The sequence below is a fragment of the Girardinichthys multiradiatus genome, chromosome 12 (genome assembly GCF_021462225.1).
Source record: "Girardinichthys multiradiatus isolate DD_20200921_A chromosome 12, DD_fGirMul_XY1, whole genome shotgun sequence".
NCBI classification, from domain to species: Eukaryota; Metazoa; Chordata; class Actinopteri; order Cyprinodontiformes; family Goodeidae; genus Girardinichthys; species Girardinichthys multiradiatus.
Window position 1 is genome coordinate 35,830,987 of NC_061805.1, and position 72,089 is coordinate 35,903,075.

Consider the following 72,089-nt stretch of genomic DNA (forward strand, 5'->3'; position numbering starts at 1 on the left):
TGCATGGTCTCAATGAACTATCCTTCTTCCCAACAAAAAAGAAACCAGCACCTGCAGGAGAGGAAGAGGGTTGAATGTGCCCTGCCTTGAATGCCTCATCAACATAACTCTTCATGACCCTGTGCTCTGGACCAGACAATGAATAGGTTCTGCCTTTAGGGGGTGATGTGCCAGGAAGCAAATCAATAGCACAATCATAAGGTCTATGGGGTGGCAGAGCTGTGGCCTTGATTTTATTGAAAACCTCCTTTAAATCATGGTATTCTCGCGGTACCTTGGATAAATCCGGATAGGTCTCCTCAACCTCATTATCCACACTGACCTCCGTAGCAGCAGACAAAAGACAGTCAGCGGAACATGACTCAGACCAACCCAGATCTTCTTTTTTCTTCCAGTTGATGTGAGTGTTATGTTTCTACAACCAGGAGGCCCCTAGGACTACAGGAAGTTCAGGTGAATTAATGATCATGAAAGTTACTTTTTCTTGATGATTACCTCCAACTGTTAAGGTAATCTCCTCCGTCCTGAGATGTGAATTGTTCATGCTGTGACCATCCAAAGCTAGCACATTTCTTGTGTCAGCTGACGGAATAAGTTTTATGCCGTTTTTATTTGCAAATGTTTCGTCCATGAATTCAGTATCTGCTCCTGAATCAATAAACACGGCCCCCTGGAGAGACAAAGAAGAGGTTTGAAAATGGGCAGGAAACAAGAAGGAGGAGGCAGTTAGTTGACTTCGGCTCAGCAGAGACCTCCCTTCCTCTGCTGAGCCTGTCCTTTTAATGGACACCTGAGTGCTATATGTCCCTTCTCTCCACAATAAAAACAGAGCTTGAATCTTCTCCGACGATCTTTCTCCTCAGGGGTAATCTTGGTTCTGCCCAATTGCATGGGCTCACAATTATCATTTTCCTCAGTGAGAGGTGACCGACTCCTTCTCTCATACCGGTGTTCAGAAACCTGAGTTAATGATGAGCGACCCTTCTCATGGCGCTTCTCCTTCCTTCTCTCTGCCATATCAATGCGAGCAGCCAAATCCTCGAGTTGTTTCAGGGAAGAAGGATAGTCACGGGTCGCTAGCTCATCCTTGATGTCTTCGTTTAATCCTTTCATGAATGCATCCATCTGTGCTGCCTCATTCCAACGGCTCTCTGCAGCCAACAAATGAAAGTCAATTATATAGGTCGAGACAGGCTGATCACCCTGTTTGAGGGACAATAATCCTCTTGCTGCCTCACGAATTGGAATGACCGGGTCAAAAACTCGAATGAGTTCCTTGGAAAAAGTTTCATAAAGATCACAAGATGCAGACCTGATATGCCATTCAGCAGTTCCCCACTGTTTTGCCTTTCCTGCCAGCAGAGATTTAACAAACGCCCCTTTGGAACGTTCAGTGGGAAAGGATGACGGCTGAAGCTCAAAATGAATTTCACACTGAGTTAGAAAAGCTCGACATTGGTCTGAGTCTCCCCTGAACATCTCAGGCGGAGAGAGGCGTGGCTCCCTTACTTCTGCTGTTGTCCGTGTTACTTGGGTGTGGTTTCTTTGTGACGGTGGCAGCTCGGCGACAAGATTGCCAGAACGTAATGTGGAAATTATTTCCTCCATGCCGGAACCCAACCAGGAAAGGGTCTCATCAACGTGGGTACGCCACTGTTGTGCTGTCGATGAGTCCATTTTTGGCCAGATTTTTCTGCTATGAATCAGAAAAAGGTGGACCCAAGATTCAGCCAGACACAGTACTGAAAGTTTAAAAGGTTTATTCAGCCACAGGAAAACGTCACACAGGCAACACTCCTCACAGCTTCCAGGAATCACTGAGGCAGAAAGAGGGATTAGTGACTTGTAGTCTCTCCAGATTTTGCAGAGATCAGAAAAGCCACTAACCTGCTTTTGTCTTGAGTGGAACTTGAAACCCAGAGGGAAAACCTCAGGGGGCAGCAGGCGGTGATCTCCACAGCACAGGTAAGAAGTGACTCCAGGCTGAATAATCCGAGGGCTAGGCTGGCTCAATAATCCAAGGACAGAAACAGGGTCAACGATCGGAACAAGAGGCGTCAGGCAAGGGGCAGGCAGAGTCATAAACCAGATGCAGGAAACAAGGTCGACAACCAAAATCCAAATAGTCTGACAGGGAGCAGGCAGAGGCATAAATCCAAAAGGCAAGGCAAGGTCAAGAACAATGATCAGACAGGAAGGAACACTGGATATCTACTCACACGATGGCTTTCAAAAATCTGGCACTCTGCTTGTCAGAGTCAGTATATATCAGGGAAGACACAGGTGTATGGCATGCAACAGATTGCACTGCACAGCAGCAGCCACCAGGTGCATCTAATCTGCTGATTGCATCCAGGGAGACAGGGTAGAGCAGACGTGTGTCCTATTCTTATATTACATTTTCATTCTAACACTTGAGAAGTGAAATGTAATTTTCAATCTTTCGTTTAAAAACAAAGTTGATGATGACGAGTGCTCTACTTTTTTCTTTAACTATTCCTTTTTCATATTATTGAGTGAAATATTATAAAGGTAAAAAGTTTTCTTTTGATGTTTTTTACTCATTTATAGACTTTGGTGCATATACATGCATGCTTAAAGAGAATAATATCACACACACACACCCACTCCCACAAGTACAATACCTTACAAAAGAATTAATACGTTTTTTCACATTTTGTTGCATCACAACTAAAACAGTTCACAGTATACACGTATATATACAAGCAGTGCATATTTATAAAGTGCAAAGAAGACATTAAAGAGTTTTTGTTAGGGTATGAAAACTTTCGTATTGTTTATCACTCATGTCTGCTCTAAGTGCCTTTCCCTCCTACATGCCACAGGAAGGGAGATGGGGACAGGAGTGAGTTATGCTTTAATCAGCAGCATCTAAGGGCTGCTCAACCAAGTCCCATTCTCCCTCTCTGTTTAAAATCAAGACACATGAACCCTAACCTTTCTGACCCCACACACAAACACACACACCCTGAATGTTTGTTGAACTGTGTGTGAACCAGCACGTATAAATAAAGAGAGAGGGGTGCCAACACTTTGTAGTCTGCACTGCAAAAGTGAGCTACCCTTGCTGCAAGTAAGTCTGACTCTGTATCGTTCTTGCCTCTGAGTTGACTAATTAATACCTAACAGTTTTAAAAAAATTTCTCCAAAAAAACAACTTTCAGATAGTTGGCCAGTATTTTAATCTCAGTGTAAATCCTACTGTTCTGTGAAGCCCTCAAAGTTTTGTTAGAGAACGTCAGTAAACAAACAGCAGCATGAAGACCAAAGAGCACTGCAAACAGGTCAAGCGGTGGAGAAGTTCAAAGCAGGGTAGGGGTGTACAACAATATACCAAGCTTTAAACATCTCACAGAGTTAAATCCATCACAGTTAAATGCATCAACTGACAATGGAAACATTACAGCACAACATCAAACATTTGCATGGCTGTCCACCTTAGCTGACAGGGTATCCACGAGAGCATTAAGTGTTGAAATTAAATATTGGAAAAATAACAGAAGATTTTCCCTCTGCAGTTTTCCATAAGCCATGTAAAAAAAAAAAAGAATAAAAATGTGAAGGAAGGTGCTCTGGTCAAATGAGACCAAAACTGAACGTTTTGGCCTAGATGCAAAACGCTAAGTGTGGTGGAAAACTAATACCCTACAAACACCATGCTCACTGTGAAAGATGGTGGATGCAGCATCATGCCTTTTTTCAGCAGGGACCAGCCAGCTGATCAGAGTTGATGGGAAAATGGATGGAGCTAAATACAGGTCAGTTGTGGAAGATGCAAAAGACTCAAGACTTGGGTGGAGGTTCACCTTCCTGCAGAACTGCGACAGTAAACATACAACCAGAGATATAATGGAATGGATTAGATCAAAGCATTTCCATGCGTTAGGATGGCTTGGGGCGAAACCTAAAGGGCAGGACTTGAAAACTGATTTTGATAGACACTCTTCATTCAATCTGAATTAGCTTGAGCTATTTTTCAAGGAACATGCAAAAAAATTCAGTCTACAGATCTGCAAAACTGGTACATAACCTGGAAGAGTTGTAGGTGTAATTAACAGTGAACAGGTCTACATTATTTTTAATCTTTGGGCTGAACACAAATGCATGCCACTACTTTCCCATTTTTATTTTACGTGTATGTTTCTTTCCACGCTCTACTCATGTTATTGTATTACATAAAATCCCAACAATACTTCAAAATATGTTGAAGTTTGTGGTTATTACATGAAAGAAAAATATGTCCTTCATGTATCAGTCATAAAAAAACTGCTTACACTCTCATGTCTTTCCACAGACAACACAGTAAAGAGAACGGAGTGTCAACATGTGTGTGCAGCTCGATGGGTTTGTCTCTGAGTATCCAGGGGTCAGTGTCCCAAGGGACCACTCTAAAGGACTGCATCGACCTTCCAGCACTTCTCCTCTGACATGTTGCAGCGAGAGGTCGAAGAGGTTGTCTGAAGCAGCAGCATATCAAATATGTAACCTTCTCACAGACAAACAGGATCAAGTGGCAAATTTTAGGGGAATTACCTCATTCACATTTTTTTTCTTCAAAGTATTGAAATGTCTTGCTTCTAAATAACCAAAACTATTTACAGTATATTTACATAATGAAGTATTTTGTTTCTGCTAGCACAGGAGCAAAAATGTGTTTAAATCTAATGTTGTTAAAGTCTGATTTTTCCCCATTTCTAACACTGAGAAGACATATCCCTATATGTAACCTAAACTGATACGTACAAATATACACATCTAAATAAAAAGAAAACGTTAATGATCAGCAGTTGAAAAATAATTGAATTTATATTCAGAGCAGTAGGTAGAGTTTTTCCGTCCTCCTTCCAAACACTTTCACAGTTCCCCAAGACACGGACACTTTTGTTGTCTTAATTGGAAACATTGTCTGGCTTTAAAGCTATATGAGGAGGACTTGGGGGTTGAATTGCTATATGAATGCAAGTTGCATCATTTTCGTAATAAAATCTAATGGTGAAAATTAGTTCCACTGAACCCGAAGCACTCAGAATAGTGGAACAAAAAGCAGATGGGTGCTTTTTGCTTATGGTTGTCTTACACATGTGACTACAACAATACAGAAAAATGTATTTGTCATGTTATTTAAATTCTTGTTATTTATTTAAGATCACTTAAACGAAGAAAACCCCTAAAAAGACAATCCCATGTGCACACTGCAGCACCTTTGCTCTAGTTCAAGTCCTACATTCTCTAAGGTGTGAAAAATACTCCTAACGAGTGGTCATTCAGACTGCTGCATGAATGACAATAACATCTCATGGCGTTTAATATCAAAGATCCCATCTACACTCATCCTTCTGCAGGCTCAATCCGAGGCCTGTTCTCCGGACACATTATTACTGTCTTCATTTTAACATGAAAGGGAGGAAACAAGTGCTGCAACACTACCAAAGAGACACCTTGATCCCAGAGCATTTGCATTCGCCACCTTGTTTCTCCTAATGTATGAACGAGTTAGAGCTGGACTCTACGATTGGCCGGTGCTGAAAAGCAGAAACAGGAACTCAGCTAATGCTGCTCATGTTGTCCCCCTTCCCCCCTTCGTCCTCACTGTGTCACACTCAGGTGGTGGCACTAGAGGGCAGTCCACCCTGTTGCTTTTTGTTTTTGGCATCCACTGTTGGACTCACATTGAGGCAAATATACATATATATTTTTTTTAAGATTTGTAATTTTTCTAAATTCCATGAAAATATTTTTGGTACAGCTTTAGGAATAAAAAGGAAAAAGGCTTATCAATTGTCTTATACACACTACATGAACTAACCAAGGTGGACAAAGATGTTGCCTTTTGTTTAAAGAGATAGGAGAGTGCTCACACACGTATACTCACAACTGTATTGCTGTTGTGTTTCCATGGTGTGGAAACCCCAAAGCAACAATGTTAATCAGAGATAAAAATAATGTAAGAGCAGCAGTGATTACTGTGGGGGCAGCCAGCCGTTTCATTTTTCAGGCACAAGGCAGCAGACCTCAGATTTGAACTAAGTGAATATGTTAATGCGATTTACAAGGACAGGGCCATAATACTTCTTTCCCCCTTCTTTTTCTTTCTGCTTTGTAATTAACTGGAAGCTATGTCAATCACAAGAAAGCCTTATCACTGGTTGTGTGTGAAGAAGTTCTGGCATGAGTTGGGAGAAAGTGTTTGTTTCAAAGTGTTTCATGATATTAAATCAAGGTACTTGTCCTATTGTTTTAGATCAGTGTAAAAAAGTCCTCCTGTTGACTTATTGAAACATCAATAGCTCACAACCACCTAAACACAAAACAAAGACATTCAATGCCTATTTTCTGTATGACAATGAAGTGATTTTTAATACCATATAGTTATGACATTTATATTTAAAAGAATACTTCAATGCTTTCTCCCTGCTACCTACAATGTCGGCTTTACTACTTTCAGAAATATCTCTACTGCACCTCCTTTTAAAAATGCTTTCCTATCATTTGTATTCAAATAAACAAAGCATTTTTTAAATGTTTGCTCTTTTGTTTTAGCAACCTGTGACAGAGCTCTACCCCATTTCTCTGCATGCTTTGTCTAATATCGTTGTGCAAATGACCTAATAAAACCTTGAACCTTCTAAATTTTGCCATATTTTGAATCCCTGTTGTAGATCTTTCACCTTTATTATCTATCCATTATTGAACATAAATCTGTTCCAAATGAGATTTCCTTGTTACTCAGAGAAAGTATGAATAATCTGAAAACTGTTTGACCTTTTAATGAAAATGTTCTTGTCATGAAAAACATTTTTCTATACATGTCTTAGTAAAATATGTCGCTGGATTTCAAGGCCATTTTTTTTTTATTGTATTTGTTCTAAAAAGCAAGTTAAAAATAAAATTACTTCAAAAATTTACTTCAAAATATTACTTTAGAAAGCACAATTATAGTATGCATCTGTAAACACACATCAGTGTTTTGTGCTGCCTTTATATCTGCTGTGGTGATTTGGAAAAGACTGATTGGATATTTTATATTTAGGATGATTGCTATGATCTCAGCCATAATTGGCTTGCTATTAAGAAAAAAAAGGCTTTTTCAAAAACCTTTTTCACTTGTTATTAATTAAAGGTATCAATGAAGAGGAAAAAAAGAACACCTAAAAGTAGGTTACAGGAGGTCAAGCAATGTAAAGTGCTCTCTTTTCGGCCATTCAAGGGAGAAGGTCAGGTCAATCATGTAAGTATGGCTGCCGCTTCTCACAATCAACATCAGGATGGGTCAGACCTTCTGTGCTAGACAGAAAGCTTGCTTTTGTAGCGTCGAGCCCTTCAGAGGCTTCTCGGTTCTTTGAGCTGTGTTGTGGCGATGGAGGGGTGGGGGTCTCTGTACTGCGCTGCGCTACGAAGAAGGGCCCTCTGTGAAAAGGCCCCACTCGAGAGGAATAAAGGAGGCTCTCCAGTGGTTTGTTTTGGAGGCTGTCTTATTGATCTGTCTACCTATGAATGAATGCATTGGCCCAGTTTTCCCGCTCACACGGACAAAGACACTCGGCCTGTATTAACTGCCTCCATGTTATTCACAGAGAATAGTGCGCATTGAGAGGAGTTTTGGGAGTGTTTGTCGTTGCATCCCTGAATCTACTAATCTTTCTCTGGAGAATGGAGACAATTAACAAGGAGAAGCAAATCAATGACCACTGACTGCCTAAATCAATATTATAGATTGAACAAGGACGTGGAGCACTTCATACATACAAAGACGGTGAAACACAACTAACGCTTCATTTTCCTAACTGAACCTTTTCTTGTTTGGGACCCTAAAGTTCGGAACTGAAAATTGGACTTTAAGTGTTGATATATATACCACCTTATTGACCTCATCTTTATGAAAATGCTTTCAAAAAGTAGTTTGTCTCTCATCTTTTTACCTACTTTACTTGTTGCTCACATGGAGCACTTTCCACAAATATTGGCCCTGGTCAAGGTGCACCTGAAAATAAATGATTGGGAACAATCAGTAATCCCAAGATGCAATTCTCATTTGCAGTTCTTTAAAAGTGAAAATTGGACATTTTTCCTGCATTTACCATCCTTCTCACTATGGTTGGGGGCACAATAATTCTCGTCTGTTGCAGTTGTTTCATACCATTTGATTATTACTCAGACTGTAGATCTGGACGTATGTAGGTGAGTAACCATTTCCTTGTAGCGGTTTACTGACTTATGAAGATTAAAACCCATCTGTCTTAGTTGAATAGCATGTTCTCTCGTCTTTCCCAGTTTGGCGAGTCTATGAGGAATGGTCCTCTCTGTCCCTTCACATTTTATGTTATAGGGAAAAGGAAAGTCATTCCAAGAGGCTCTGATGAGCTAACAGTGGTTGAGACATTTATTGGCACCCCTACTAAAGACGTATAAATTCTTACTATAAAGGCAGTTTTTGTTGCAGTAGAAGAATCCTATTCACAGAGAATCTTGTTACCACATACACTGAGCAGGATGGCTAAGTGAGGCTGATATCTCCAAAAATCACTGTTTGAGAGCTGCAGCAAAGAATCCTATGTTAGGTTCCAAGTCAGCATAACAACAATTAGATGTTATCTACATGAAACCTGTTATGGAGTGATGTGAAAACATAACTTTTTTCAGTCCTACCATAAAAACTGAGTGCTTTAGTCAGATGGGACTAAGATGTTTTTTTTTTTTTTTTTTCTGAGTCAAACACTTCAGGTGGGTTTGATGCCAAATCAGGAAAGAAAATGTCGGAAAGCACCTTGTGTCTACTGTAAAATATGGTGGACGATTGGTGATCCAGTGTGTATTTCTTTCCTAAATGTCCTCTGGAACTTGATGGGAGTTCATGGCTCAACAAACTCCTAAATACTCACATGTTTTAATTAAACATCTGTTGGCCTTTGTCAGAAAATTCAAAATGGGTCGTTAACGGGATAATGGTCCAAAAATATGGCCAGCTCACATTAGAACTGGTTCAACACAAGACATGCAATCAACATTAATTCACCTAGAAAGATTGTGCAAAAAAGAATGGTCAAAGATCACTCTCCGTATGCTTCAACGCTATGAAATGTTACAGGATGAGAATAAGTGCTGTACTGTTGAAGCAGTATTAAAAGCAGGCATACCAACAATTGTATCAACAGTGATTCCAAAAAAAAAAAAAGAAATTATTTTAAATGTGAAAATTTAATCAAATTAACGGTTGGACTTTCCTACATTTTTAGCATGAAATTAGCCACTAATAGATTACTATATTTAAAGGTGTTTTACACATCTTTACCAAGAATGCCAATAGACATCACTGTTGATTAGTGTCTTGGAATGTTCAATTAGTAAATTAAATAACTCTGGAGGGAACTGTGTGTAGGACTCTTGACCTAATTCGGCCTGAAGGAGTATCTGCAATTCTGATGCTCAAATGTATTCTCAGTGGAGGATCTTTGTGGCAAAATAATTTAACAGTGTACATTGAATATTCACACTCGTGTATTTCTTTGGCCACTTGTGTACAATGATTAAAATGGAAACCAACAGATTTTTACCTTCAAGGATAGGGGATATAAGGAGTGATTTTAACTAAAAACACAACTTTCACTGTTATGGATTTCAGTTCAAAGTCGTATCCAACTGCCTGATGAAAAAAAAGTTTGTAATTGTGTTTCTAAGTAGGGCATGTGTAAACCCCAGTTAGGCTATACAGTACAAGACAGAAAATAAGGACAAAGTAAAGAACATAATTTATTTAAGACAAAATCTAACGCAAAAATAAATACATGAAAGTACAATGTGTGTAATTTTAGTTTGTGAAACCAATAAACGAGTAATAAACACTTTCAGTGAAAAAACCCCCAGAAAATATCAAGATCTGTTTGCCTGGACAGTGAATTCTGAAAATACACAAAATAATTTTCAACCACCCAGACCAGGTTATTAAATAAAGTTATTCTGTCACAGATTTGTCTAACACATAAAAAAAAATGATTTGATCCATTGTGCACTTCAACAACAAAATGAACAGCTTACAGTTGAAATTAGAAATGTTTACAGGCCTCAGCAAATAAATACAAAAAACCCAAAGATAAATCAATGCAAAAAAATAAGAATAAATGATTAGGACAAATATGATTAGGATGCGATTCCGATTAACCACATTAAATAAGGAATGAGTTTGAGAATTGCAGGGATGTGTGTAGAAGGGGGTGAAATCAACTCAAACCAATTTATTAAACACAATCTAAAAATTAGGCGGGCCTGATACATTCACTATGTGCATACTCCCCATCATTTCAAACAGATACAAACTAAAACAAAGACGGATAATCGGTAGATTAGAAATATTGATATGGTGCCGCTGGAATATGTCGCTGTGTACAAAACTGGAGTTCATAAACTCCAGCTCGATCACACATTAAGCCCAAAGATAAACAGTTGGAGCAAAGAAAATTGTAATTTGTAATTAACCTTACACTATGTAACCTAATTTTTAAACACATTGGGCAAGCATGTTAGCCAGTGAGTCAACGGCACAATGACTACTTGTGTGCATATTTTCCAATCAACGAACAACAATCCACAAAAACTTACTAAACACCTGTAGTCTTTGTGTGAAACAACTGGTAATTCCCAACGTACCAAGTTGGATCTACAAAAAACAGAAGGCCGCAGAGTTGCAGTGGAGTTTAACACAGTAGCAGAAATAAAACCTACAGCAACACAGGGTTGTTGGGTATAAGGACCCTTATTTGGCACTATTTTAAAATGTATATATAAAATAACCAGTGCTACAAATGCACAATTTGATGGTTTAGATAAAAATAAAAAAAACATAACTGTGCCATTTGTACAGCAGCTGTCGTTTCTTCATCACAATGCCCTATAAGTATACAGCTGATGTACAGCAGAGAACATGTACCAGCAGACGGACAGGAACATGAGCTCTTACCCTGACTGAGCCCAAACCATGATGACCGCCCCTAAAACAGATTAGTCTTCTCACACACCAACTAAAATGACTCAAGTAAAACCACGAAGGTAAGAAACTAAACACAACACATGAGAAATCCTTTTTGAAATTCAACTTTGCCCTGTATGGCTAGCTCAGTTAGATAGCTTTAAACACATCAGCTTCAAGCTAAGGAGATATGATTTCACCTTGCTCTTCTGCGAGTACAACTTTTGCTCTCTAAAAACCTCAGACTACAGCACTTCCAAGCAGAGACTCACTGGTCCTCAATGAAAGTTTAAGACATTTTAGGTACCAGAAAAAAACAAACAAAAAAACAGGTCAGTATGTTAATAAAACAAAACTTTTAAAGACTTAAATAAGAGGACTGAGAAGAATAACTCATAACTCCATTCCGTACCCACGCTTTGTCATTTGGTCCCAACCGCCTTCCAGTTCTTTATGTACTTAACAAAATGAACTGATGCCCTATAGTTAAGTAGTCAACAATTTGAATTATTATAAAGACAAATGAAATGCTAAACAAATACATACTTGAATAGCACCTCATTTCCCCAGGTTAAGGTTCAGATCCCTGTTTGGGCCAGTCCGCTCTTATGAAATATGAAACATTGTGACCCCTGATTAAACTAAAACAACTACCAACCTCTTGTTGGGAACTAACAGTCGTTGGAGTCACAACACATTTCTTCATAGTAGATATGAGTAGATTACAGAATATTTATTTAAATCACTGGTTGTCAAAGCAGATACAAAATATCCCCAAGATGGACACAATTTGACGAATGGTGGGTACAAAACGTTGCGCTCTTTTAACATCCAGAAAAAAAAAAACAATGTACAAAAATATGACCCGGTGAAGGGGAGAAATGACTCAGTTTCCCAACAAATAGATAAAAACCAAAACTGCTGTGTATCACTTTTTGTTCGATAAGAATATTTCCAAATTTAACTATTTGGAAAAATTTCACTCATATTGTGGAAACTTAAAGCATACCACCCATAACTCTTTTTAAGATAACACAGTTTTGAAATTATGGTGGATTCTTTACAAGTGACAGTTTTGTTGGGCAGCCAGCTGATACCTGAACAAATAGCCCCAAAATAATCAGCTAATGTTTTGTTAGACCTCCGTTGTTATTCTTGAAGAGAGAAGTGTCAAAAGGAATAATATTCTCCACAGTAAGCACCTGAAGACTGCTAAATTTAGTGCGTGTTTGTTATATTTTTACATTAATATAGGCATTAAAATCAAAATAAAATCAAAAAAATGATAGAAAACATTTTTATAATCATTATAATCAATATGTTCCAATATCTTTACAGCAGTAGGAACACCTGTTTTGAGAATTTAAATCAGAAATTATATTATAATTTTTTGTTTGAAATTTTCATGTTTAGTCAATGAAACTATGGTGTTTTTATTTTTATCCCAGGCCAAGACTAATTTACTATTAAAAATGAATGACCTGGCAATCAATAAAATCAGAGGTCATTTAAAGAAAATAACATTTTAAAGTTATACTTAAACTGACCTGTAGAAAGCAGTAAAGAAGCTGCATTTATGCTTTTTATATTTTTGAGATATCACGAATCTAAGAATGTTTAAGCCTATAGCCTGATGTCAATAAACTGCATTAGTCACCAGTTTGTATAAAACAATTTCTGATTGTTTTATCATTTAAAATTCTTAGAGGTCTGTAGCATTTTTTTTTTTTTTTTTATCTCAGTGTCACTTTAGCGATGACACTGATTTATTTACTTCTCATCGTTTAATCATGAGCCTTAAAGACTTACAGCTTTTTGCTGCTCAAATGAATAAAAACATCACTTTTATGGAAGTAAAATCAAATAGAAGTTCACAGTCATTTGTGGAGGAAGCACTGGGAGTAAAACCAAGAGCTCTGATGATATGATCAGTTGTTCTGAGGCGGTCAGAGACATGGACGAGGAGGAGGAGAAAGAGTTGTGGAGCAGAGTCATAAGTGGGGTTCTGTAGCCCCCCCCCCCCTTAAGTCCTCTTCTGGCCATCCCTAACATACAGTAACAAAGTAGGGATTGAAATGCCACACTTTTTGATTGCTGCTGCTATGCTGCCATGAGATACTGATGGTAGAATAGCCCAAAAAGAGAGGTGGAGAACAGACAGGCAGCAATCCACCAGCTGAAGAAGGAGAAGAGGCCTCTGAAAAGTAAAGGGCTAAAAACAGTCCTTAAGCCCCCCAGAGCCATTGAAAGTTGGGCCACAGATGCCTGGGCTTGCGTTTCCACCACTGTATCTGGTTTTAGAGGTGCTATTCGTTCTGCTCTGACAACAGAATCAGAGTTCATCTCATGGAGGCAAGGCAGGTCTTCTTCTGGATAGACCCACCAGGAGTGACCACCTGTTGTAAGTGGGGGGAACAATGGCTTGATGTTACAGAAAGCAAAGACTGTTCAACACATAAATTAAATACTAAGAAGTGACTCACCTAAAGTTTTTAGCAGCAAAGTTGTATGTAGCAGCATCACCAGGGGTGCCACATACTGTAGTGCGATTACACACAAGTAGTAAAAAACACGTGCAATCTAGACAAGGTAGAATGACCTTAGTTCAGGATGTTTCTGCACAAAACCAGTAGCAAGACAAACATTTCCACAAACATCATCAGTCATATGAATAAAACATAGTTGTTGGCTTATTGATCAAAGTTAGTTTTTAACAGAGATGCAATATTCCATATGGTTTTAAAACAAATATAGAACAAATACAGAATTCACATCTTAAACTGGCTTTACCAACTAACATCGGTTGTCTGCATGGGTAGCATTACAGAAACGACAGTCTCCATGTGTAAACTAGAGAATACAGATCCTCATATCAACTTGAATTTTTCCAAAAAGCTGCCAACACCTCTAAATCTAGCAGGTTCCATTTCAGACAAAGGCTGAAAACCAAAAGGAATAAAACAGAACAACTTTACTCAGCCTTTCTGTTATCTGCTGAAAGTCTTGCTCTCTCTTGCACTCTTAAAGAGGTTTTAATCACATTCTTTTAACTCTGTCAGCTCTGCTGCCCGCTTGTTGCTGGACCTGTCAGCAGCGACTGACACGATTGACCATGACATCCTTCTTGCATGGCTGGAATCATGTGTTGGGCTTCAAGGATCTTTTCTTCAGTGGTTTCAGTCGTGCCTTTTATGAAAGAACTTTTATCCCGTGTTTCACAGGATCCAATTTAAAATTTGAGTTTTTGTTTTTAAATTATTACATGGTCAATCCCCCTCCTACCTGTTTGAGCTACAATTTATTCATGCTCCAAAAAAGAACCATGAGGACTAGCGCACAACTAATGCTATCCATGCCAAGGTCCGAACTTATTTCTCAAGGAGAAGATCCCAAACTTTGGAATACCCTGCCTCTTAATATTAAAATCTGTGCAAACTCTGGAGTATTTTAAATCACTATTGAAGACCTTTTTTTGAACTGGCATTTTGAACTGCTCAACACAGATTGACTCAAACATTTTGTTCTTACAGTTGTCTTAAATTGCTTTATTGTGTTTTGTTTCCTCTTGATTCTCTTTTATCTTAATATCTTCACCTTCATGCTTTTTTATCTTTCTGGCTGTTTTTCTTTGTTTAAACAGCTGTTTAAAACTGTTTTTATTGTCTTTTATTGTGTGTTGATTTTTTTTATATCAATTGCGTTACTGTCATGCCTTTCACCATTTTTGGCTGATTTCTACTTGTAAAGCAGATTGACCATTGACCTTTAGCTGTTTGAAAAAAAAAAAAACAAAACCAGCTTTTTTTAAATGTAACATTAAATCTGCTTCCCTCAACAACACCGTCCACACATGAAGAGTGTTGTTCTCAGTTTGACATTTAAAGCAATGCCAAAAATTAATCATCCGATCAGTCAGTTTCTACAACTGTAAATTAACTGTAACTTCATCTGTACTCATATGGCAGACACTACAAGCATAACATATTTACATTTACCTCCAACTAAACTTTATAAAACAATGCATAAAACACGCATAACCTTTCAACCAAGTATCTAAATTATCGAAAACATTCCAAATTAAAATATTTATTAATCTATATGTAATACATATCAATCTATTTTATCAATCAACAAGGTGCCAAATATCTTCTGGAGTATCAGCAGTATCCTACACTGAATGATTTACAAAGGAAGCAGTTGCTTCTTTAAAAGAAGTAAAAAATTATGAACAAGGTTGTTACCATCTTCTGCAGGTCAACTGTACTTATCCGTCCTGCTTCCTTCTTCATCTGGTCCACGCCCTTCTGTGCCAGGTTGAGGTAGGCCTGCAGGTAATGTCTCATCATGGCGAGCCGGAGCACACACATCAGTATAATAACCCATAACCGCATCGTATCATACGTCTGCTCACTCATCCTGATATTAACGAGAAGGTGAAAAAAGGGGGGAAAAAATATGCAGTTTTTTTCTGGTCGACAAACTTAACACAACGTGAAAGCATCATCTGGGTGGTAAGCAGAGACACTGAGACAGAACGGAGGAAAAAGAGCCACAAACAGCTCAGAGGAAAAAGCCAGAGAGGGTGAAATTGAGGTATAAAAAGGTGAAAAGGGGGTAGTGTAACATGAAATTAAACTTAATCAGGTTTGACCTTGATGTGTATAATAGTCTCCGTCAAAGGCAGAAGAACGTTTGATACGTGACTCCAAACAACAAGTAGAAGATAGCATCTTAGAATTAATGATGACAGAGAAGATAAAGAAAAAAAACCTTTTTGTTGTGATATTTGCTTATGGTTTTATTTAACCCAGTGAAGACAATGTATGCATTGTTGAACTAAACATGCTGCTTCTCCTAACTAAAAACACTCTCTGCCGCTAGGCTACAGCTGAGAATAAAGTTATTGCACTACCATGCATAGTTGCATATAGTTGAAAACTGACTAAAAGACGTGAACATTTTTATGTTTGACTTTGCTCGTTTTGCCAATATCCAAGTAGCCACAATTTTTCAAATAACACAGCTGACATGATGTTCATGTGCCTCTTTTTTCAATGAGAAAATAAGGCATTTTTTCTACTTTTATCATCATGACCCATATTTAGAGAATACTTTTCCCTAAAACATGTTCAATCCCATCTATCTTAACATAACATTTAAGCAGAACTGCAATCCTCTGGTATACGTATAATCATATTTTTTGGTATTATTTTGGATCCCAAGAAAACTATGTCAGAATGTTATATGTTGCTCCAATATATAAAATTATACACATACCTCATACTGTAAAAAAAGAAAATCAGAAGTATATAGCATTTTATGGTATGCACATGATACTTCTACTTACAAAGGCACGCTCTCTTTTCCAAGAGTGGGATTCAATATGTAGTCCTTGGTAATAGGCTTCACCCACAGCAGGACCATGATGAGAGGGGAAAGGAAGTTGATATAAAGCAGAGTTCTGTGAAACAATTATGAAAAGAAGCAGAGACAACTCAGTAAGCATTGCTCTGCAATGTTCTAATCATTTTCATTCAGTGTATATTGGAAAAGCTGACCTGAAGTCATACATTTGTGACCCTAATGTGCAGTTAACAAGTACTTTCTTTAGAAGTGCAACCTTCCCTGAAATAGGTAAAATATAAACAATCAAATATTTTGGAGGGCACTGGAGATATTCCTTTCTAATTAGAGGGTTTGAGAGGGTATGTTATGAAGGGAAATGAAAGAAGAAGCCATTTTGGAAAGGCTACTATGCCCAAAAGTGGATTATGTGAATGGAAAGCGCTCTCTGCTCTGCTGAAGCCATCTTCATCTCAGTCACAGAGTGATCTCTTGTATCTCACATACCCAGAAGAATATAAGACCTTTCTGCTTGACTGTTCAATATATAATGATTTGATCCTTGGGGCCTGAATTAGTGACCCATCTGAACAAGATATGTTTTAAAATCTAAGGAAAGACACAAGACTAGCCTAAAAACCTTACACTAACATCAGCAAGAAAATGATTTTTGCTCATTAGTGAACTAATTTAAATGTGAAAAACTTGCCAATAATTCACACACAACTTCCCATCAACACCACCATACATAGAGAAGGAGAAGAGATGTTTTCTTTGTTTAAATTTTAGAATTCTGTCTCTAGAGCTGATAAACTTGTTACCCCCGTGATTCTAACTTTGAGCTGCGACAGAAGAAAGAGCAGCTTTTAATCAGAGCTAGGACAGGCTCATTGAGAACGACAACTAACTAAAATTTATTGAGCATCATGTGGTGTGACTATGGCTCAGTGGGTAGTTGTCTTGCAATCAGAGGGTTGTGGGTTTGATTCCAGGTTCCTCTTGTCTCATGTCGATGTGCCCCTGGACAAGGCGCCCAATCCCAAGTTGCCTACCGATCTGTGAATGTGTGAGTGTTAGTCAGTGAGTGCGATGGGTTGAATGTGGCTATAGTGTAAAGTGCTTTGAGTGGTAAATATGATGACAAAAGCGCTATATAGATTCAGTCCATTTAAAACTTGTATGTTTAGCTTGCTTTAGATTTACCTAATTCGAGACAAAATAGTAAACAAAATGCAGAAATACTAGAACAGCATGAGCTCACAGTCTCTAATCTTGATGCTGTTTGATATCATATGCCACACAGTTTAAGTTGGTCAATGCACCACAGAGGACCCGGTGTTTGCAGCCTTCTGATATAAAGGCTTGCATGTTATAGTAGAACATTTAGACGTCTACCAGCTCATTACCTCTTCAGCGTTTGATTGTTTGGTCTTTGCAGCCTTAATACATGTGTGATTCTGCTTGGGTTCACAAATAGTGGGGTACCAATCACATTAATATTTTTAAAAGGTAGGTAGGATATTAGAATTGTCTATGAAGAGTAACAGCGAGTAAAAACGGATATTAGGGATAATAAAAACATGTTTCCCAATGCAGAGAGGAACAATATTGGAGAAAACTCACTGTGTAAATTTTGCTGTGGTGAGATTGAGTGCATCTAGGTGCATCTGGGCTAATCGCAGTCCAGGAAACGTTAGAAATGCTCCAATCAGAGAGCAGAGTAGGGCCAGGATCAGCTTGAAGGTGAGTTTAGATATGGGGCCCCTGTGAAAGAGAAAATATGATTGCAAATGAAAGGTAGGCTGCAATTTAAAAAAGTCCTCATTCAAATACCCTTTATTTCAACAAACACCAATACACTCTGTGAAGAAGACATGATTAGAGAGCAGTTACACACAAGCAAAGCTGCTGTGGGTGTAGGAAGCCTTATCCATTAGTTAAATACATGGCTGATCTAGACTCAATATTCTGAGGTTAATGATAAAATAGTAAGACAAGCAGGGGGAACCAGTTCCAAAGCATGACAGGATGCATAAATGGTGTGTTTAAAACCCCTTTTAAATCCTACATAGAACCAGATGAGAGGACAGGAGATGTTTTTAAATTTGCTGCATCAGACTGCATGGTCCACAATATCACCAGTGTGCAGAAGAATGCATGTATAGGTATTTTTAAAAACTTATGCTGCTGACGCTGAGCCAAACTCTGAACACCTGCATACAAACTTGTTACTTGTCACACACATGATGTTTACGGTCTGCAAGAGGCTATTAATAATCTAGATACAACTGGGTGGTACTATGAGGTTTGTTTTTAAATTATGTTGAAAAATATTGGGGAAAGTTAGTTTAAAAAAAAAAAAACAACCTTAAACTTAATGTTAGTCAAATTTTTCATTGTTTTAGATGTTTCAGGACCATGGACAGGGAACATGGATATAACAAGTAATTAAAATCTATCAGCTAAAACACCTTTTCAACACATTTTTATGCTGTTTTAAATAATAAAAAGCCTTCAGGTTGAACATCGACTCTCTCCTCATTAATGAACTTAGAACCAATGCAAATATCAAATATCATCCTATGTACATCCAAGAAACCAAGATGGCGCTGACGATGGCTGCCTTGGAGCTTTGCTCTCTCTTTGTTTGTGTATTTTGCATGTTTTTATGTTTTTTGAGCCATAGTATTGTGGTCTCGGGCCACAATTCTGTGGTCTCATTCAGTTGAGAGGAACTTCTCAACATCAGAGAGTCCTCTCTTGGGATTTTTTCACCATCTTTTTCACTGAGCTTCTGGCGAGCGGAGCTGCAGTATTCCATGGAATACTGCGACGAATGCGTCGGAGGGGAAAGCGCGCTGATAAAGCTTCACAAAAGAGGACTTCGCACACCACTGCCTTCAATCCATCTGGCAAATGTCTGCTCTCTAAGCAACAAGATGGACGAGCTGCTTCTCCTCACCGGTAAAAACTTTTTTCGCCGAGGGAGTTTTCCTCGTTTATAATAATTGGCTCACATTTTCCACCGAATGGCTGCACTTCTGCCGCAGAAAAACATCTGGCTGAGCTGATTACAGACGTGGAGAAAAAACACACGGACTTTTTCATCATAATACTGGGAGATTTTAACAGAGCAAACCTTTCCCATGAACTCCCCAAATACAGACAACATATTAAGTGTCCCACCAGAGACAAAAACACACTGGACCAATCAAAGCAGATGCTACAGGCCTGCTTTGAATGCACAGACTGGACTGTTTTTGAAACTTCTGCCACTGACTTAAACCAACTAACTGATGTGGTGACATCATACATCAGTTTCTGTGAGGACATGTGTGTGCAGACCAAGACCTTCTGCACCTTTGGGAATAACAAGCCATGGTTTACTCCACATCTCGGGATAAGGAAGAAGCTCACAGCAGTGGAGATTGGGCGCGGTACAGGCAGGTCAGGAACAAACTAACAAAGGAGATCAAAGCAGCCAAGAGAAGCTACAGTGAGAAGCTAAAGAACAGCCTTTCTACTGGTGACACTTCGGCTGTATGGACTGGTCTGAGAAACTTGACTGCCTACAGGAGTCCCCCCACCCTTTCTGAACAGAGTCATCTCCTGGCCAACCGTCTGAATGGCTTCTACTGCAGACATGACAAGAAGCCGTTCACACCTCAAACCATCTCCTCTACATCCCATTCAGGAACAAATTCTTCCCATAAAGTAACCAACCCCCCACCATCAGATCCTCTGCCTGCACTAAAGATCTCCGAGGAAGAGGTAAACAGGCTCTTTCAGCGCATGAAAACAAAGAAAGCTGGAGGACCTGATAACGTCTCCCCATCATGCCTGAAAGCCTGTGCAAATCAACTTGCTCCGATCTTCACAAGGATCTTCAACAAGTCACTGGATAAATGTGAGGTCCCCTCCTGCCTCAAACGATCCACCATCATCCAGGTGCCCAAGAAACCCACCATCCTAGGATTAAATGACTACAGGCCTGTAGCCCTGACGTCTGTGATCATGAAATCCTTTGAGCGGCTGGTGTTGAAGCACCTGAAAGACATCACAGGCCCCCTGCTGGACCCCCTGCAGTTTGCTTACTGAGCAAACAGGTCGGCAGATGATGCTGTTAACTTAGGTCTACACTTCATCCTGCAACACCTCGACCACCCAGGGACGTACGCCAGGATCATATTTGTAGACTTCAGCTCGGCCTTCAACACCATCATACCAGACATTCTCCACCAGAAGCTCACACAGCTCAACGTCCCAGCCTCCACCTGTCAGTGGATCAACAGCTTCCTGACGGACCGACAGCAGCAGGTGAGACTGGGGAGCATCTTCTCCCGAACCAGATCAATAAGTACTGGTGCCCCCCAGGGGTGTGTTCTATCCCCACTCCTCTTCTCCCTGTACACAAATGACTTCACCTCATCGGACTCGTCCGTGAAACTCCTGAAGTTTGCAGGTGACACCACTGTTATTGGACTGATCCAGGAAGGTGATGAGTCTGCATACAGACAGCAGGTGGATCGGTTGGTCCACTGGTGCAGTCAGAACTACCTGGAACTCAACCCACTCAAGACTGTGGAAATGGTGGTGGACTTTCGGAGAACACCACCCCCATACACCCCACTCACCATCCTCAACAACACTGTATCGGCTGTGGACCACTTCAGGTTCTTAGGATCCACCATCTCTGAGGACCTGAGATGGTCTTCACACATAGACACTGTTTGAAAGAAGGCCCAGCAGAGACTGTACTTCCTGAGGCAACTCAAGAAGTTCAACCTTCCACAGGAGCTGCTGGTGATCGTCTACACTGCCATCATTCAATCTGTCCTGTCTTCATCCATCTCAGTGTGGTTTGGCTCATCCACAAAACAGGACAGGTCCAGACTGCAACGAATAATCAGGACTGCAGAGAGAATAATCAGGGCTGACCTTCCCTCCATCCAGGATTTATACAGGTCTAGGGTCAGGAAAAGAGCTGCTAAAATCTCTGCAGACCCCACACACCCTGCACATAAACTGTTCAGAGCTTTACCTTCAGGCCGCCGTTACAGAGAACTGTTCGCTAAAACCAGCCGCCACAGAGACAGTTTCTTCCCCCAGGCTGTTTCTCTGTTGAACATTCATTAGAGTACAGAACAACAGCATACAGATGTTGCAAATGCACCGTTTTATTTATATATGTGTATATTTGTATATATGTATATTCTGTAATGCAAAAAACAAAAACCAGAGAGCAAAGTGTACCGGAGTCAAATTCCTTGTTTGTATGTACGAACTTGGCAATAAAGCTGATTCTGAACTACGTTCAAAGTTATTGTTTTTACTAAGTGGCACAAATACAAGAAATTCTACTTCGATGTTATATATTTTTTTCTTTAGAACCCTTTTCAATCACAACTACATGCACAAAAAGCATAAAAACCTAATAAATGTACTTACTGTGACTCTAAGCCCTGGTGCTCCAGAAACTGTTGAGCACTATCAGAAAAGTTTGCAAAACCTAAGAGTGAAGAAATGTTAAACAGTGACTTATCTCAAAAAGTGATAAAAGGTTGTGTATGGTTCAAAGAGATTTGTAAGAGGGATAGTGGAGCACTGACCTGTTTCCAGACCAAACTCCAGGTAGTTTTCAGTGACAATGAGAATGACCATAGCTTTAACAAAAAAAAAGAAAGCAAATGTAATGCAGAGGGAGCGTTCGCCTCCTTCCTCCAGCTTGAAGTAGTGGGCCGTAAGGGAAGAAAGGATTTTACTAGAGGAAAAAAAGTCAAGGAAATGCACCGAAAAAAACAAAATATTTAAAAGATATATATTTTTGTAATTACAAGGCAAGTAACATGTCAAGGACATGGTTTGATTTAAACCATTTCATTGTAACTGTCTCTAAGTTTAGGGTTGCGGTCCTTCATCCTCCAGCATGATGCTGCCACCTCTATTTCACTGTGGGGATGTGGTGTTTAAGTAAATGAGAAGTACACACATGGGATTTTCCACCACGTCTGCAGTGCCATCTATGTGGCTCAGGTAGTAGGGGTCAATCCTGTAACCAGTGTGTTGCGGGTTCGAACCTCCGCTCCGTCCGTCTCAGTTGATATGTCCTTGGCCAAGACACTTTGCCCGCCATGCCTTTCGATGGTGGTCAGACAAAGGCTCGGTGGCACCAATTCTATGGCAGTCACACTTCTGTCAGTCTGCTCTGTAGCTGTGGCTACAATGTAGCTTACGTCTGTCAGTGTGAAGGTGAGTATGAATGGATGGATGACTGATAGTAGTGTAAAGCGATTGGAGTAATCAGACTTGATAAAGCGCTCTACCAGTTCAGGTCATTTACCAAGCCACAAGCAATGACTGCTTATGACTGGGTTGTGAATAAATCAGCAACACAGGCAGTAAATGACACAATTGGACCAAAATCAGCAAAGTTCAGGCATTGGACCTGGAAAGAGAAATCCCTTTGGTCACTGGCAAAGATAACATGTTATTTCACCATCATTCAGCATCACAAAATAGGTTGAGAAGGATAAAGGCAATGATGAGACTGCCTCTCACCACTTTGTCTTCATGCACACAATTTGGAAAGCTTTGATCTCTCCTTTACAGTAGACTAAAACATGTTAACCTTCTGTATTTGTGGTGTATACTTTAGAAACAAATCACAGGATTTAGCAGGACATCTAATGCCACTAGATCGCAAGGATTTCCGATTAAAACTAAGGAGGAGAACAGAAAGCATAATGTAAGGATACATGACAAAGGCGAGTACAAGTAGGCACCAGACCACACTGATGTTCATCTCTCCTGAGGGCTGAGCCACGCTGTAGTAAAGCTCTGTGATCAGATAAACTGCAGTAGCTGCTACTGTGAAATCCACCAACCACTGGAACTCAGGGAAGTAGTACAATGCTGAAGGAGAAGAGAATAAATTCAATTAAATAAAATGTGACATGGACATATTTGGACATGGACATATTTGGAAAAATACCTAATGTGTCGACTTCTGTGATGCATTTTGTCTCCAGCTGCAGGTCTATGTCTTTTGGAACCGTTAGCGGTTTATTGTCTATGTGACCATTGTACTTCCTGAAAGGAGATACAGGAGCAAAGCATCAAGGTTCAGGGAAAAACTAAATCAGTTTTAACAAACACAGAAGAATATAGACAATCCGAAAGCTGGATTCACGGTACAAAAAATGAGAGGTGGTAGTGATGATGCCAGCTAATGAAGACAGCTAGAAATGAAATAATACAACTAACAATGTAAACACATATGTAATAAAGCAGATGTGAACCAGCAAAAAGATGTTTTTTATGATTTATCAGTTTTTTTAACTGATTTTTTTAACTGTTTGTTCTTTTATAGCTGTAATTATAATGTTTGGCTTCATGATGTTACTTTTTAGCTGTTTTTACAATTCTATTAAACATTTTGCAATATTTGCAATATATGTATTGTCCAAATTGCCTTTTTTACTATTACCTCTGTTGTTGGTTTCATGAGAGTATCATTAAATATCCATAAATGTGTAAATATAATTAAATGCAGTTACTGTCTACAAGTGATAAGAAATGACATGTTTTGTGCCACTGGTGTCCTGAAGATGCTAATTTTAAAATGGGTATGTTTTTTGCGGGCAACATTTTATTATTGCCTAAAAAAAGACTAAAGTGGCAAATACAATTTGATTGTCACTTTTATTGTTATTACAATAAATACCACAGAATATCGTGAAATAATTTTACGCCCACCCCTAGTGTGAATTTGGGGGCAGTTATCCATTATGATCAATGGAGGCTATTGTCATTATATAACCACACAATACTGCAGATAATGGCAAGCTCGAGTGGTTGACTTGTGTGATAAAGTCTACTGTCCTCAATTAGGCCGGGCCGTCGACAAAACTTTCACTGTCTGACCAAATTTACTACAACATAGGCTTTGATAATATATTTCTTGGCATTTTCAATACATACAGGTCCTTCTCAAAATATTAGCATATTGTGATAAAGTTCATTATTTTCCATAATGTCATGATGAAAATTTAACATTCATATATTTTAGATTCATTGCACACTAACTGAAATATTTCAGGTCTTTTATTGTCTTAATACGGATGATTTTGGCATACAGCTCATGAAAACCCAAAATTCCTATCTCACAAAATTAGCATATCATTAAAAGGGTCTCTAAACGAGCTATGAACCTAATCATCTGAATCAACAAGTTAACTCTAAACACCTGCAAAAGATTCCCGAGGCCTTTAAAACTCCCAGCCTGGTTCATCACTCAAAACCCCAATCATGGGTAAGACTGCCGACCTGACTGCTGTCCAGAAGGCCACTATTGACACCCTCAAGCAAGAGGGTAAGACACAGAAAGAAATTTCTGAACGAATAGGCTGTTCCCAGAGTGCTGTATCAAGGCACCTCAGTGGGAAGTCTGTGGGAAGGAAAAAGTGTGGCAGAAAACGCTGCACAACAAGAAGAGGTGACCTGACCCTGAGGAAGATTGTGGAGAAGGGCCGATTCCAGACCTTGGGGGACCTGCGGAAGCAGTGGACAGAGTCTGGAGCAGAAACATCCAGAGCCACCGTGCACAGGCGTGTGCAGGAAATGGGCTACAGGTGCCGCATTCCCCAGGTCAAGCCACTTTTGAAACAGAAACAGCGGCAGAAACGCCTGACCTGGGCTACAGAGAAGCAGCACTGGACTGTTGCTCAGTGGTCCAAAGTATATTTTTCGGATGAAAGCAAATTCTGCATGTCATTCGGAAATCGAGGTGCGAGAGTCTGGAGGAAGACTGGGGAGAAGGAAATGCCAAAATGCCAGAAGTCCAGTGTCAAGTACCCACAGTCAGTGATGGTCTGGGGTGCCGTGTCAGCTGCTGGTGTTGGTCCACTGTGTTTTATCAAGGGCAGGGTCAATGCAGCTAGCTATCAGGAGATTTTGGAGCACTTCATGCTTCCATCTGCTGAAAAGCTTTATGGAGATGAAGATTTCATTTTTCAGCACGACCTGGCACCTGCTCACAGTGCCAAAACCACTGGTAAATGGTTTACTGACCATGATATCACTGTGCTCAATTGGCCTGCCAACTCTCCTGACCTGAACCCCATAGAGAATCTGTGGGATATTGTGAAGAGAACGTTGAGAGACTCAAGACCCAACACTCTGGATGATCTAAAGGCCGCTATCGAAGCATCCTGGGCCTCCATAAGACCTCAGCAGTGCCACAGGCTGATTGCCTCCATGCCACGCCGCATTGAAGCAGTCATTTCTGCAAAAGGATTCCCGACCAAGTATTGAGTGCATAACTGTACATGATTATTTGAAGGTTGACGTTTTTTGTATTAAAAACACTTTTCTTTTATTGGTCGGATGAAATATGCTAATTTTGTGAGATAGGAATTTTGGGTTTTCATGAGCTGTATGCCAAAATCATCCGTATTAAGACAATAAAAGACCTGAAATATTTCAGTTAGTGTGCAATGAATCTAAAATATATGAATGTTAAATTTTCATCATTACATTATGGAAAATAATGAACTTTATCACAATATGCTAATATTTTGAGAAGGACCTGTATAGGGAGCAATTCTATGCCTCTTTAAATTTTCAGAGCAAGTTTTATTTAAGAATTTTAACTTTTCCTCAGAAATATAGCTTTTTTTAACACCAGTTGACATTATATTGGGCACACAAAAAAGCAACGTCTAAAATAGCAGTTGTGGATTTGGTATCTGAGCCAGAGATCTGCTTCAACTTTTGAATTAATGAATTAAAATTTCTCCCAATGTAGTGGCTGGTGGTTTTTTGTAATCTTGAACAAAGCTGTGGCAAAAAGTTGGTTGAAAGTCGAATACTGGCGGCCTCTCTTATATTAACAGGGGGAGGGCAACACTAACAGCTGGAGAATAGAGAACTGCTGTGTATGTCCTGGATTCAGAAATACAATGCCACCGTAAGACTCTAGCGCCAAACATGTCCTGGACAGATTTCATCTATAAGACACCTGACAGAAAAAAGAGGATTAGCTCCTCCCCTGACTGAGGGAGTCACTCTGTTAACAAAGAGAATGGAGTTGCATGGAACGAGTTGAAAAGGACAGAGGTCCATCTTTTTCTTCAGGGAATTATTGAGCATGTGGTGCTGGAGAGGCTTGACCTGCTTCACACAGGGTCAGAGAAAGAACTACAAAAACTGTCTCAAGTTCAGACATACCATGTGGTATGGTAAGGATTGACTTGAAGACGTACCTTTTTTACATTAAAACTTTAACGGGGGAGTACCAAGCAAAAACAGCTAAAGTTACTTGTTTGACATATGGTGTAAACATTGTCTGCATCATTAATACATTAAAAAACTATGAGTTGCAAAATAATCTTAAAGGAAAATCCAGTATAAAAGTCTGACATCTGACCATTTTGAAGATATATCGCTTTTTGGGCAACTTAAGCATTTTAAACTGTCATCTCTCAAAATAGATTAAAACCATATCCTCTCCTCAAAAACAGGATCTGCTTTCCAAGCTCCACCAAACAGGACAGATTTTAAGACGCATTGCTCTGAACTCTAATAAAGTGCCATAAAGAGACAGCACAACAAAAATAGCTTTCCATCTGACTTCAAACAGCTCTTAAAAGCAAACCATTACCATCTTTTTCTTGATATACCTCTATCTATCTTAAATGTCTGCATCCTCATAAAAGGAATATTTTTGTGCTTCCTGTGTATCTTTGCATTTCCCAAATTCCCAAATAAATCATCTTACCTGTCTTTCTTTTTCTGTCCTTTTTGTTTCCCAGCCAAGTTCCTCAACTCATCTTCCGTGGGGTGCTGATACCACCGCAGACTGTGAAAAAAAACAGGAACGTTTTAATCAAACAGTAAAATACAGGAGTAAAGAAACAAAAAGCTACAAAACAAAGCAGATAATTTGATGCAGATGAAACAACAGACTGAAGCGAAATTTACTCCAACTATGTGAAAAGAATAGATAAATATGATTCTGGAGTACAGTTTGGATTTAAGAGAACTCTAACAGTAAATGACAATTGTGTTTTATAACTGTGCTTTTTATAGGAGGTAGATTTCTCCCACTGTTAAATATTCCATTGCCTTAAAATCCATCCTCACAGCAATGTTTAAATCCTACTGAAAACTATAGTCTAAAACCGCAAAGGGTTGATGGTGAAAATGTCAGTAACACTATTTAATTAGTTAGGATGACTATTAATGTTAAAACACTGTTCTCAATGGTTACTAATTTTCAACTAACAGTTCAGTGCCCCAGATAGCATCAATAGGAGCAAGATGTTTTTTCTTTTAGTGGACACAACACTCTGAGAGGCACAAATTGAACTTTTATTGCTTCTTCATGGAACATTTAAACCATGTTAAAACCATGATTTAAACTATGTGTGTACTTAGACACTTTGTGGTTAAATCGTTTGTGTAAATGTAAGCTAGCTTTTTCCTGATAACATAGCTTGCAATGCATACCAATTGACAGTTAAGTAACCATGCTGCAAATAATACAAAGCATGTAATACATGTTTCTCTAATTTTTACAAAAAGCTGTTGGACATAAAGACACATTAGCTGTTTGAGTGGTGGGTTTTTGCTATTGTCATTATTAAATCTATTTTAAATGGGTAAAGCTTTTAACATAAACTGAGATCGGATAACTCTTATTAAAATTGTTCGGGCCTTGTTTAAATGCTTATATATTACCTGCCACTGCACAATAGCCATCTTGCGAAGGAATAATGAGGTAAAATTTTCTGAATTACACTGGCCATAACCATGGTGATCACCAGCTGCACACCAAACAAAGCCTGAGAAAAATAGAGAAAATTATAGTTATTAATTTAAATTAATTAAAATGGCAACAGCAAACAAACTATATTCTTAATAAAAATGCAGAACTTTTAAAAGTTATTTAACTCTTTCAGTGTTCTGTCATTTTTAGAGATACTTTTAGAACACTATGGACTTGAAAACAACAACCAAAAAACTTAAATCAAAACCACAAAAATAAAAAACGACACTGTTTGTTAAGACATCATCCATCCCCCGTTTCCCCCCCAAAATTTACATCCCATAGGCTAATTAACAGTGTATAAAAGCAGGGTCATCTGTACAATACCTCTTTATCATTCTTGCATCAGTAATAACAAGAGGAAAAGAAATGATTGAAATTTGGCTGATATTTTCAACCTGTCATTAAAGAAGAATCTTGGGAAATAAAAATATTACCCAAGATCTGTAGCAGGTAATCACTAATTTGGCCAAACTAGGGACTTCAATGAAATTAATTTGCTATACGCCTTGTGATATGGTTTTTACAGATTTTACATAGGAATAATAAAAAAAGTAATGAAACACCATTTTTAATGGCAGTTGTTATGAAACCAATATTTCTGACTTAACTGTTATTTTCCAAACAGTCTTAGCTTTTTTTAACCCTGATGTGATAGAGGCAACCTTAACCAGTCTACATGAAAACAGCATATAACATGTATAATTCAAAATGAGAGCACAAAGTGTATCATTCATTCTTCTGTTTTATTCATCCTTGTGTTCAGCACTTTGTTCAGTGCCTGCTGTTTTTAAAGTGCTTTATAGATAAAGTTGGCTTGGCAATGTATTGAGCTCATAAGATGAGAAATACAGTCCAGTTAAGATTTGATTAAATGATTTTAGACGCTGAAATGGAGATGATTAAAAATCCTTAAAAAAAAAAACAGAAAATTGCCTTTTGGTATAGCACCAATAACAAGCTCACAACTGCAGTGAACCACAATATTTTCTTGCAGTGCCTCAAAATAATTTATATCTTGTCTTTCGCTCAGTCATCACTGAGTTTTATTTTCTATCAACATCCCAAAAGTGTTTGAGACGTCTTCAGTACTCAGTGTAAATGACTGCAATCACCCATAGCATCCAGCAGTCTTTATTGTTCCACTATGCATAACAAGGGCAAATCAAGAGCTACTTCCTTTACTTCAGAATAAGAGTCTCAAATACAGACAAGGTGATATACCAAACATATATCTAGAGCTGAAAACACTGGCCAGCACCTATTTCAACAGGAAAGCCACTGGCTTGTAGCATCTGGATAGTGCTTCAAAAGACAGCCTTCACTTTAATGAGTTTTAATATCATGAGATCTTATGCCATAGAATTTCTTACCGATTTCTCATAATTTGTTTTGTAAGACATCCTATCAATGTGTCATTTTCCATATTTCTCTTTATTGAGCCAGCAATTAAAACTAACAGGTCTGGACAGAAGGTTGAAGTCATTCTAAAATATGTCAAAACTATTCAGTGCTCTAAACAACTGGGAACCCCAGGTTTACAGTTTGATACTAAAGGTACTAAAATGACCAAGCTTTGGTTCATTTGCAAATCTATATCAAGCATTATTCTGCTGTTCTACAATAAAATGAGTTGGCTCTTTAATACATTAAGTTGTATAAGGCCGTGGTGAGACATACTAACTGCGACTATAGTTTCTTAAACACCAGGTCGGATTAGGTGCTCAAGTGCTGTGTTATTTTTTAGATTTATGCTGAATATCATATACCCAGCATTTTACACACCAAGGAATAATGCATGCAAATGAAAAAAATTGCTCATCTATCAAGCTCAAACTCACTGAGCTATTGCTCGTGGCAGGAAGACGACTAGCTCTGAAACAGTAACCGTTAACAAAACCATGTTAATAGAAACTTTCCAAAATGCAGGTATATGTACTAACAAAATCAGACTCAACAAAATAGAATAACTAAGATGCCGGGAAGACAGAAGATCCTTCAAAAATGGTTTACCACTGCACATCTTATAATGCACAAGTGCTGCATCTTCAGTAAATTTAAGTCTCAGTCATTTTTTTCCATCAAAACATTGTACAGGACATTTTTTTCCTGTCTCTTTGCCAGACACAGCTTTTAGGGCTGTTACCCAAAGATTTAACAACAAAAGGAGCTCAACCTAAACCCAGAACCCTCAGATCAATATTCACTTAGATTTAAGAGGCCAGAATCATTCCCATCAAGCTGTGCTTTTATCCACTCACTGGAGGCTCAGATCTGTAGGTGGGTTTCTCTTTGGCAATCAGTGGGAATCATTTATATCTTTTCCAGCACACACTTCAGCAAAAAGGGCAATTAATCTGTGATAATATGTTTTCCCTCTCCAGGGGGAGACCTATGGGCACAATGGTTGAACTGGAGCCAGTGAAACTACACTTAGAAACCCAATATTTGTAAAATCCAGTTGCCTCTGTGTTTTCTTCACATGTTGATTACAGTGTTAATAATTTTAAACAAACAAATTTATTTAGACTCATTCAGACTTCCTCAAAAGAATTAAGCCCCCAAGGCTGGGTTTCAGAATGAGATGTGTGCTTAATCTCCATCTCAGAGGGAATATTAAGAATCATTGTTACTTTTTTGTGCTTCTGTTTTATTTATTGTAGTGTTTTAGGTAGCCCTTTAGCTGCATATCAATATACAGTAAAATAAATATGTCAAACACACCATTACAAATTTGGCTCTGAGGTAGGACTGAATAACAAATATAACAGGCATAATGAAAACCAATGCACCAAATACTCTTGAGGTATGGTTTAGAATAATACCAGTGTCAAGCAGCACTACAGAGAAAGATACTATAAGGATATGAAAGTGTGAGATATATTTACTCAAACAAAATTTTGGAATGGTCAAAGAAACCCCAGTGTCACCCAGCAAGGGGTAAGCGCCAAAGGATGGAGTCAACACATCTTAAAAAAATACTGCAGGAGAGGATGGGAGCCATTTATGTGGCAGTTATACTTACTCATACTTAATGCGTGACCAAACACAACCTGTCTGACTCGAGACATTTCTTCATCAGAGTAATGGTCATGCTATATAGGTCAAAAGCACACAGTCTTCCTCAGGCGGTTGCTGACCATTCTCTGTGGGGACCTGCAAGCATCTCAGGCCTAGGGGAAATTGACCCAGCATGTACTCCCTTATCTTGGCCAGTCCGCTTGACCCCTTCCACACAACAACCAAATGAAATCTGTAGGGGGTGGGGTTGTTGGAGCAGCAGTGATAACCACTATCTATAGGTGCTCAGATACCTTGGTGCTATTTTACTGATGAAACTAACTTTGTAGCTGTAAAACATGTATTGACTGATGGCTCCCTACTGTCATTCAGCTCAACTACACCTGGGTTTACAGATACTCACCTCACCAAATCTCAGGACACAAATGAAGAAAGCTACTAACTGCTGCTGCCCAGACTCCTGTCAAATTCGAACATCTAGTCAGAGCAAGTAGTGTTTGCAATACAAATCAGCGATTGTTTACACAGAAGTGCATATTGGTCCATGGTCTGTAATGACTTTCCCATGTGAGAAATGTATTGTTAAGCAAAACCTGTCAGGGTAATGAAGAAAGGTAAATTATCAGATGTGCTTTTAGACCAATCATGGTCGATGAACCGTATGTTCTAGGTTTGGAGTACATCAAGTCTGATGACAATAAACAGGTGGGTTTGGATGCTTTGTTTACAAAGAAGATCAACACAGAAGATCGACACAATCATGAGCAACAGATCCTATTGATATGTTTTTAAGCTGCTGAATCAAATTAAAACATGTTGTCTGTCTGCAGAAAGTTCCACTGAATAGATGTTGGAGGAAACGTTTAGGCAAGAATTTGGGTCCACATATGACTGATTAACGCTGTCTGTCAGTGTTAATATGCAGCCTACCCTATTAATTTAGCTTCTGCTTGTTTGAAAGAGTGTGTAAACACATTCATCTGTGTAGATATATGAACATTTTAAACAAATTATTTAAAAAAAAATACAAACAGTTCATATGTATGTTACATGGAAATGATGTCATTTCTAATATTACATTTTATATTGGGTTTTCTAGACTTTAATACACAGATTTGTTTTGTCCTACAGTGATACATTCATTACAGAAATGCGCCGCACTTCTGTTTTTTCCCCACTTTGATTGTATTATATTTGATATTCACAGCATGGTGAATATCCAGGCTTCTACTTTTATATACATAAGTAATCCAGGTTTCATTTTAGTTACATTTGTCCTGTTGGAAATAGCGCTTTATATCTATAGGCTACTTTGTGCCTAAATGTATTGAGTCATTGAATATATTTTGTTTGTGCCATGCAATAAATGCAAGAGTTTGTGGCACCCCTACATTAATATATAATTTATAAACAAATGTAATGACAAATTGAAAACACAAGCTATGTGTCTGGAAATTTAAACTGCCAATGCCAACTTTTAATTAAAAGGTTTTGAACAATAAACTAGAGTGCATCATGACAAAATCTATGTCATTTGTTGATTACTTGTCATTTGTCATTACTTGAGTGTTTAATGTATTTGGGAATTTAAAAAAAATAGTTACAGGTGGTCACAGTCATGGGATCATAAATGACGATTGTTGATTATAGGGCTTTCAAATCAAATTCCATACTTTCCAGAATCATACTTCCAGTCTCTAAATCTTTATCTTAGCTGATATTAAAGTACAACTCAAAAATTGACTGTGAATTTATGGAAGATAATTCTAAATGGTTAAGCTTTGCATATGAAACCTGTAAAAGTCAAAGACCATAAGAAGATGGATGGATGGAATAAAGAATGGATGGACGGATGACATAATGACAGATAGATGGATGAGATAACTGATGGATAGATGTATACTACCGTTAGACAATGGGATAGGGAAAAAAGTATGGAAATTTAAATCTTTTTCTCTACCTTTTTTTCTATTGTTATTGAGACCTGGAAAAATCTAAATGAGTGTGTAGGAACCCTACGATTATAATCATAAAAGCGTTAATAGTATTATCTATACTTTTCTGTTGATTTTGCACAATAATATTCTTCCAAGTCAATAAGCTTTCTTTTTCATTTGAGGTGAAGGCAAAACAGGTCTAAAACCATACTGTTGTTTTTGGGTTTTTTTGCAACTATACCATAGCATATCTCATGTTGATATTAATGCCATTAAACATTTTGTGTTTAATGGCATTAATATATGTTAATAAGTGCTTTGAATGGAACAACTGATATCATAGAACCATCATAAGAAATGTCAAAAGGGAACATGTAAATAATGCAAATTATGGTATCTATGCCTGTTTTATTTCAGTTTGTTTCTATACATGTAAACAAGAATTATGCAAGCTATTTAATTTAAATAATTGTGACAGGTTTAGATATAAATTACACCTAAGTTGGGTCAAATGATCCTGACAGTCTACCCGACACCGTTCTGAGGTCAAACTGTGCAGATCAGATGAACACCCAGCTTTACCCTAAGTGACAGCCTAAATCTTTGCCACCATGTTGTTTTTGTTGCTGCTGCTTTAATAAACATATCCTAAATTTCGAGCTTTGTTGAATAGCTAAAGAGATTTCGTCCAACCAACGTGAATGGACATAAAATTGATCATAGCTGGCAGCTCTTTCCATGTTGGCTAATTGTAGCTAGCAAGCTATCGAAGACCTCTAATGATATGCTGCTTTAAGCGGAATAAATGTGCAGCCACAGTAAAATAAACTAAGCCCGCCTTAACACTACAATGAAAACTAACAATATTAAAGAAACGTTTAACTTAATAACACCTAAAACAAACTGATGCAGCAACAGATACAGACACCTGCTAGGGCTAAGAGGCTACGCTAAAAATGACACTATTATGCGTATCTGACAGCTAACATAAACGAAACGTCAAAGCCACCGAAAATATCTCAATATAATGAAAGCATTCCACTTGATATTCCATCAATGAATCACAGCAGAGGCGTGAAAGGATTGCGTCCAGATGCTCTCTGTCATACTCACCATGTTGATGCAGTGCTGCTAAAACGGACTCTACCCCAGCAACACACAGCCCCACCTGCTCCGAAATCAAGCAGCAAGGAGCACATAAGCCCTTCTTGCGATAGCTGTGCACAGAAATGAAGGGGCTCCTGCCAAAAGACAATTAGTCACTATATCTCCACAGAAATTGCCTACATTGTCAGAAAAATCAATGCATTCAACCTCCGCTCTCAAGTATTTTCAACTGCAGTAGAGGTCACACTGAAACTCTGGGCAGGAAGGGGTCCTTAGATTTGCCTGTGTAGAAAAGCCTCCATTGAGATCACAAAAAGTATTTACGCGCCATTAAGGTGATAAAATCTCCAACAAGGTTAGCTTTCTATACATATTTTTAACATGTGACTGCATACTTTATTTAATCTAAGAGATTAATTGTGCTATTTAACAAAGGCGTAGACGAGATGACTATGAATATTTAGTAGGACTGCCCGAATCAGGAAGGATCAAGGAATCATTAGCACACATGACAGATTTGTAGTTGTTGGTAGAAACAGAGCAGGAAATGTATGCTGGATGTATGCTGTAAATAACCACAACTCCACATGTCTCCAGAATGTCTTCAAAGTATAAAATTGCTTCAAATTAAAATTATAAGTGAATTTGTTTTGTCTTTCTTAAAATTTATTTGAAGAAAGCTTATATATATATATATATATATATATATATATATACCTCTTTTTCATCCCTTAACAATCATCAGCCCTAATGTTTTCAAGGGGTAAGGCATCCCAAACGTGGAACATGACATTCTAGCCCTTATAAACTGAGATTTTTCAGGGGGACACCTAAATGCAAAACAATACGACATGAGCTTGAATAACCAATTTAAATATTCATTTTAAATGACACAGTACTATCCATCAAAGCTAGTATGAAACATGGACACTTTATTAGGTACACCTCTCTAGGACAATGGTTGGACCACTTTTTTACCAACAGGACTGCCTTTATTTTGTGCAGCATGGAATCGACAAGGTGTCAAAGATTTTGGTCCTCAATGACATGATAACTTCGAGCATTTACTTCAGATCTTTCCTCATATCTATGATGGAAATCTTCCGTTACACCACATCCCAATGGTAATCTATTGAATTGAGATGTGGTGAGTGCGGAGACCATTGGAGTACAGTGAGTGAGTAGCCATCACTAGATGGATGCATTGTGGTCATAAAGTGATGTAAAAGTCAACAACAACACACAAGACTGTGACATTTTCTTTACTATTCACGTGATACTAAGGTGCTTAAAGTGTATAAAGCAAATGTCTTCCACACAATTAGACTATTGATACATGGCATGATTGACATTATTTTACACCAAATGCTAACCCCACCATCTGAACATTGCAGTTGAAATTGAGAGTAGTTCGACCAGGCAACATTTTTGGTGTCTGTATATGTGCGATTCCGCCTGTGCAAATGTAACCCCAGTTTACTGTTCTTAGTTTGCTAGTGCCCCTTTTGCCTTCAGAACTGCATTAATCCTTCATGGCATAGATTCAACAAGGTACTGGAAACATTCCTCAGAGAGTTTGGTCCATATTGACATGATAGCATCACACAGATGCTGCAGATTTATCAGCTGCACATCCATGATGTGAATCTCCCGTTCCACCACATCCCAAAGGTGCTCTATTAGATTTAGATCTGGTGACTGTGGAGGCCATTTGAGTACAGTGAACTCATTGTCATGTTCAAGAAACCAGTCTGAGATGATTTATGCTTTATGACATGGCGTGTTATTCTGCTGGAAGTAACCATAAGAAGATGGGTACACTGTGGTCATAAAGGGATGGACATGGTCAGCAACAATACTCAGGTAGGCTGTGGCATTGACGCGATGCTCAATTGGTACTAAGGGGCCCAAAGTTTGCCAAGAAAATATCCCCCACACCATTACACCACCACCACCAGCCTGAACCATTGATACAATGCAGGATGGATCCATGCTTTCATGTTGTTGACGCCAAATTCTGACCATATCATCAGACCAGCCTGTCTCGCACCAACAAACCTGCCACATTCAAAGTCACTTAAATCACCTTTCTTCCCCATTCTGATGCTCGGTTTGAACTGCAGCAGATCGTCTTGACCATGTCTACATGCCTAAATGCATTGAGTTGCTGCCATGTGATTGGCTGATTAGAAATTTGCGTTAACGAGCAGTTGGACAGGTGTACCTAATAAAGTGTCCCGTGAGTGTATATATAGATTTGTGTGTGTGTGTGTGTGTGTGTGTTTGTTTGGTTGATAGTAATCCTCTTATGTTTTTTCTGCCTCAAATTGTCTAAAATCAAGAAAAAAATATCATGCCAGTGTAGAAGAAAGGAACAGAGAACAGGCAGCATAAGATTGACCTGCAGAGTCAGGTTATTATACATTACTAATTCATCCATCCATTGTCTATATCCGCTTAATCATGCAGGGTTGTGGAGGACTTGTGCTTATCTCCAACAATCATTGGGCAAGAGGCTAGGTACACCCTGAAAAGGTTGCAAGTCCATCACAGGGCAACCAAGAGACACACAGGGCAAACAACCATGCACATACACTCATACAAACTAATTCCTAAGGACAATTTATAGAGATCAAAGCTTGTGAAATATCAAGAAAATATGTAATTGTGATACTATTGCTGAACAAAGATTTTAATTATAATTAGGCCACATTTGTCTTCACTCTTTTCTTTAATATCTTCATCATAATGTTCCTAAAATCCTTTGTGCGATTTAACATTTCCACTAAAAATATTGATCCAATGTGGAGATTGAAAAGCCCATCCAGTAGGACAACTACTACAAATAATTTGCATTCAGAATGTGCATGGTTGGCACTGGAAACATCCTACCAAATATTGCATCTAAGCTGTCCTTTGTGGAATGCTTTATTGCACACAATAAAACTGCAATGAAATTACAACTTAATATGTTGCTCTGCTTACAACATTGTTAGGAGGTGTGGGTTAAAATGTATTGAGATACTGCGTCTAAGCATGGTACTCCATCTGCAACATGGCAGACAAGAGGGCCCTGAAAATGATCGTGAGGGGAGCTAAAAAGCTTATTGGAGTGTTCCTTCCTTCTGTCCGGGATCTGTTTCAGAGCTTCTTCAGGAAAAGGCTCTGGAAAATTGCCCAAAAAAGTCCTCACACCCTCTATATTTACTTGTTGAACTACTACTATCAGGCCACAAAAATTACGTGATTCATTTGATTTGACACAGAATAAAATGCTCAAATAAATAACTAACTAAGAAAAAAAAATAAAAAAGTTCCAGCGCCTCATTTTCTTAATTGAGCGACAATTGCATCAGTTGTTGGTCCTAATACTAGATCAGTCTGCCAGGAGTTTTTTGCTGAAATATATTAGTTGTAGGTTAACATATCTCAAAAGCTTCAATGTTTTTAAATGTTGCTGATTCACCACTGAATTACTAAAAAGTGCTTATATTCTGAAACATGTCTTTTGATGTTGTTCTCTATGCTTTTATCTTGTTTGCTGATTTGTGTGGCCCATATCTAACTCACTTTTAAGCATTACATGTTAAAATACCTAAAGATTTCTCTTTAATGTAACAATGTGAAAAGTCTAAAAAAAGCAACAAAGATGTTTTTAAAAAATTCTATTTTCTAATAGTGATGTGACATTGGTCAAACATTTACATACCAATCAATACATCACATCTTCCCCCACCACACCAAACAGCCAGTTCATATAGTTTGCTTGCTTATTAGCTTTTACGGAATTGACTTGGGCGACACAGAAAATGTTTTCCATTACAACAAAATATCAAAATTCAGTCTTTGACAAATTATTACCGAGCTTCACATCTGTTACACTGGAAATCAGACAGCTGCGATGACAGTATCTTTTGTTTTATCAACAATAAATCTGGGAATAATTCTACTTACAGAAGTGCACAAGCTCAGGAAGCTCTGTGTTGCTGATGCAGCCATCCTCTAAGCTTTTGGGATTCATAATAACACAGTAAAACTGAGCATTTGATGTGTGAACCCAAACATGGATCTACTAGTGACAGTGGATGTTTTAAGGCTTATCAGAAACTTCAACCGGCAAATTGGCTGCTTTAAGTGGCTTTATAATATTTAAGATAATCTTGATGTTTTATTAATTTGTGAGCTATAGGCCATGGGATGGTTACCTATAATAAAGTGTAACAAGGTTTTCAGTTATTTTTTCAAAACTGCTACAATTTTCCATAATAGCGTTACAATGATTTTGTTTTTTGTCTAAATACCATGAGACCATAGAAGAGTGTCTTTTTTTACTCAAAGTTGTCATTTTAAGCGGATATCAGCCTATGCCTAATGAAGAGCAGTGGTAAGTTTGATATTCTTCATCATTTAGAGAGAGTATTGTTTTGAGATTGTGGACGCCTTTGGAGTATAGTGAATACAGTGGCCTGGCCAAGAAACTAGTTTGAGATGATTTGAGCTTGGGACATGGTACTTTATTTATTTTATTTTTGCAACCATACTTAGTCAGGCTGTTGTATTTTATCAATGCTCGCCTGGTACTAAGAAGTATAATGTTTGTAAATAAAATGTTTTTCATATATGGTAATTACACTATTGAACTGTTGATACAAGGCATGATGGATAGATGTTTTCATGCCGTTGTACACCAATTCCTGATCTTGCCATGTAAAAGTCACAGCTAAAATCAAGACTGGACGGGCCAGCCAACATTTTGTCCTGTCTTTATTTTTGTTATTTTTCTTCTTACCTGACAGGAGTGGCAACCAGTCATTTGACCTGTTGTGTGTTCTGAGATGGTTTTCCCCATATCTTGATTATAACAAGTGGTTGTGCTCCTGTTACAATTCAGACATCTCAAACCAGTGCACCTATTCCTATTTTCTTCTAATTTCTGATTAGCAAAGCTTTTTGTAAATATTTCGGAACCTAAAAAAAAAAATACAGTCATGACCTGGAAAGTAAAGGAGTATCAATATCATGTTTTGTTTTAGGTTTTCTTGACCCACATGCAGAATCATACAAGGAAAGGGGTTTATTACAAAGATTTACACAATGATAAATGTGCACAACTGAGACTGAAATCAAATTCAGGGTTTCTATGGCATCTGGATCAGAGAGGGAAAGTTAGATTCTGGACAGGATATTGCAGAATATTGCAGGATTGCAATATTCTATTGCAGGACTATGGGGTAAGAACGCTGTCAAAAACAATGTGTATGTAAACACAGAAATGTGTGCATATTAGTACTTTTTTCCCTTGCTTTGAACCATGTGGCTTATAATGAGGTGCGGCTTTTCTGTGGATTTTTCTTCACCCGCCAGGGGGCGATTTTGCAGAAAGTGAAAAAAACGAGACAGGTGGGAAGTCAAAATTGGAAATCAAAGAAGAAGAAAGCGCTATTGCAGCATTGCAATATTCTATTGCGGGACTATGGGGTAAGAACGCTGTCAAAAACAATGTGTATGTAAACACAGAAATGTGTGCATATTAGTCAATAGTTGTGCATAAGTAAAATCCAAAAGAGGTATTGTATATTTTCTCGATAAGAATACAAATTAAAATGTTACAGCTTCAAGAAATTACAAGCACAATGTTCAAGTTTACAGTTGTGGTTTATTCTTTATGAATACAATATGCTTTAACAGTTTGTTAATGCAATTTCTTTTCTATGACAATACGCATTTACATCAGCGACTTGGTGTCACGTGATCTCAGGCTGGTTAGTGGAGCACAGAGTTAGTCGATTCGTGTTGCGCAAGCGCTGTCACACTCCTCACCGCCAGTAAAAGTAGTGCTGGAATGGGAGATAATTCAGTCTAAAAGCAATATTAGGAACAGAGGGGAGATAGGGGGAAAATCAAGAGTATTATAAATAAAGCATTATTCTTATTTTTATGAAATACAAAACTAAAACATAGAATATAGTGGGTGGAGTTCTACAATGATGTACAGTAGGTGGCAGTATGCACTTCTGAATTTGTTGCGAACCGCCAGCAGAAGAAGAAGGAGCAGCAGCACTAGCGCCAAGATGACGGACCAAGAGCATATATTAACGACATAAAGACATATATAAACTTTTTGACATTACCTGGCTTTGTACCGTAGTTTCTTGGTCCGTCATGCGCAACGTGAATCGACTAACTCTGTGCTCCACTAACCAGCCTGAGATCACGTGTCACCAAGTCGCTGATGTACACATTTCCGTCTTTACACACACATTGTTTTTGACAGCGTTCTTACCCCACACAGGACGACTATAAGCCGCTACTTTTTTCCCTTGCTTTGAACCATGTAGCTTATAATGAGGTGCGGCTTTTCTGTAGATTTTTCTTCACCCGCCAGGGGGCGCTTTTGCAGAAAGTGAAAAAAACGAGACAGGTGGGAAGTCAAAATTGCAAATCAAAAAAGAAGAAAGCGCTAATTTTCATTTAGCACATGCAAGCAGCAGGCACGACGGAGTTTTTTTTTTTCAAACCTGTACCCACTCATCATGGAAACCACACGAAGAAGTTCATATGATGCCGCATTTAAGTTGAAGGCCATCGATCTGGCAGTACAGGAAGGAAATAGAGCTGATTTGTTTGATCAGCACTTTCCCTTTTATGCTACAGGCAAACTAATCGGTTCAGTTATGTTCAGTTAAACTATGTAATCAGTTCAGTCGATATCAGCGGCTGTTAGCCCGGTGTGGCTTATATATGTACATTTCCATTTTTTTTTTTACTTTGTGGGTGCGGCTTATATTGAGGTGCGCTCTATAGTCGGGAAAATAGTTAATGGTTGCGAGTTGCTTACAGTCTGGAGGAGGATGAAAGACATGAAGGAATGACCGGAGAATCTGCCAATGAGTTGGAGATGTATGTTGTGAGTTCCTGGTGGCTTTGAGCTTGGTTTTCGCAAGGTAGGAGAGTTTTCCACTGGAGAGAGCAGGCAGGCAATTGAAGGCAGGGGGGTTATAGATGGAGTGGATGATCAAGTGGCAAGTGAGTTCCAAAGGAGGCTGTCACAGAGAGGACTTTAATTGATATCCGGGTTTAGACAGGTAATGGCAACCTGGAAGCATAGAAAGTACGAATGTATATTTGTACAGCGGTAAGAAAGCATCTAGTTCTAGCTGAAGGTACCAAGGAGACTTGGAAAATAGCAACAAGAACAGAGAGGTCTGACTCTACCAACAGAGGTTGATCATTCAATCCAATTCAGTTTATTTATATAGCGCCAATTCACAACACATGTTGTCTCAAGGCACTTCACAAAGTCAGGTACATACATTCTAATTAATCCTAACCATTGAACAGTGCAGTCAGATTCAGTTATTTATTCAAATTTTTATAAAAAGTTTTTCTACCCAAGGAAACCCAGCAGATTGCATCCAGTCAGAGACTTGCAGCATTCACTCCTCCTGGATGAGCATGTAGCAACAGTGGACAGTCACTGGCGTTGACTTTGCAGCAATCCCTCATACTGAGCATGCATGTAGCGACAGTGGAGAGGAAAAACTCACAATCATCAGATGAAAGGTGATCGTAGTATGAAGAAGGAAATAACTGACAGGAGTGCAGTCAGCAGCACCCAGCCATGCCCACCAGCAGAGATTCTCCATAAGAACGACGACCCACACCAACACAAAAATACACCCAACACCAGGATCATGATTGTCATATCTTATTAATGCAACTATGGCAAACTACAAGCAATATATATGTTAAACAGCTGACTACAGGCTGGCTACCTGAGCCGATTGCCTGTCTAAATAACCAGTTAATATTAGCTTGTTATACTCCCACTGTTACTCTGTAAAGAGCACAACAGCAAAAGGTATTGAGCAAAAAGCACTTTTACTTGAAAAATACTATAAAATTTAATTATATTTAATAACAAACAAAATAATGTCAAAATAACAAATGTATGTAATAGATGACATTTCATAATGTTATATTATTTTTGCAGCAATAGGAATATGTTTTGTTTTCGGCTTTATTGGAAAGCAATTGGAACATGTTGTACATTTTTGTTTTAAGGTGTTGTCTCAATGACACCATAAAACTGCAGTATTTTTAGTCAACGTTACCATAATGAGAGAATCTCACACCACCCTATGCCTAATGAAGAGTACCGTACTCTTTTTGCCCAAAGTGGCTGTATGGGAGTGTGTCTAAATCCAATTGGTCTGACCAGTTTTAGATGTGTTTTGCAGTGTCTGTACTTACCACTAGTAGGTTTATGTAAACAATGTTTTCTGATATATTCTGTGATGTTTCTGTTTATTGTATCTTATTTTTGTCTTGTATATTTCAGGTTAATATTAAATATTTGGTGAATTCAGTTGCATTCTTTTCGCAGCAGAGTGTTATCAAATGGCATAAATGAGCACCTGTTCTGCACGTTTGTGTGTGTATGCTTGCACCCATGATATACATGCAGAATTGTATGTTCATTTCCATATGGGTACATGAGGGCTGTGCTTTATTTGCACATGCGCATATATTGCCTAAGCCCTCCTCTCTTATTGCAGGGATATCTACTCCACCCCCTTGATGCATAGTGCTACTCTCTCATAGCACGTAGACACACAAATGCATACAGTTCCAGAATATTCTTGCATACATTTTTTTAAATACATCCGTGCACTTGTATCCTTGCATGATAGTTATTTACTAAAGTAGATGTCAAAATAAAATCCAGTTAAGTAAGGTGATATCATGATTAACACAGATGTCAAATGTATCAAGAAGAATAAAATATTTATGATGTTTGAAGACAGATGTAATTCCACGGAGGTCTCTCTTGAGTCAATTTCGATAATGATAGCTTTTAAAAAAATAAATCCTCTTTGTTCCATTCATGTCCAAGTGATTTAGTTTTTATTTAAAACCAAAGCAGTCTCAGACTTTCTATTCTCCTTGTCTTCATCCCACTCAGCACTGTGACTGCAGCTGTTTGAACTCTCAGTTCTCTGGAGCCTGTGCTCCTTTTATGCTTTTCTTAGCCAGTGTTGTCTGTTCTTTTTAGTCAGCATTGTTATTTTTAGATTAAACATAATAGCCAGGATCATCGGCACACTGTGAAAGTTTCACACCACCCGTATTGTTTAAGCCATACAACATCTCCTCTGTGCTTACTATTGCTTTTAAGCTTCATCTTATAAAGCACAAGCCTTCAAATATTAATACATACGATGGGAATATTACAGTAGAAATCTCTGCCAAGTCCATCAAATAGACTTATTGTTGAATGTCACATTTCACTTTTAATGGTGGGGCTTTTTGTGCACGGGTGTTGCCAAGTATTAAACATCATTTTCTTCTTTTATTAATTAAACAACAGTTTGAAATGTGTGCCACTGATCTCAGTGGCGTACCTCGATGCAGAAGGAGGGGGGGGGGGGGGGGTGATGGAAGAAAAATCTGTGTCATCTCCTCACCAGCAGGACTTAAAATGGTTCAAAATGTAATTCTCTTTGGTGCAGCGCCTCCTTCCTCATTCTCTCTAATCTGCAAGCATGCAAATTACAATGCAAATGCAAATACTGCTGAATAATTTATGTGCAGTCTACATTTCTCCTCCAAAAACCAGCAGTTTCTCCCTTAAGCGGAGTAATGTGGGAATTATAGCACAGATTCGGTTAACCACAGAACTACTCCCCATTTGCTTTGGAAGATTTTGTGAACGATTAACAGGAATCATTGCTAAATATCCTAATCATTAATATCCTACCATACAGTTCAAGATTCAGTTTAAGTCTGTAAGCTTTATTTACATCCACTATACCTCTTCAGTGCACATGTAATCACCTAAGAGCAGCAAAAGACAAATGTAATTGTTTTTATTTTTATTTAATGTATTTAAAAAATATATATTTTTTTTATTTTAGCTGAAATTTTTATTTTATTTAAGAAGAAGAAAAAGGAACAATTTCTTTAAACAAAACATGTTTTTATTTTTTGCCAACATTTAAACTTGCCGATGTTCACTGGAAATGATTTTTAAACAACTCCTACATGTTATACAAAACTGTTGTCACCAGATTTCCTTTTTCAACTATTACCAAGCTTTGTAAAACACCATATTAACAGTTCCTTTCATAATCCCGGTACAATACAGTGTTATTTCTGCAAATTGAACTGATGCACACATAGGATGTGTTTGTGTTTTATGTTAAAGATAGAAAAAACACACCTATTGCAATTAACATTATACATATAGACAAAAATGAATGAGCGCTGATGTTCACTGTATCTGAGGTGATGTATTCAGATTTCTCCCTCTGCAGGTTTTCCATCAGGGGATGTAATTAAGCAAAAGCTTTCATGAGTGGGCACATTCATTTAGCGTGTGTCCGGGTTTAGACGGCTTTGGAAGGATGGAAGAACAAATCCTGGTGGAACAAGGCGATGCATGCAGCTGCCTAAAAGAAAATATTACACACAGAATAGCAAGTGTGAAAGTTGCCAACATGCTAACTTTCTTCTGTTGGGTTTTTAACTTACTAACAAAAGAAATAATATTTAAAAAGTAGTAATACCTACATACCTATGTATATGTGTAAGTATATATATATAAGATATATAAGTATATATATATACTATGGAAATAAGTATGTTCTAAAATGGATTATTATCTGGATTTAATTGTGTATATGTGCAACATATGTCTGTCCGTCTGTCTATTTATCCATGTTGAGTTTAGTGTTTCGACGTTTGCCCATTTCTTTCTTTTTTATGTTATATATTATTGCAGCAAAAAAATTATCTGGCATTTGAGAGCTCAGGAAGGTGATTAAAAACAGCTTAAAATAAAATGAACATGTGTTAGAAACACTGTGTTTGTTTGAATATAAAATACATGTAAATAAAATAATAAAAAAGTAATAAAATATTGTAGCATGTGCTTTGGTGCTTTATAAGGTGGCTCCTGTTCAACCCCTAGCTCAAAAAACAAGTTTAAAACTAAGAAGAGTTTTGGCCTTAAAAACATATGTTGCATTTTCTATCACACACCTTGTAATTTAAGATGTGTACACGTATGATTAAACAGAGATTAAGACACCAATAATTGCACTGCTAGGCACAGTCAGTGTGCTTGCCAGAATGTTACCATCATGCCCTATTTTTCTTGTTCTTATATTGTATTTTTATTTTCTGCACAAATGCTCTTTTTGACTATTGAATCCACAGGAAAAAAAACACATTGCATTTACAAACACAGCGCACAAGTGTAGCAGTGCAAAATATCAATGCATTTTCTTTCTCCCCTGTTCATATGAAGTCTTATTTATAAGAATTAGGGTGCATTGTTTGAGCATGTGTGTGTGTGTGTGTGTGTGTACAACACACTGAGAAATTAAGACAGAGCTAGAGGGAGAGAAAGAGAAAGAGAGCGAGAGAGAGAGAGAGAAGCTCATTATAATCAGGCAATTATGCTGGCAGAATTAGAGGCATCCTTATTTTCTCTTCTGGCAGCCTGAGTGTGGATACGGCTTTTTAACTCAGTGTAGACTAATCCACGGATACGACTGACTATTTCATGTTAATATGAGGAATCTGTATGTAACAGCAAGATTTGGAAGTAAAAGCTAGTGATTTTTTTCATTCTTGAGAACTGGCAAGCTAAGTGAAGCTCCTCAGGTTCTGGGTTTTAATTTGCATTGATGAGATGTTTTTTTTTCATCTCTCCCTCTCCTGGTTATGGTTTTGGCACAACAATAGAGAGCTGAGAGAAGAGGGCAGTTGAGCAAGCCCACAACTCAGTACCATCAGGGTCTTCAGAACTGTGGTATATAATTATATTGCATGTTTTTTTTTTTACTAAACGTGTCTAATTTTGTTGTTTATCTTGTTGAAATTGTTGCTTACACCTACCATGCAAATATTTTATTACACATCATGTGTGCTGGTGAAACCCATTTGTGGTATCCTTAAAGCTGTAATGATTTTTTTCAGATTTTCTCACATTTGAATCCTAATCAGAATCTCTGTTGTGCAAAGATTAAAATGTATGTAATTATATAGGTAATCTTTTAATAAAAGCGTAAGATTATACATCTTTTTCTGACCATTCTTGAGCAAATAAATTTACCGGCTCCACATTCAAGATCGATGTAATAGTCCACTAGTGGCATGCTCCCACTAAATACTTTGACCCAAGGTCAAGGGTGTCTGACCAGAATTTAACTCTTGACCTCTAATACATGCCTTATCAACACCCCACCTAATGTGTATTGATTATCACTCCCATGAGATTGAAGGGTTAAAACACTTTTTTCTTGATAAAACATGACTTGCTATGTTTTCTTTACCAAAAATGGAGAATTCCAAATTTCTAATTAAATAATATTTTTAATTTTGTTGTTGGAAAAATATGTTTTTATGGAAAAAATTTTTTTATTTTAAAACAAAAGATACAAGCATTCAGGATGAACAGATTCAATGCCGCGCACCTGCCCCCCTCTTGCCAATGACAAAAATATGACGTTGTGCTTGAAAGTGCCTGGGTAAGTGTGTGTGTGTGTGTTTATGTTTGTGTCAGGGTGGAGTGGGTGGAGGGCTTTAGATGAACAGTGGAGCGGCGACTTCTCTCAAGTTCTCAGGGAAGTGCTTGTGTCTGGCGATGGAGGAGGCAGCTGATTTGGGATACGGCGTTAGCATAACAAAGGGCCCGAGCCTGTGAACTTGGGGCTCCTTTCGACCCTGGCGCTGTGGGGATGAATAGTCTTCGGGCCTCCCCCTGGAGCACCCCCCATGACTGGCCCGATCGTGGCAAAATTGTTAATCAGGGTAATTTAATATAGTTTTCAATATGCCTCATCTCTCATTGAGAAAGCATTCTTGCCTTAATTCTCATCTTCCCTCCTGAAAAAAGAAGGACCCCTCCCTTCTCTTACCCGAGCAGACGAGACAGGCAGCTGCGGGTCTTAAAGCCTTCTCAACTGAAATGGTCAAACATCAACAACATGAAGGCCCCCATAGACACAGTTTGTATGTATATGCTGCCTGAGTTCATTGTGAAGGGCTGTTTGTTCTTGTGTGTATCTGGACACATTGAGTTAGTGGATGAGCATCTATGTGTGTGGGTAGAGGGTGGGACAAAAACCTCTGATCCACAAATGTGGCTTTGTGTTCATACAGCATGATTCCACATTCCTACTTTGTCTCGTGCTCAGAAAATGAGCAAATCAAACAGGGTGTCTTGATGGATAGTCTTAAACACTTCACCTCTCTAACCCAATCTGGAATGAGGTCACTGCAAGCAGTCACTCTGTCTCAGATGAAGTTGACGTCAATTCACCTGGTGTGCAGTGTCCACTAGTCGAAGTGAGTCATCAAAAAGCTGGTCCTTGTTTTAGACAGTGGGAAGACCCCCCCCCCCACCCCACACACACACACACACACACAATAACATGTACACACAAGGTCCAGGTCCTGTCTACTGTCTATAAATACATACTGTAATCGAGGATGACTCAGACACTTCACGGCTCACCGTGGGGAGGTAAAAGATCAAGAGAACTACACTGGTTTCTCAGTGTGGCCATTTTAGACCAAACTGGTAAAGAGGCAAAAGAAAAATGTCGATGGAGAACAAAAGACTCTTTTCCTCTCTTTTTTTTTCACTGACTGAGAAGGTGGATGTGATTTTGCAGGAACTTGCTAGATGACAATACCAGCTACCATAAAATAAATAACAGCTGTTTATTTCTTCAGATTTTTACTGATTTTTCTGGTTTCTCAATAGCCTCTTCTGTGCCCATAATTGTGAATTAATGACAGAGTACACATACATGCAGATGCTTGGTAATTACCAGAACACTTAGTTACATCTGCATTTGAGACAGACACAAAGAAGAGTCGTCGGGCTTGCTCCCTCATGGACCTCTGGAAAGAATGACACTGATTACAATAAAAGCTGTATATTAATTGCATGATAAGATAATAATTTAAGACTACATCAGTAGCCTTCAAACGCTTAAAAACAAAATAAAGCTGTGTGTCTTTGAGAATTAATTAGCTTAGATAAGTGTCGTCAGACCCATTTTACTGGGGCATAAGCTCCAGGACATCTCTTCAGTGCCCCAGTATATTTCCTAATCAAATTTAAGGAAAGGGATGCTGCTGTTAAAGTAAAAAGTGCAAAAAGAAACATTTTCAATGACTGCAAAAAATTCTAACTGCTTGTAGTGAAAATATTAAGGGATAATGAAAGACTGAAGAATTATGGACAACATTCTTTGTGCACGCAAGATTGCACTGTGAAGACAAATACATTTACAAACGCACTGTCAAAGTTTAGAACAGGTAAGAAATGTCCAAACTTGTCATATGGTAGCGAGATTGTATACATCAACTCTAAAAGGGAATATGGTTTGAAAAAAGTATATTTTTGTACTGATGGAGAATCAAACACATTGATTTACACCATACATTTAATAGCACAAAGAGTAATGTTTTGTTCCCTTATATCTACTCTCATGTATCAAATAGTCTTGTATGTGTATAGATAGATAGATAGATAGATAGATAGATAGATAGATAGATAGATAGATAGATAGATAGATAGATAGATAGATAGATAGATAGATAGATAGATAGATAGATAGATAGATAGATAGATAGATAGATAGATAGATAGATAGATAGATAGATAGATAGATAGATAGATAGATAGATAGATAGATAGATAGATAGATAGATAGATAGATAGATAGATAGATAGATAGATAGATAGATAGATAGATAGATAGATAGATAGATAGATAGATAGATAGATAGATAGATAGATAGATAGATAGATAGATAGATAGATAGATAGATAGATAGATAGATAGATAGATAGATAGATTACACTTTGGCTGGGCCTTTAATATTGCTTCCAATCAGAAAAAAATTGTTGGTACAATTAGAGATTTTGTTATAGCTGATATGCAAGGCTTGTGATTAATTAAATCTTGTTTGCCTCAGTATGACTTTATGTCAAACAAATCTTCTTCTAAGAATGGTATGGTGTACATTTTTTAATTATTCCTAAATAACAAAAAAAAAAATAATACTGTTTTCCTCTAAATTCAATCAGGTAACAACAACAAAACAAACAAAATAAAACAGTAAAGCTTCAGGGTCACAAATTGCTTTAGCTGTATGTTAGACTTTAAGTTGCCTAAACCAAATGGCTTATGTTTTTAAATACAGAGTGTCATACATTTTTTAATTCTGTCTGGCATAGTAATAAAATATTTGCAGTCTAACTTTGTGCTGTGTACATAGCTGTAGTCAAAGTTTCAAAGTTTGTACATCATGGTGTTTGCTGTTGTTCTAGTATGACAGGAAATAGAATTTATCAAACATGGAAACAAAGGTGTTATGGGCCCCCAGGGCAGTGGGGTCTATCTGGGGTCAGGACTGTGGGGCCTTGTCTAGACTTCTGCTATTGTGGTTGCAAGGTTTCGACCTCTCTGTCATCCTTTTAAAAGGAGAACTTGACCTGTGTGTGGTTGCCGTGGGACTCATAGGAAGGGAGACAGGGAAACATGGAGCTGGTGTGTAGTTGGGATTGCAATGGAGGTTTTTACCTATATCTACTTGTGGAAGGCCTGCTTTATTCACAATCTGTATTACTCCTGAAACCTCAAATAAAAACTTAAACTTGTAATTTCATTTTGTTATGTTCTGTTGCTTATATGGCAAAGAAAATGTTAACTTTTGAACTGTCAAGTTTCAAGTTATTCATTTTCTTTTCAGACTTGTATCTGTCGCTTCAGGTTCCCCTTCGAGACATTACCTCTACTGTTCCCATTTCCTCTGTATTATTGCACTTCTCCAAACAATATTTAATGTAGAATATATCTACTTATATGGAGTTAAAATCAGCCAGTCACAGTACAAACACAAAAAACACACCAGAGGAACACCAAAACACCCATTAAACACCAAATTCAAATCAATTCCTCCCACTCGCTTTTGCTTCTGTCTTGGTGTGCGTGGAGGGTGCAGGATGCTGCTACAGGGCATGGTATAATTGAAAGGCTGAAGAAGAATACTGCTTCTTTAAAAACCAAGCAGGCAACGGGGGCATGATGGGAAAACAAAGCCGGGGCCCCAGGAGTGGGTAACATGACATCACTAATGGAGGAGCATAAAGGATCACTGGCTCGGTTGATACTCACAGTCTTCATAACAACCACCATGTCTTGAAGATGCAACAACAGTTAATTCAAGATGTCCAAAATAAGGTTTATATGACCAACGCGGATGAGATCAAGAGGTCAAAATTTGTAGAAACTTTGTAGAAACAAATCCTTTTTTGTATGAAATGAATTCAATGTTTTCCTCTTTGCTGTTGTGTTTAGACTGCAGTAAATATATGATGCATTAATACATTCCTAGAATATTGCTTTTTTCATGTAAAATGTCAATAATTTATATATCTGTATTTTTACACTAAAAAGTGTTGAGTCTGTGATTAAACACTTGTTTCACATCTCTACTGGTTTTCTTTTCTTTCTATGGATGAGAGTTTGACAGGGGCCTGCATCTCTGAGGTATAAGTTGAGCAGCTGTGAATTCAAAGAAAATCAGCAAGCATGTCTGTCTCTTTTCGACCCATATAAGGGACCCCCCCGACCCTGCACTTCCAAGGCAGCTCATTTTATCCAGCCATAAATAACGATATTACCTATCAATAAAGCCATCAGAAAGAAGGGTAAAAATAACAGGGAGGAAAACAAGGGACATAGGTTGAACATGGTAGAGAGATTTGTCAAAAAAGAGAGGACAGTTGAGGGAGAGAGAAGAAGAAATTGATGGCTGCTCCTCTGTTTCAGGCCCATGGTCTCACACCTCCTGGGATAGCTGAACACTCAGTCAACATTCTGCACTTCAAAATCAATCATCCTCAACTGGACAAAAAGAGAAAGACACACATGCATACACAGCAACCGCATATGCTATAGTCAGTATTCTGCGTTCTTGTCCAGGTTCAGTGAGGCATTCTGAGACGCTGTATGATAGCAGCCTGTCACAAAGTCATGTTGCTATTATTGAGGAATGGGGCAGCAACGTTTCTCAAATGTATGCATAAGACTCAAAATAAAATTATTTATTGAAAGAATTACGGACAAAGAACAGTTTTGTTAGTTTATTTTAACCTTTATTCAGCAGGCCCAAGTAGATATTTTCAGCATCTTTACTGATGGTCCATAATTTTATAAACATCATTTATAAACTGAAATAATTTTGAAATTGGGGTTGCAATCATTTCAGTTTTCCAAGACAAATGCATTTTTTGTGAAAAAAAGATTTTTTTAGGTACAGTATTGCTAACTTAAAATAGTTTGTTTCTTCTTCATTGTTTTTTTTTTTTTACACCCAGTTGTTTTTGTTTATACTCCTTACAGTATGTTCTTTTTCTATTCAGCTGTTACTCTTCCTATTTGATTTTTTCTGTATTTTGGATGTACATTTTAACCGAATGACTGTGCTGATGGAATATCTTCATGTGATCTGCAAAGTATTCTGATTCTGAAAACAAGCATTTAAAGAGGGCATATTTGTTCTTCTGTCCCATTTGTGAAAAACACATTCCCAGATATACTGATGGAGTTTGTGTGCAGAGTCGGTTTAAACTGTCCTGTTAACACGGCATAGAACACTTTTGGGTTAAATTGTTGGTCACAGTGCAGGGCAGTTCAGACTGCTGAGTGAAAATAGTTTTCCAAAGTGCCTCAAAGGTCAAGTGGTTGTATTTATTACAATGCTTTTCAACAAGAATATTACATGCAACCAATCCTGGTTTTCCAACCTTCACTCCTATACACTGTAGTTTGATTTAGTCCTTTTTTTTTTTTTTTTTACTGCTGTTTTGCCTTTTTAAGCTAATCAATGATTATCTTATGAAGTCTGGCACCAAGCACCATGGATTCTCCTTTTGATATCAATGCTGCTTCACCATTTTGTACCTCATTTCATACCCATACATGGCCAGTACATCTTTACTCATTTCACTCATTTTCTGACTTGTAATTTATCCTTTTTCCATTTTTTTTTAAGTACGCTTTGGGCCACTTGACTCTTGACAAAATGTGACGGATTATGACCTCTAATCAAAACAGAATAACTGAGTGAGCTCCCGCTGGTATTAGAGTAATTTAACCACATCTGTTTATAGTAGACTATGAGTAGTTTATAAAATTTAAGTTACGGTACAGAACTTTCGCTACTGCCAAGCTCATTGCTGGCCCTCAACACAATTGTGTCACATTCTTATTATTATTCTATTATTATTGGCCAACTGATTTAATGCTCATGCCAATCACACTACATATCATATAATGCACTGCAACAATTATCCATAGCTTAAGACATGGATGTACACAAGCTGTTCTTGTCAGGGGCAGTAAGGAAACGTGAGCCGCTTTCATTTTTACCAAGAAATGATAAAACAAGTCAGCCCCACTGTTATTAGGTGCAGATTTTGCACTGTTATTAGGTGCAGATTTTGCACTGTTATTAGGTGCAGATTTTGCACTGTTATTAGGTGCAGATTTTGCACTGTTATTAGGTGCAGATTTTGCCGATAACCGGAACATGTTGTCCAATGACTTCACAGGGCTCTTCATTATTTTTGAAGCACAAAATTAATTATATAATAACATGCAACTAGTATGTAATTCATTCGCTTTTGCCGTTGAGAGAACCAACAAACATCCAGATGGAGTGCATAGAACATAACAGCAAACTTACGGCAAAGTATGACTTTTGGGTTTTGCTTCATTTTCTTACATAATGCCTGAAATGATGCTTCCTCCACATTCAAAAGGAACAAAGCCACAAACGTTTGAAATTGCGATCTGTTATCAGCTGATCTGCTGACTAAACAATATTTGAATAAAAGCTTTGGTTGTGTATTTTCTAAACTTTACTGACTTTGTTTTGCCCTTTCTAAAATTTGTACAAGTTTGCTGGGAGTAGTTTAGAATTGCCTGGACATTCCAAATTCAATAAGCTTAATAATGTATAGGTTGACAGCTCAGCTGATTAGAATTAAGAGATTTTTTTTGAACATGTCCTGTCCAGCAGAGTAGCACTTAGAATTGTTGTCTCAGTGCCAAGAAGAAGCCGAACAGATTTACTTTCACAAGTGGAGCATTACAGCTAACGCTATAATGCGCCACGTCATACAGTTTGGCATCATGCTATGTATGCATGCATTTTAAAAAATGCATATTACATGGAGGAAAAGAAGGGTATTTTGTGAAACATAAAATGTAGTCAGTGGTATGTGTGCCAATTTTGATGCCCTCCTCTTCTGAATAGTGTGTGTGAAATGGGATCAAGGGTGTGAAATTAACAGCTGCATCAGGAAGGGGTATGTAAATATTGCATCACTGTCACACATTTTACTTATTTTTCAAATTTTATTTATTATTTAAATTAATAAAAAACTATAGGGCAAGCGTTAGTATCATTTTCAAACATCCTGAATGCAAGAGGAATGAAACGTCTACAGTTACAGTAGTGAGAAGTAAGAAATATTATAATGGGGAATACCTGTGATGTTTCAGTCACAGTTGTGTTAATTATGTGGTGCACATAAAAACTATAACTGTGGTGCCCATGTGCCAAAACATTTTGCCATCTTCAAAAATAACCATCATTATCTGCTGACCAATTTATGTAACAGTGTTAAAAGTTAAGCACTATTTTCCTGTGACATTGTATCTTTCTATGCCATTGAAACAAAAGGCAGGTATGAAAGTCAGATATTACCGTGGCAGGTTTTACAAACCACTAAACTCAGTGTCAGGAACTGGCCTAAATATAGCTCAATTCCTAAATATTTAGTTACGGATTTGACAAATAACCGTTTAACATTATAATCTCCTGTTTAACATGTGGTTAAACAGCAGATTATAATTTATATAGTCTGATAGGTATTTTTGGGGCTCATAAGTGATTTTTATATGTGTATGGTAGAGTCTTATTAAATTCTGCCTTCTGCAATATATTAATTGCTTGTTCAGGGTACATTTCATTAATATTTTTAATGAAGCTGCAAGTTAAAAGGTGTACAATGGCTTGTTTTACTGTATAACCCCAAACCATGCATGGTTTATAGTCATCTATGGCTTCCTAGACTTTCTGAGAGAATAAGTAGAAAAATAGTATAGTTTCAATAACCTTTCATTTTTCTTTGTGTAAACCTTGCAGACTCAGACTTCTGTATCTTGTCGCCTGTTGGGATCATTGGGTGGATACAGCTACTAAATCTTCCCCCAAACAAAATAAGATAACACAAAGTCCTGCTATCTGTAGATAAAAGTGAAATACTGTGCAGTCTTAAGGGAAAGAAAAAATGTATATAAAGAGGAGGAAGGCAAAGAAGGGTGCAAAAACATTTCTAACATATAATTGAGTTGAGAAGTTCTCCTCACTTTTACTTGCAAGCAGCTACCAATGTCATATTCATGGACCAAACAGAGCATTTTAACAAGGGTATTGTCTTGCAGAATTTGCATTAAACCTTCCGTTTAAACGTAGCATGTTTCGTCAGAGGTTAAAACATACAAAAGGTTAAAACATACACTCATACTTAGAATCAGATTGTGTTGGTTCATGATAATATCAATGTACCTTTTACACAGGAAAATAAATCTGAGCAATGAAAAGATAAATTTTTCTGCTCTGCTTCAGGAAGCTGTAGGAGAAAATAATTAGGACTAGGTCCAATGTTGGTCACTCCCTCAGTGGGTGAGCAGATCTCCTTGACTATTTCTGGCAAATGCATGCAATGTGTGGATAGATAAATACAACATTGGGAAATATTAACTATTTGAACAACAGTTGTTTAAGCTATAGATAATTAAAATTCCATGGTTGTTGAAAGCATAATGCTAATAATTTGATATTTAGAATTGGAGTGAAGAAAACAGAGCGTTTATGTCATATACACATAAAAACTGAAAAAGTTGACAATACTTTCTTAAAAATGTTCTATAATTTTAAATTGTATCTAAATATGACAAATAACTGCTGATGATTTTTTAAGCAAGGGAGTAAGTTCTATCCTAGACTGCAGGGACTAATTTTTTTACAGCTGCTTTGTCCTTTTCAGAATCATAATGGGGTTGGAGTCTATGCCAGCAGTTAACAAGGTGGGGTTCTCCTTGGGAAATTAACCAGTTCATAATAGAGGAACACAAATACATGAGGCAAACAAGAATGGTCAGTTTGCCCGTTTTATCAATTCAAACCTTATTTTTTTAGCAATGTGTTACCATGTAATTTCAGCCTACTTCTATTTTGTCCCTTTGAACAAACTATTTCACACCCATATCTTGAAACCGTTTGTCCCAGTTTATTTGTACTTATTGTAAAATATTTCCATAAGCTGTGGCGATAAATAATTATATATTTTTCAGTCCTTACACAGTGAAAACTATTCATCCATTGTCTTTCCCAACATAGTCTTGCAGGGTTGCGGCGGTGCTGGTGCCTGTCTCCAGCAAATCATGGGCAAGAGGTGGAGTACAGACCATTGCAAGGAAGCACAGAGACTGACTCTTAAAACAATTTAGAGAGACCAATTAACCTTACATGCCGAGGTACTCAGAGAGAACACATGCATGCACAGGGAGAACATGTAAACTCCTTGCAGAAAGGCCCCAGGCCTTGATTTGAGCACAGGACCTCCATACTGCAAAGTGGCAGTGCAAACAACTGTGACACATTAAAACCGTGGAAAAACCTTTTTGTTTTGGTTTTTTTTTTTTGTGTAAGATTTCATATGACATTCAGTTTAAATTGATTGCAGCTATTATTCCGGTTCGGGAAAGTTGGCATGGGTGGTGGTCATTTCACCCCTTCACCCTTTTGTACTTTTATTGTTTTGGTCATTTGGGGTATTATGAAAAGGAACTGTGTGCATGTATCAATTCCTACCTGCCAGGGGAATGTTTAGTGCCTGCTTTGACAATTAAGAATGTACACAGATTTTCTATAACCCATTCGTCTGATGTAAGAAATTGTGGTTGCATGACTTCAAAAAGAAATATCTACCAGCTGGTGAGTACGTAGAGTTAATTCTTGAGACAATCTTATCTTTATTAGAGTCAACTGGCCCAAATGGGAATTAGAACCAAAAAAAAAATGGTTAGAGATTATTACAAAGCTAGCAAATGAAAATGGCAAAACCTGAAAATAAAACAAGCAAATAATGAAAACAATGAAGAAAAACAAAAATCCAAACACCTGTGCATTGTTACACACAATTTGTTAAGAATAGATTCAACAAAAATTCCCAAATCATCAGTTGTTGCTCATGCTTTTTTATTTCTTTCTTCAGCAGTAGGCACATTTTTTGTGTGTAATGTGATGCATATTTACTTTCATATTGGTTCATACTGTCCATGGTTTAGCTGAAGAGTTCCAAGGAACACAAAAATCTCATTTTTGGGATAGAAGGTAATGTTGGCAAGGCAGAACATGCAAAAACTTTATCCAAGAGACTCTGTTTTCCAATGTTCCATCTTCATAAACTACAGCTTTTGATACTATGCTACCACTGACACTATCATGCTCCATATTAGTGTGTTCTGGGTGGAGTTTATGTTCCTTACCTGTGCATGATTGGGTTCTCCCTGGTTACTGGCATTTATTCCCACTGTTTAAAGACATACATCTCAGGTTAATTGGAAATGTTTTTGAACATGTGTGCTGTCTTATATCCGGTTTAAACATTTTTAAGTGTTGTTTTTGTGACGAAAAGTGGTGGAAACCAGGCGGCTTTGATGTTTTCATATGAGACAGCCTATGATAAATAGTCCTTTAGATGTGCTGTTTTAGTTAGATTAAATTCCCTGTTAGTATTCCTTCTGCCTTTTTATAATTCTCTTTGTACTTCTGTGCTCTTGAATAATTAGGCTCAGTTTTGTGATCAAATCTGGTTGTACAATATGTTCCCAACAAATGACTTTAATGTCAGACTGCAGGTATATTGGTGGTTCCAAGAGTTTTCTAAAAGTAGCATGGGAGGCAGATCTTTTATTCTCAGACTCCTCTCCTGTGGAACCAGCTTCTAGTTTTTGTCCATGTGGCTAAAACCCTGTCTATTTTTAACACTAGGGTTAATGCAAATGAACTGGACAGAATTAAATTCAAATAAAGGGAAATAAACTGAACTGAATTGAACCACCTTATCAAATGAAATTGAGTTGAAATTAAAAGAAATGAAATGAACTGAATTCTTAATTACACTTCTCCACATCACTTCACTTGGATAATACCTGCAAAGGTTTTGTCCTAAATGGATGAGTAACTCAAAAGTTGTTGCAGATTTTCAAAATTCATCATAATTCTTGTAATAGATACAAGAAATATATTATTTTAGTCAAATGTAACCCAGGAAAACAGTTCACTGTAATCTATAGGTGTTCTACAATGGATTTTGGTCTGCTTGTACACATCTAAACATGTCTGCCTATTTTACAATGAAAACTGAAACCGCAAACACATCTAATTACTTGAACAAATGCAATACAGAGCCTCGTATTGCATGGCTTCATTCTATCCTTTTGTGGACATAAGGGTAAATAAGACCCCACTGCCCTCCCCTCCCCTTTTTTTCTTTTTTTGTACAATTGTCAATTGTTATGTTAAAAAAAAAGCTTCCACCCAAATGATGTGAAGGAAACTGAGCTATTTTAACACTCCCCAGACACTTTGTGTTGGTGTTTTGCTCTATTTTGATGGTTACCTGCAGATTTGACACTAGCTCCGAGGCATACTTTGTCTCCTAACAAAATCCCTTGCAGTTAAAACAAACATCACTGGACACCTCTGCAACACACACCATCTCACCTGTCACAGCTATAACAACCCCATCAGCATTTTGCTGCAAATATGAGGGGCAGAAATGTTCACAGAGACAGCCATCAACCTGGATCCATGTCCCATATGACCGCTGACGTGTGTGAGCATTGTTTTGGCGTGTACGTGTGTGTGTGTGTGTGTTTGTGTGTGTGTGTGACTGACTATTGGAGGAGATAGGTGGAGGCCATCTTTCATCTCTAGCTGTGATCAGATATTCTACATGATATGATGATACAGGCCCTATTAAAGGGACGGGACGGTGTGAAACAAATGATGACTGGGTATGTAGAAGGCTGGACTGGGAACTGAAATATGAGAGGGGGAGAAACACAAGGAGGGTGGGGCAGGTGAAAAAATGGAAGAGACAGAAAAAGAATAGATTTAAGGCTGGGGAGAAGGAGCAGCGATGGATTGGTCTGAACACTGTAGGAAGGTTTGGGAAGAGTGATGCTGGTAAAGGAAATGAACACAGGATGAGAGCGATATATTAATGTGAAATTAAGAAGAAAACTGAATTAATATGAATAAGTAGAAAAAGAGACCATGGGGAAGCACATAAAGATAACAGTGATAAATGAGTATGCTAAACTATAGTCAGAGAAACCTTTAAGTCATAACTTTACACTTTTTTCTTTCAAAAAAATACAAAAAGTATAGCACGTACAGTAGCATTAAACTTTACAGACATCTCTTCATCCAAATGTTTTAGTTCTTTAAATAGCAGAAGGTTTATTTTAATGCTCTCTGAGATATGTTTTCTCATATTACATGATTTTTTTTTTCTGGATAAACTACAACTGTGTCAGGTGTATGATGTTGATCAGGATGCGCTGATGCTTTGATCATCCTGCCAGCTTTTATCAGCTTGAATGCTCTTTCCACTGCCAAAAAGGACCCAATTATGTTAGACTTAATGTTCTTTATGCCCAGAATGCCACAGCATTGCACAGAAATGAGGAAATAACTCACACCCAACACACTGCTTAAATGAAAGAAAATCTTTATTGAACTGTCAAGAAAGCTACTTGATTAATCCAGTCATTTTTACACGAATCAGGTTTTAATGAGATTAATGTTTTCATCATATTTTCTTATGCATAAAACAGACTGATGCTTGTCAGAGCTACCTCATGGGGGACTTTTTTATTTTCAGTTTGGTCAACAATTAACAGTCTTTTATTAGGTTCACGTGCTATGTAAAATATGGTTAAATTAAATAAACTGTTTAAATAATAGTGGTGTGTTTGAAATAGTAAGCAAATCACATATTCCTTATAAAAGCTATTATTTCCACACAGGCCGATGCATTGAGAACACTGCAAGCTCTGTTCCGAACCAAAGGTGAAAAAAAGCACCAAATGTGAAACAATTAAAGGCACAGAAAACACCAAAACACAGGAGCCTAAGATTTTCTTTACATACTCAAATATTTACTGTAGAAACTGAAGAATGTTGATGAAGATTTAGCTTTACCTATTTTCAGTTTTATAACAACTGTTTTTGAGAACTGCTTCATATTCCAGGCCTTAGACAATTATCTGCATTTCTTGGTTTTGCCTCAGAAACAGCATATTTGAAGACCCCCACAACCGGAAATGTTTTCTGTTAGATTAACGTCCCAGGATTGGTCTGGCCATTCCATAACCATACTCTTGTTGGTCTACAACCAAAACACAGCTTGTGTTTGAAAACATTGTGTTGTTAAAACACTAATTTCAATGGCATTTGGTTTTAGGTATAAGCCATACTGGCCTCCCCAAGTATTTCAATTTAAACTGATCCATGATCCCTGCCATGCAATACATAGGTCTGACAGCACAGTGTGGAAAACATCTCCATACCATGGTGCCTGGGCCACTTTCCACATTGTACTAAGGCTTGAATTCAGTATTTGAGGGTTTCTGACAAACTGTCAGTAGCCTAAAGACCCAAAAATAATGATTTTGCTTTTAAAGGTTCAATTTAAAGCATTTGAGATGATTATAGCTGAGCTGCCTATAATTTTCTGCACATCTTTGTATGTTTTCCTCTGGAATCAGCTTTTTAAATAAAGTACACTGCCCTTCTGAACAATGTCTGGGAGTAGCCATCCTTCTCAAATTTTCTGAGAGGAGAGCTCTGTAGCCAGCTTGCACAACAATTGTTGATTTCGTCCTTAAATAAAGGCCGCCTGTTTGATGTATGTTTTTTCACAAAATATATAAGGTCATTGACTGAACTTTACTGCTATCGTTTTAAACACGTAACTTTTACTTCATGATCTTAGTACCAAGAATTATAATATTAAAAGGCAAATAAGGCACTAATAGGTGTGGGAGAGTAAAAGAAAACCAACAGACCCAGCAGTCATGATATGCACCATGACTGCAGGGTCTGTTGGTTTTCTATTACTCTTCTACACCTAATAGTGACTTTTTTGCCTTTTAGTAATATAATTTCAAACAAATGATTGCTTAATCTGTTTGGTGATGTTGGACTGCTATTTTTTTGAAGCAAAACAAGAGTCCAGTAAGTCTTGAATCTTCTTGCCAAAAAGCAGCCTCCTCTCTTCCTCATTCGAATAACTTGTCCACCTAAAAGAGACAATCATAGAAACAATTAGTTGCTTACATCTCCTTAAATGGTTCATATATTTTTTATTTTATTGGAACAATCACTGTTACTCTGCTGTGGAAAAAGAAACTGTGTGATCTACGCCAACTAATATAATCAAACACCTCTTGGGCCTTCACTAAAAAAAAAACCTCTGTGCCCACAGACTTTTCATTGTTACTGTATAAGCAACATCACTTGCTGGAGAATTTCATCACACCACAGATCATGAGCCCTGAACGAAAGGAGCAACGATAACTGTGAGTGTCCAATATATTTGAAGGCAACAAAGGCCTCAGCAATATCCACTGACACTAGTTCCCCTCATATCACACTGCACTTTCTGCCTATTGTTCACTCTGCACTTCTCACATGTATTGTCTTACACAATATCCATAGAAGCTCAGCAAAGTTTTTTTTTTGGTAGATGAAGGCACAGGCTTGGGAGTGTCTCTGGGTTACAGGTGCTTATTATTTTCTCATTGCGAAAACTAGAAGGCTTTAAGGTCGACAAAACACTTTAAAGGATCCTCTTTAAATGCAATGTCTAACATGGATTACCTCTACCTCGAACTTCCTGGTGTGTCTGACACGGTTTTGCTCCTGGTGGTATTACAGCATTACATTCTCTGTATTAGATTTTGTCTATAGAACTTACAAGACCTTGCTAAATTCATACTTGTGTATTCATACTCCTCAAACTTTTATATACACTACTGGTCAAAAGTTTTAGATACACTTTCTCACTTAATGGGTCTCTTTATTTTTTATAAATATTTAAATTGTAGATTCTCACCAAAGGCAACAGAACTGTGAATGAACATAATGTACATGGAACTATATAATAAAATGTGTGAAATAACTCTAAACATTTTTATAGTTTAGATTCTGTAAAATAGCCACCATTTGCTGTGATTACTGCTTTGCACCCTTAGCGTTCTCTCCACGAGCTTCAGGAGGTGGTCGCCTAAAATTATTTTCCAAACAGAGACGACCAACGGTTATTATTTCAGTGACCACAGCAAAGGGTGTCTACTTTAAGGAATCTAAAATAAAAAACATATTTAAAGTTATTTTGCAATTTTCAGTTTGCTACATGATTCCATAGGTGTTCATTCACAGTTTTGATGCCTTCATTGAGAATCTATGTACAATGTGAATGGTCATGAAAATAAAGAAAACCATTAAATGAAAAAGTGTTTCTAAAACTTTTGACCGGTAGTGTATCTTGTCACATTACTTCCAAAAAATCAGATTTAAGGGAAAGTAAAATTTCAGTTCTTCTGTGTTGCACAAGTGGAAATTTGGGGCAATCATCTTCCTTCAGCTACTTTGTAAAAAGAGTCTGCCTTTGTGTAATTTAATCCCACTATAAAAATAGCTGTTCTGTGAAGGGCTCAGAGGTAGAGAATATTCATGAACAAACAGGATCATAACGACCAAAGAACACACCAGAAAAGTCATGGATAAAGTTGTGGAGAAGCTTAAGGAAAAGTAGGGCTATAACAGAGTATCCCACATATTTAACATCCCAATGATCACCGTTCAATCTCTCTCCTAAGAATGGAAAAAGTATGACATAAATATAACCTTACCAAGGTATGCTGGTTTATCTAAGGTGATAGGCTCTGCTAGAAGAGCATTAATCAGATAAGCATCCTAGAACCCCTTGGTAAATGGAGGAGGTGTAGAATTCCACAGCTCAGGTGGGAGAATTTGTTGAAATGACAAATATTACCCTTGACCTCCATAAATCTGGTATTTAAGGAACACTGTATAAAGAAGAAAGACTTCGATAAAATAAAGTCATAAAAAGTCTAGTTTTAGGTTAGTCACAGCGCACAAAACAAATATGTGGAAGTAGGTGCTCTGGTGAGATGAAAAAACTGAAGTTTCGGCCTACATGCAGAAAAACAAAACAAAAACTAACAAACCTCATCATCCTGAGCACAACATCCTCACAGTTTAAGAGTGGTTGCAGCATTATGATATGGGTAAATGTTTCATCAGCAATGACAGGGATACTACCCATAGTTGATGCAAAGATTGATGGAGCTAAATATGTCTCAGTCCAGCAAGAAAACAAGACAGACAGACAGACAATCCAATCTCTCTTCTTCCCGCTTCCTCCGCAGCGAACTACAAAATAGAAGAGGATACTAAAATTGGAAAATTAGAAATATTCTGTCCAGGAGTGATGCTGAAACCCTAGTCCATGCATTTGTTACTTCAAGGCTGGACTATTGTAATTCGTTACTATCAGGATGTCCACAAAATGCAGTTAAAAGCCTTCAGCTGATTCAAAATGCTGCAGCAAGAGTTCTGATGAAAATTAAAAAGATAGATCATATTTCTCCTATTTTAGCTTCCTTCATTGGCTCCCTGTTAAATCCAGAATAGAATTTAAAATTCTCCTCCTCACATATAAAGCCCTTAATGATTTAGCTCCATCATACATTAGAAACCTGATTGTTCCATACGTTCCTAACAGAGCACTTCGTTCTCAGACTGCAGGTTTACTGGTGGTTCCTAGAGTCTCTAGAAGTAGAATGGGAGGCAGATCTTTTAGTTATCAGGCTCCTCTCCTGTGGAACCAGCTCCCAGTTTTAGTCCGTGAGGCAGACACCCTGTCTACTTTTAAGGCTAGGCTTAAAACTTTGCTTTTTGATAAAGCTTATAGTTAGAGTGGCTTAGGTTATCCTGAGCTATCTCTGTTATTATGCTTCTATACGCTTAGGCTGCTGGAGGACATAATGACCACTTTCACCCTCTTCGCTACATTCTCACAGTACTCTCCAATTTTGCATTATTTGCTGTTATTTCAGCTTTTAACTTTGTTCTCTATTTTCTCTACCTAGAAGCTACAACTGGCCTGACTCTGTGTCTACCTGTGACACCTTTCTGGAGAGGGGCATTGTCCAAGCTTCTGCTGGCAACAACTTAATGCTCACCCTCTACCAATGATCCACATGGCCCTGTCTTTCAGTGTTTAACCATTTCTCTCTCCTAGACATGGCAATTGACTGAGCTTTTACGGTGACTAACTCTATGTGCTTTCTTTCATACTTTAACCTTGAAAACTGGCTCAGAGTTTATCTGTTCTTTCTTTCTAGGTGAAACGACTAAAGGAGCTACATCCATTAACATTTACTTCTCCTTCCCATAGAAAGGACTCCTGGATCAGTGCTTCTTTGTTCTCTTTGTGTCTCTGCTCTATTCTCTCAAACCCCCAGTCGGTTGTGGCAGATGGCCGCTCACACTGAGCCTGGTTCTGCAGGAAGTTTCTTCCTGTTAAAAGGGAGTTTTTCCTCTCCACTGTTGCTACATGCATGCTCAGTATGAGGTATTGCTGCAAAGTCAACGCCAGTGACTGTCCACTGTCTCTACATGCTCATCTGGGAGGAGGGAATGCTGCAAGTCACTGACTGGATGCAATCTGCTGGGTTTCCTTAGACAGAAAAACCTTTTTATCCAATTTGAATAAATAACTGAATCTGACTGAACTGTTCAATGATTAGGATTAATTGGAATGTATGTACCTGACTTTTGTGAAGTGCCTTGAGACGACATGTGTTGTGAATTGGCGCAATATAAATAAACTGAATTTACGCTGGCCACCGCAGACTGGTAAAAAATCTGAAGCAATTTTCTTTTACAGATGTTGAAGGGCTCCAGCCTTCACAGGAAGTACAAACAGTTCCGTATTTGCCTGTGAACAATGTCCATATTTGCTGTCCAGTCTCCCATGGCAAACAGGCTCTGGGTGACAGGTCAGACAAAGAGCGGTTCAAGACACCTTCATGAGGACCATACAGTTGAGGCACGTGACGTGGCCCAGTGCGGCAGAGCCGGGGTCCCACCCTGGAGCCAGGCTTGGGGTTGGGAATCGTCAGAGAGCACTTGGTGGCCGGATTGCTCCTAGTGGGACCCGGCTGGGCCAAGCCCAAATGAAAGACGCGAGGCCATCGCCCAGTGGGCCCACCGCTGGCTGGGGAAATCATGAGGGACCAGTGCAAAGAGGATTGGGCGGCGGACGAAGGTGGAGACCTCGGCGGCCCAATCTCTGGATGCTTAGGCTGGCTCTAGGGATGTGGAATGTCACCTCGCTGGGGGGGGAAGGAGCCTGAGCTTGTGCGGAAGGTCAAGAGATATTGACTCCACGCACAATGTGGGCTCTAGAACCTATCTCCTGGAGAAGGGCTGGACTCTCTTCTACTCTGGAGTGGCCCACAGGGAGAGGCGGTGGGCTGGGGTGGGTTTGCTTGTTGCCCCCCAGCTCAGCCGTCTCATGTTGGGGTTTACCCCAGTGGCTGAGAGGATCACATCCCTGCACCTTCGGGTTGGGGTCAGGTCTCTGACTGTCGTTTCAGACAAAGGGCCGAGCGGTAGTGCGGAGTACCCGGGCCTTCTTGGCATCCCTGTCGGAAGTGCTTTATAGTGCCCCTCCCTAGGACTCCATTATTCTGCTGGGGGACTTTAACGACCACGTGGAAAACGACAGTGATGTGATCCCATGAGGAATGGCCTCCCTGATCTGAATCTGAGGGGTGTTTCGTTATTGGACTTATGTGCTAGTCACGGATTGTCCATAATGAACACCATGTTCAAGCATAAGGGTGTTCATCAGGGCACTTGGCACCAGGACACCCTAGGCAGGAGGTTGATGATCGACTTTGTTGTCATATCATCAGACCTTCGGCCGCATGTTTTGGACACTCGGGTGAAGAGAGGGGCTGAGCTGTCCACTGATCGCCACCTGGTGGTGAGTTGGATCCGCTGGAAGAGGAGAAAGCCGGACAGACTTTGCAGGCCCAAGCGCCTGAGGGTCTGCTGGGAACGTCTGACAGAGCCCTCGGCCAGGGATGTATTCAACTCCTCCCCTCCGGGAGAGCTTTGACCAGATTCCGGGGAGGTTGGAGACATAGAGTCCGAGTGGACCATGTTCTCCGCATCTATTTTCGATGCTTCTGCCCTTAGCTGTGGCGTGACAATGGCAGTAAGAGATGCTGTCAAACTGAAGAAAGAGTCCTCTTGGCTGTGGTTGGCTTGTGGGACTTCTGAGGCAGCTGATGAATACCGTCAGGCCAAGCATGCCACGGCCTGGGCTGTGGCAGAGGCAAAAACTCGGGCCTGGGAGGAGTTCGGTGGGGCCATGGAGAAGGAGTACCAGTTGGCCTCGAAGCGATTCTGGCAAACTGTCCAGCGCCTCAGGAGGGGGAAGCAGTGCTTCGCTAACACTGTTTACAGTGGGGGTGGGGCTGACCTTGACCGGGGACATAATTGGGTGGTGGAGGGAGTACTTCGAGGATCTCCTCAATCCTGCCGTCACGCATTCCCTGGCGGAAGCAGAGGCTCAGGACTTGTGATTGGACTCTTCCATTACCTAAGCTGAAGTCACCGAGGTGCTTAAAAAGCTCCACAGTGGCAGGGATTTGGGGGTGGATGAGGTCTGGCCTGAGTACCTCAAGTCTCTGGATGTTTTGGTGCTGTCATGGTTGACACGCCTCTTCGACATTGCGTGGTGTTCAGGGACAGTGCCTCTGGATTGGTAGACTGGGGTGGTGGTCACCCTTCTTATGAAGGGTGACCAGAGGGTGTGTTCCAACTATAGGGGGATCACCCCCTTAGCCTCTTTGGTAAGGCCTATGCCAGGATATTGGAGAGGAGAGTCCGACCGATAGTCAAACCTCGGCTTCAGGAAAGGCAGTGTGGTTTTTGTCCCAGCTGTGGAACACTGGACCAGCTTTACACTCCGCATGGTACTTGAGGGTTCATGGGAGTTTGCCCAAACGGTCCACATGTGTTTTGTAGACCTGGAGAAGGCATTCGACTGTGTCCCTCGTAGTACCCTGTGGGGGGTACTCCAGGAGTACGGAGTCGGGGTCCCACAAGCGATGATGTCCTGGGCTCCCCAAGGAGGAGCTGGAGGCGCAGACTGAGTCTGCTGCCCCCTCAACCCGGTCCCGGATAAAGCGGAAGATGATGAGTACGAGTACGATGAGTACGAGAGTACGAGTACACTGCTTTAGTTTTAAGTCAGGCAGTGACGGAAATGCTTAACATATCCTGTTCCGAGTATGTATTTGATGTAGGAAGATTACTGGTGGCACTTTACCTTCTACCTCTGTTTTTGATGTAATTAACCAAAGTTTTTTTTTTTTGTAAAATAGTGTGAAATGATGATGAGTTAAAGGTTTATTAATTGTGTGTTCATATCAATGCTATGATGTTCTCGAGATTTGAGTGGACTTTAGGACAGCAGAGCTTGATCTTGGTCTTTGTAAAGATCTTGGAGGTAGCTGCCAACCTCAGTCGCTAATCTCGATAAATACTACAGTATCTCAAAAAGGTGAAAACACACATCACATTTTTGTAAATATATATTATTAAACCTTTTCATGGGGCTACACTGAAGATATAATGCTTTGATACAATGTGAAGTAGTCAGTTTACAGCTTGTATAGAAGTGTAAATTTCCTGTCCCCTCAAAATAACTCAACACACAGCAATTAATGTCGAAACCACTGGAAACAGAAGTAAGTACACCCAGGGTTTAGGTCAGGAGACATGCTTGGCCAGACCAGCATCTTTACCCTCAGTCTCCTTAGCAAGGCACTAGTCATCTTGGAAGTGTGTTTGGGGTTGTTATGTTGGAATACTGCTCTGTGGCACAGTATCCAAAGGGAGGGGATCATGCTCTGCTTTAGTATGTCACAGTACATGTTGGCATTAATGGTTCCCTCAATAAGCTGTAGTCCTACACAGACAGCAGTACTCATGCAGCCTTAAACCATGACACTCCCACACCATCTCTGACTGTTTGCAAGCCACCACACATGCTTGACACCATCTGAAACAAATAAGTTTATCTATGTCTCATTAGACCACAGGGTATGGTTCCATAATCCATGTCCTTAGTCTACATGTCTTCAACAAATTGTTTGTGGGCTTTCTTGTGCATCATCTTTAGAAGAGGTTTCCTTCTGGGACGACAGCCATGCAGACCAATTTGATGACAGGCTGACCCCCACCTCCAACCCTTCAAATTCTGTAGAAAATCTGTCCGGACTCATATGTCTATTTTCAATAGACAACCTCTGGATATGACACTGAGCACCGGTTCTTAGTTTATTTGGTTGACCATATCGAGGCCTGTTCTGAGTGGAACCTGTCCTGTTAAAGCCCTGCATGATCTTGGTCACTGTTCTGCGGCTTAGTTTCGGGGCCTTGGCAATCCTCTTATAGCCCAGGCCATCTTTATCTAGGCAACAGTTCTTTTTTCAGATCCTCGGAGAGAGTTATTTACCATTAGGTGCCATGTTGAACTTCCATTACCAGTACGAGAGAGTGTAAGCGCGATAACACACAAATTTAACACACCTGCTCCCCATTCACACTTGAGACGTTGTAACACCAATAAGTCACATTGATTTTCTGATGTGTGTATTTTGACCATTTCTTTACTGTTCACTTTGTTATTTAGGTCTTGCTTTTGTTAGAATAATTAAGCTTTTAAGCTAATGCTGACTGTGTTATAATATTCAATGTAGCATGAAGTCTGTTTTCTCAGTCTGGTTACTGAATATAAAGGGCAATGAAATGAGTTTAACAGAAGCCATATAGGTGTAAAACAACAATCTATTAATGTTTTTGTTTCAAAGAAGAGGTTGTGAGTTTTTAGTACTTAGAAAAGGAAGAGTGAGCCACAATTGTCTATTATCTCTAGGTAAAGGATGAGAAGAATAAGATTCCATTTAAGCTAAACATTATGCCTGGTGACTTTTTATTTAGAACTTAAGAGACACTCAAACTTCTAGAAGTAGGGATAATACTTACTGAGTTAAATTGGTGAGCTAATATTGGAGTTAATTGCAGTGATCTAAAACGGTCTGAACTTCACTTTTGGTTTTCTGTTTTTATTTGTAGCGAAAGTGAGGAAAATATTCTGAATCTGAATGTGAAGCATGAAACAGATAGAAATAAAAGTTGCACTGCATCGGGAAAATAATAATTAAATCAGCATACTTTACCAAACCCAAACAATGTGCATTTAGGAAAAACAACAGCAATGTTTGGGGATGCTTCCCTCATTCATAAAAAAGATTATATATCAGAGGGTCTCTCAGTAAAGTTACAGAGCTAGAAAGCTATGTCTGCCTCAGGTCTGACAAAGGGTGACAAAGTTGTGCGCCTTAGCTATTTTCAGCGGACAGAAGTAAAATCCCCTCAGCTGCTGATCTGGAGAGAATAAGACTCAACTGAACCCTTATAGGGATTGGAAGAAGATACTTTTTGCAAGAATAACTTGTACACACACTGTTTAATAAGATACACAAATTAGGTCAATTTTATTGAAATAATTTACACCACCCTACACAGAGTGATTTTTCTTTTTTTTTTTTCGGACATGAGAATAACCCAGGAAATTGGGTGTAACCAGATAGTTGTCCACAAATGCTAGATATAAGCAGCACACCTGCACAAAGCTATGATATACTCAGTTTATTTTCACTCAGTTTTATTATCAATATTTTTTTCATCTGTCGGTATGGACGGAACGAGACTTGCTGGAAAACACACAACAATGGCCTCACCAGTACCAAGAAGGCTCCATGTTTTGTATGCTTGAAGCACTGCATTATCTCCTAAGTGTCTAGCAACCACAGCATGGTAAATTATGAATAACCCCTTTCCTTCTGAAAAACCCATCTTTCACTTTAGGGACCAGTCACGGTTTACCTGTGTAAATGCCCTTTCTGCGTCTCCAGAGAAACGGATGGGACAGTAAAATGTGGGTCAGATGAATTCATTAGTGTCGTATTTTGCTTTCTACAATTTGCAGTTTGACAGAAACAATCTGACTCAAACTGTCCTATTGGCACTATGACATAGTATTGTTTGAAAACAAAAAGATGAAGACACTGCTGGTTCATGGAAGATAACTTTTGTCTATATAAATTGAAGACCAAAAGAGTAAAGCTTTAAAAGAGAGAGCTCACCTTGGAGATTGCATATCCTTCACATCTTTAGTGTTAGGGTTTGGTCACATAAGGCTCATGATCTTCATCCAACCCAAAAATACAGAATAAAAGTAATGTTAACTGCTGTTTTACAGCCCCAGAATTGATCAAAATACATGGAATCTTCTATCCACAACTAAATAAAAACATTAAGCAGGAGTATGGTGTGCCACCGCATAGTCTCTCAGGTCTCCCTCCCCTGTTTATTCTGAGGTTACACTGAAAGAGTTTCAACTATTGTGAATTATTTACTCGATTCACCATCCAGCCCTTTAACCCTTGAGAAAATAGTCGGTAGTCAGGGTTAAAAATATACTCCCATAGGATCTCAGTTTGGTTCTATACATCAATGAGTGAATGTATGAGCGCGTCTGTGCAGGAGTGCATGATTTAAAATGTACAAACAGCATATAGCCCAGGTCCCATGAAGCAACTTTATTCCTCTGTTTTCTCTCTCTCTTGCTTGCTCTGTGGCACAAATAAGAACTCATTAGAACTTATTATTAATTAGGTACATTTTGTGAGAAAGGCCAGCACATCCCAAATGGGATGGTACTAACACAGCTTAGTGTTTGCAGGGATGTGAACATGTAAGACTCTGCATGACTGCATGTGCCATTGTGTGTCATTGTGTCATGTGTTTATTGCTCTATACAAACTCCTGGGTCAGTTATTTAATCCAAATGCTGGGTTCAAGGTGTTCAAGGTTGGTGTACCATTTGGAAGTCAAGTAAATGTAAAGTAAACATAATATATTATCACTGGTAGTACTTTAGACTGTCCTAACTTGCAAACATTACCTGATGCATGTGTTGGTTTCAGTAGCTTTCTTTGTGACAAAATTCGGTTTGAAAATGTATGCCTGAATTTATTTTGTAATAATGTTATTTATTTTGAATAACTTAATTTTTTTCTTGATGTCATTCTCTTTATTTTATTCTTCCTAATACCAGAATCTGTATATAACCTAAAAAAATATTATCTGTCTGATTACATTATTTTGTACAAATTAAATTAGATGTTAGGATTTAACAGTTACTCTGCGCTTCAGTGGCTTTTTTACTCTTGTTTGACAAATGTTTTTGGAAGGCAACTTTTTACTTCTACTTGAGTAAAAATATATTGAAGTAATGCTACTCTTACTTGAGTAAAAGTCTGGCCTACTCTACTGACCTCTGAGAATTTAGTGTCAGTACATTTTGTTAAACCAGGTAGTTCAAGTTAGAAAATAAGTTTGTTAACTTAAGACAACGTTAACCTTTTACAACATTCACACTTTGACTAAAGAATTGATCATGAAGTCAATATAGCAGGCAGCATTTTACACATTATTACATGCCAAATATGAATTTTGTTTTTATTTTTTTCTGCCTAGGTGCTCTGCTTCCTTTTAGTATGAAAATATTAGGAAAACATTTTAAATGTACCACGCAGCATACATGTTTATGTATAATAACCCACATTCTATTTGTATCTAATACTTTCAAATTGTGGAATTTAAGGTATGAACCCACCCTCTTTAGCAATTTTTGATGATTTTATGATCTAACCTGCTTATCAAAAACTCTTATTATTAATGTCATACATAAGCATTTATTAAATGTCTCGTTAAAATAAGTAGCAATGAGATATTTATTATTATAAAACAATTAGAAGGAAGAATTGCATTTTCTAAATGGTAATAAATTAACAGAAGCCAATACTATAAAATGGGTTACGTAAATAAATAGATAAATAATAATAAATAAAGAGATAACTACAAGAAAATCAACTTCAGCAAGTTACATTCATTAAAAAACCATACAAAATGTTTGATAACTGAACATACTTTAGTCAAAATCTGTGTTTTATCATCTTTTATTTTAATTTAGTTTTGTGATTAGTATTACTTCAGGTCATGTTAAAATGTTTATGGTGGTGAATTTTTTAACAGATGTTAACATCAATCTGGTGGTGGAAAAATGTTTCTTTTTTAGTTTATGTTCATTAGTAATGAAGCACTTGAAATACTGAGTATGAGACCATCATTTCAGCTATGGTAAACCACTGCTGGTGCATCACTTAGCACATGGTGAATGTCCAAAATCAACAAGTCCATGCCCTGTGAGGCTTCCTTTACTTTTTTGCTTGAAATGTCTCAACCCTAACCTTAGGTATGGTTGCATGGTTCTCTGTCCTGTGCATTTCTGTATTGCCTTGTCCTGGTTCTACCCTGTTTGTCAACCAATGACTGCTGGAGATTGGCACCAGCCCCTTGCAAACCTTTAAGAATATAACTCAGAGCTGGTTTAGCAAAATGACCCAGACTGGGCTGTTCTTTAGTTAACCAGGCAGTCTTAGGAGTGTGGTGAGTAAAT

General features: G+C 38.3%; 1 protein-coding gene across 2 annotated transcripts; it reads right to left on the reverse strand.

The window, feature by feature from the left end:
- Nucleotides 1-9,755: 9,755 nt before the first annotated feature.
- On the reverse strand, nt 9,756-34,463 carry tmem161b (transmembrane protein 161B). 2 transcript variants are annotated; one of them, XM_047381881.1, is made up of 12 exons: nt 34,223-34,463; nt 28,064-28,167; nt 27,102-27,182; nt 23,316-23,413; nt 23,080-23,236; nt 21,934-22,085; nt 21,773-21,833; nt 17,948-18,088; nt 16,329-16,442; nt 15,223-15,397; nt 13,465-13,561; nt 9,756-13,377 (listed from the first exon to the last, which is right to left on the reverse strand). In XM_047381881.1, the coding sequence occupies exons 1-12, from the start codon at nt 34,223-34,225 to the stop codon at nt 13,082-13,084; spliced, it is 1,479 nt and encodes a 492-aa protein (XP_047237837.1). In that variant the 5' UTR covers nt 34,226-34,463; the 3' UTR covers nt 9,756-13,081. The 2 variants fall into 2 exon arrangements, with proteins under 2 accessions (XP_047237837.1, XP_047237838.1); XM_047381882.1 differs by lacking the exon at nt 28,064-28,167.
- Between the last annotated feature and the right edge of the window lie 37,626 nt (nt 34,464-72,089).

Coding starts and splice junctions, on each gene's coding strand:
- tmem161b (XM_047381881.1), bottom strand. Junction 22,086..23,079: donor CTTGTACTCGCCTTTGTCAT/GTATCCTTACAT, acceptor TTTTTCCTCTAG/TAAAATCCTTTCTTCCCTTA. Junction 15,398..16,328: donor GGAAAAGAGAGCGTGCCTTT/GTAAGTAGAAGT, acceptor CGTTAATATCAG/GATGAGTGAGCAGACGTATG.